The sequence below is a fragment of the Coenobita brevimanus genome, chromosome 76 (genome assembly GCF_032717465.1).
Source record: "Coenobita brevimanus isolate Jiangsu-jjx chromosome 76, ASM3271746v2, whole genome shotgun sequence".
Lineage (NCBI taxonomy): Eukaryota > Metazoa > Arthropoda > Malacostraca > Decapoda > Coenobitidae > Coenobita > Coenobita brevimanus.
This window is the reverse complement of record NC_137029.1, coordinates 9,139,066-9,208,094: the sequence shown is the minus strand read 5'-3', so window position 1 is coordinate 9,208,094 and position 69,029 is coordinate 9,139,066. Positions and strand designations below refer to the sequence as shown.

General features: G+C 41.0%; 1 protein-coding gene across 1 annotated transcript; it reads right to left on the bottom strand.

Annotated features, from left to right (window-relative positions):
- Positions 1 to 16,115: 16,115 nt before the first annotated feature.
- Positions 16,116 to 37,955, bottom strand: LOC145408257 (uncharacterized). Its single transcript, XM_080279025.1, has 3 exons — positions 37,389 to 37,955; positions 20,647 to 20,930; positions 16,116 to 16,353 (listed from the first exon to the last, which is right to left on the bottom strand). Exons 1-3 carry the CDS (start codon positions 37,953 to 37,955, stop codon positions 16,116 to 16,118), a joined length of 1,089 nt encoding a protein of 362 aa, XP_080135151.1.
- Positions 37,956 to 69,029: the final 31,074 nt, after the last annotated feature.

Genomic DNA, 69,029 nt, shown 5'->3' with positions numbered 1-69,029 from the left:
CCCCCAAATTACTTAGTTACCCCAGGATAAGCAACCTTTTTTAGTGCAATTACGATATTTGTGGTTGTTCTAATGTCAGATAACACGACGATATGTGTGGCGAAGATTTCTATTGATGCATGGGTCGTAAACAGCCTTAAATAACACTTTCAAATTCGTGGAGCCACTCCTAAGCTGAATAAAGTCAGCTCGATATAGCCAGAATGAAATTCTTAATTGCTTCTTGAGCTCTACAAATAAACCTCCTCGCTTCGATAACGCATTTCTAATTCTTTATGCTACCAGACGATCTTAAATGGAATTAAGCACCACTGTAGCAACAATTATTTTGTTTCGGGAAGAGAAAGACATAGGTTGTTTCTACACAATCTTTGTTATACCTGGAGAAACAGCGAGAAACATATGAAGATTTTGCCCTATTTTTTTTCTTGCCATTCCTGCGAAAGCATATGCTAGTTGCGTCAGGGAACTGGTCCTAAGACTGTTTCTGGATCCAGATCCAGATTTGCACGGAGGAACAAGAAATGGTGTATTATATGACTGCATTCACAGACCAGATAATTACAGGAGCGCTACTGCCTGCACCCCGCTGGTTGGCCGATGAGGGGATGTGGGTGGCCTGCAAAGAATCAGTTTTCAGCCACAGTCTGAAACCTTACAATCATCACATATGTTTATCCACATCATTACTACATTTTTTGTCATTGTAATATGAAAGCTTTTAATTTAGACTGTACAGTGTTTCTCTTGCCATATCCAACGTACCATGCGTTACATATATTCTGCAGAACCCAGAACAGGATATACACCGGAGAGATAGAGGGACGTAGTCAGACATACTTTACCTTAAATGGTCGCACTTTAAGCGCATCAGATATGTTATTATTGCAGATACATCTCGGTACAGTACCTACTGCTACCGCACGTAATGACACCAGTGGAAATGTCAGAACAAAAATCAATGGACTGTGCCTTTATCTTGGGCCATATTGCTTGCTGGAGTGTATCTACCTGATAAAACTGGTTGACTTAAGCACTATTGCCTTTGTTTGGTAGGGTACAAAATTCTCTACCAAAGTCGACCCATATCGTTGGCAAATATTCCTAAGCTGAGCGAGATGCCATCCTTTGCTACCTAATATTTCAATTCTGAGCCAGGCTTGGTATATTTATCTGTTCTTCAGTCCATGAATGTGTTTAATTGATTTATTCTTGCGTCTTCTTCATTATTATATTCAACTCTGGGAGGATTTCTATGCTTAAAGAATCAGTTAGGTAAGCATGTAACCCCTACAGCCAGGGAAAAAAGCGAAGGACACGACTTAAGTTTGAGTATGAAGTAGAAGCAGTTAAAGTGTAAAAATAAGTTTTGTCCCCATGATACCAGCGATACTATGGCAGCAGAACTGTACAGTAATATCTTCTTTGCTTCGGCTGGTGTTAGGTCCCGGTGGATGCTGTCAGTAAGAAGAAATAACAAAGAAAAAAAAATCCTTTAGCTGCTCAGTTACTGCTTATTACATGTCTAACTGAAATCAGGACCTGGGGAAGTATTTATAACTTCTGAAGCATAGGTTGTATAGGCTATAAGACTGTGATTTGTTAATGCAAAAAGAAATAGGTTGATATCTATTGCTGTTCTCGTAAAACACACACACACACACACACACACACACACACACACACACACACACACACACACACACACACACACACACACACACACACACACACGCACGCACGCACGCACGCACGCACGCACGCACGCACGCACGCACGCACGCACGCACGCACGCACACACACACACACACACACACACACACACACACACACACACACACACACACACACACACACACACACACACACACACACACACACATTCGTAGCTTGATTCTATTATTTAGATTTTTTTCTTTTTCACTCACACAGCTTACAGACACTTGACACCCAGCAAGAGTAAATGTTTTTCCGTGGAAAAAAAAATGTAAACAGCATTATTATTGAATATAATTTACTGTTAATGGTATGGATTCTTGTATATAAGCTCCTCTTTGACTTATGGTGCCTGGGGTGGGATTCTCAGATACTTTCATGATCGGTTTCCCATCACAACTTCTGTGTATTGATGCGGGAAAAATTACAGATACGAAATAAATCTGTACTCACCCACCCATGCCCTCCAGTAAAAGCAAAATATTGCTATGAAATTTCTCCTCCTATGACTAAGATAGATATATTTTCTCCTGTGACCAAGATTAATGTAATTTCTCCATCGTGACTAAGATTAATGTTTGCGGAGAGAACAAGACACATTGTAAGACTATAATTTTGTTCTTGTCCTACCAGCTAAAACGAATCTGAGTTATGACAAAGGATCGATCTTTAGCATGTCTGAGAAACCCTCCCCAGGTCTGCAAAGGAAGGATTGCGTACGGTAATTTGGGGTAATGTTTCGGTGCTTCCCTTGTTAGTCATGCCAATCGAAGAGGGTTCTTTCTCTGTCAGTTGCGGTAATAGAAAACTGCCGACCACTGAGCCGGCACACACAAAGCCTGATGTTGAGATGCTTTTCAGTTATCCTAAATGTGTTACGCAAGATCATTAACCCTTCGGCATGAGGAAATTATTTTGATATTCTCTCTCTCTCTCTCTCTCTCTCTCTCTCTCTCTCTCTCTCTCTCTCTCTCTCTCTCTCTCTCTCTCTCTCTCTCTCTCTCTCTCTCTCTCTCTCTCTCAACGATTATTTTCCATTCAGGAGACTTTCCTAACTGGAGTGGGTGAGACGTAGCCTTCATTAATGCACGAGCAACTAGAGTTTCCAAAGGTGAAAAAGTCAGTAATGTGAAATGAATATTATTGCTGTAAGTAACTCCCTTTTCATCACGATCACATATTTAGTTATTGTTTCCTATCTCCAGATGATTTTATCCAGTTGAAGGATGTTAAGAAGTGTGAGGTCATTGAATTCAGTAACCTCTGTAATTTTCTAGGATGAATGATGTCAGGTGATAACAAGAGTAAAACTGAAAATCCCCTATCGCACTGGAATGATAAAGAACCACGTATCTATGGACGAAATATATTGCCGTCTATTAAAAGTACATACAGGTGCTCGTACAATGACGTCGATCAGTATGAAGTGTCATGAAACTCGAAGAACAGCAATACATTATATTTTCTTTTTACATCCCCTACAATACAAAGACGTATTAATTTTCTTTTTCTTACTCTACCATCTTCAGACAGTTTTATTCAAAATAAGGAGGGATATCAGGTTGTAAAGGTGTTAAAATGGATTGTTTCTAATTACGCCACTTCAAATAGTTTCTACAAAGTTATCAAAACTCCTTCCAAGGTAGCAATAGTAACCTAAAAATGTAAATAATTGGGTTAAAGGGGATGAGAGCAATCCATTCGAAAACGCAACATCAGGGTTAAAGAAATATATATATATTTTTTTTTAATCAGTGAGAGAAAACTGTAATACCTGACAGATTGTGAGTGATTGGTTGAAACTTCGCTTGTATTTCAATGGACTAATTTTCCCTTGATATTCAAAGGATCCTACATTCCTTGCTATCTTACGAGGTCTCTGTGTAGTGCTATTGTGTGAGTCTCATATTTGCTGCTCTTTCAAGGGTCTCTTATTCACTGCTGCTCTGTGTCTTATATTCACTGCTATTCTAAGTCTTATATTCACTGCCCTTCTGTATCCTGTATTCATTGCTATTCTGTGTCCTGTGTTTACTGCAATTCTTGGGGCCTCTTATTCAGTGCTGTTCTAAGTCTTATACTCGCTGCTGTTCGGAGGGTCTCATTCACTGCTATTCTAAAGATTTCATGTTCACTAGTATTCTAAAGGCCTTTTTTTTCACTGCTGTTCTGAGAGTCTCATGTTCACTGCTACTTTAAGGGTCTCTTGGTTACTGCTGTACTAAGGGCCTCTGTTCATTCCTGTTCCAAGAGTCTCATGTTCACAACCATTCTAAGGAGCTCTTCACTGCTGTTCCAAGGGTCTCATGTTCACTGCAATTCCATCTGCCTCTTTTGTACTGCTAGTCTCATGGCCTCTTTTTGACTGCTATTCTAATGGCCTCTTTATGACTGCTATTCTAAGGGCCTCTTTTTGACTGATATTCTAAGGGCCTCTTTTTGACTGATATTCTAAGGGCCTCTTTTTGACTGATATTCTAAGGGCCTCTTTTTGATTGCTATTCTAAGGACCTCTTTTTGACTGCTCTTCTAAGGACCTCTTTTTAACTACTATTGCAATTATCTCATACGGGCTGCAATTTAGGGATCTTACATTCAGTGCTAGCTTATGGTTCTCATGTGTAATTATACAGCCCAAACCACCTACACTTCTTGCTCTGGGTCCATTTTATTCTTGAGTTTAAGTTGTCAGTGAGATAGCTTGGTGGTACCTTTACCTTTACTTTCACCATTACCAAGCATTTGAGAGCCAGACTAGAATGACCATTTAAATGAAAATGTGCGATGAGGCAAACGTATTTCTGATAACATTCTATTCCACTTTTATGGAGACTTGTTTATATATATATATATATATATATATATATATATATATATATATATATATATATATATATATATATATATATATATATATATATATATATATATATATATATATATATATATATATATATATATATATATATATATAATGTTTATTCTTTCCAAACGGTGATTTTTTGCTTAGTTATTTTTGTTTCCTTCCTGAAGATTTTATTCAGCTGGTGAGATGTCTGGTAGGGATGAGGTTAATAATGGCTGTATTTAACCTCTCTAGTTTTGATCTTTTCTTAGCTATGTAGGCCTACAGTACAATCGTCTGTAGGTGAAAAAATAAAAGGGCCTAATTTTAGTGAACGGAATAGCTCCTTCAGTCCGATGATTCCTCCCCTCCCCTTCTCTGAGGGGGGAATTAATGTTTCTTCAACTCAGGGAGGATTTCCCTTTATGAGTGAGCCCATTAGATTTGTCTTAGTCTCCAGTTCGGAAATCTCCCCTGTGCTCATTAAAAATCATCTGCAGATGGTAGTAATGCCCTAAATACAGGTCACCGTAGCGATGGCGTTAAGATCCTTTCTGAAAACTTTCCGTGGTCTTGGTGTTGGGCTGAGGTGGTGCGAGTCGTTTCCTCAGCAATAATATCCACTGCAGATAACGAGGCACGATTCACAGCGGCGGGTACACAGAAGGGTGGCGCTCCTCTCATCACTTGTCGTTTATCACACATCTCTGGGGTATCAGTGTCAGGCGTGTCAGAAATGGCTGCTGATAACAGCACAAGGGGTGGTGATGGAGTTGTCAGAGGAAGAAGAGAACGGTGACAGGATAGGCTGGAGTGATGGTTAGTCCGAAAGAACTGATATTATGTGGCAAAACGAGGTGAATTGATGGTGTTAATTGGGGGAAGGGAATAATAGTAATAGAAAATGATGGTCTGAGAGAGAGAGACGACTTGATAAGACAAGGTGCAGTGGTAGTATTTAAAGGGGAAAAGAGAATGGCAGCTGGACGGGGTACGATGATAATAACAGTCATAGGGAAAAAGGAATGATAAAATGGCTAGGTTTGTGACGAAATTATTCAAAGTGAGAAAATTATAATAAGAATGATGATGCTATTCATATAGAGAAAGGAAAATGGTATCATAATTAGGGATAATGATGATATGATTAAATGAAAGACGGGATTAATAGTCGGACAAGATAGTGATATTGGTCAAGAGGACAAGAGAAAAGTAAACAAGATATAGAGATGACGCTAATTTGAGAAAGAAGAGAATGATACCAGTACGTGGTGGTGCTGATGGAACTAGTCAGAGAGAGAAGTGCAAATCAACACGACAAGACGAAATGATGGTGTCAGTCAAAGGTAGATGAGGTGACGAGAACGTTTTATCAAAAGATAGACGACGCGGGTGGGGTGATGCTGTTCTGCAGCGGTATAAGAGGCGACGTGATAGTTTAGATAAAAGAGAGAAGAGAATGATAACGGAACAAGGTGAAGTCATGGTGTTATTCAGAGGTGGAAAAGATGGCGTGATGATGATAGTAATAGAAAAGAATGAAGACAGATATACTAGAACGAGGTGGGGCGATTGCTCCAATAACAAGGGAGGACAATAATAACTACTGGGCGGTATCCTGCGGGTGGAATTTTCAAAGCATTTACGATCGAGTCCCTGTCTTAAATCAGAGTCTAATTTTGAGGAAGAACAAGGATATTCTAGATTCTTACCATATCTCCTGTTCTTTCTGCCAAAATATATCTATGTTACGAAAGGAAAGTTATCTTAATTCTACACTGTGCTTCACCAGAAAGGACAAGATAGGGGAGTAACGAAGCCTCCCACGTCCCTTATTCTTCCTGCAAACGAAAATTAACTTTACGACAGGGAATTAATTGTAAATATGTTCCAGTATCTCGTCCCTGTATCCCGGGGCCAGGTTTGTGAAAAGTGTATGTTCCCAAACTCAGCCGAGCGCGCGCGGGCGTGCACACACACACACACACACACACACACACACACACACACACACACACACACACACACACACACACACACACACACACACACACACACACACACACACACACACACACACACACACACACACACACACACACACACACACACACACACACACACACACACACACACACACACACACACACACACACACACACACACACACACACACACACACACACACACACACACACACACACACACACACACACACACACACACACACACACACACACACACACACACACACACACACACACACACACACACACACACACACACACACACACACACACACACACACACACACACACACACACACACACACACACACACACACACACACACACACACACACACACACACACACACACACACACACACACACACACACACACACACACACACACACACACACACACACACACACACACACACACACACACACACACACACACACACACACACACACACACACACACACACACACACACACACACACACACACACACACACACACACACACACACACACACACACACACACACACACACACACACACACACACACACACACACACACACACACACACACACACGCACACACACACACACACACGTAGCTTTTACGGCATGAACTGTTATGAATGGCAGTGGAGATTATTTTAACAGGGCAACTTCAGGAGCGTTTTTTTCGCGGCAGCCCCAAAACAGCTATGGAATTAGTCGCCAGGCAGGATTAGGCTTGGTCGATTCGAGCACAAATTTCCAAGCTCATAATATTTTTCATTCCCTGTGTGATCATCAGTTACTGAATGTTAAAAGCAATGACTCCAGAATTATGCATCGTGACTGCGTGCCCTGTGTAATGGGTTCTCGGTTTAACTCTCTCATTACGAAAACTTTATACTTTCCACCATCGACGATTACATTTAGCACCTTGCAGTGAGGAAGACATCTTGTAATGAGGGAGAGACCTCTTGAAGTGAGGAAGAGGAGTCTTGTAATGAGGGAGAGATCTTGAAATGAGGAAGAGACATCTAGACATCTTGTAATAAGGGAGAAACTACTTTCAGTGAGAGAGAGACATACTGCAATGAGAAAGAAGCATTTTCTAATGGAGTAGCCTCTTGCACTGAAGGAGAAACATCTTGTAATGAGAGAAAAATACCTTTTAATGAAGGAGAGACAGCTTGCAATGAGGGAAAAATACCTTTTAATGAAGGAGAGAGATCTTGTAATGAGGAGAGACGTCTATAGTGAGGAAGGGATATCTTGTAATGAAGGAAAGATACCTTGTAATGATCGAAAGATACCTTGTAATGAGGGAGCAATATCTTGTAATAAAACACCGAGAACTCTGGTCCCGAGCTGTCAAAGCAAACGGTCGCCAAGCATGTCTCCACCAAGCCTTGGGCACAGACTTGCCATACAACTTTCATGACTGGGTTCGTTGTGGTTTGAAATGAGACTAAAGATAAACTAAGTCGTCCCCATATAACCTTAACCTTTGACCCATTGACCTTCTGGTTGAAATCATTCGAGGGTTTCAGGTGATATGGCGTCCACATCCATATGACCTTGACCTTTGACCGCTTCACCTTACGGGCCTAATCAGTTCATCGTCCTGTCATATTATATCGCTAACGAAAGTTTGGTCAAAATCCGTCGAGGGGGTTCAGTATATGTCACGCCACAAGGATAAACTAAGTCGTCCCCGTATGACCTTGACCTTTGAAAATTTGACCTAGCTGACCTAAACAGTTCATCATCTCCTCATGCTGCATCACTGACATAAGACTGGTGGAAATCTGTCGATTGGTTCAGGAGACATCGAGTGCACGGACAGGAGACATGCTCGCACGGACAGACCAATCACTTACTATGCCTCCTCCACCATCGGTGGACGGAAGCATGATGAGGGAGAGACAGCTTGTAATGAGAGAGAGATATCTTGTAATGAGGGAGAGATATCTTGTAATGAAGGAGAGATATCTTGTAATGAGGGAATGATATCTTAAAATAAAGGAGAGACTTGTAATGAGGGAAAGATACCTTGTAATGAGGGAGACATCTTGTAATGAGGGAAAGATATCTTGTAATAAGGGAGCTCAAGAAGGTTCTGTAAACTCGAGAATCCTCATCATCGTTGAATATAGCGTCTTGGGGTAGCAACAATATGAGAAATGTCATTGTTCTGAAGGGGCCATGGAAATAGCAACAAAACAATTACCTTTTCATGGGTAATAATAATTAGGATGGTTTTCACTACCAGAACAGTAAAACAATATGACTGCACACAAAATCTGCCGGGCTTTATAAAGACTAAAGAAAAACTCCACCCGAAATGGCTAATCTAAGATTTTTGCTCCTCTCGTCCTCTGTTGCAATGACTGTTAAATAGCTGTTTCACCTAATCATTGTATACTGTAATTTGCTTTATGGCTATGGGAAATGGGTTTATGGAGGGGAGTTTCCCTCAATACGGGAGGTCTCCTTACGTTAAATAAAATCGTGTTTAAATACCAAATACTGAATATAATAAAAAGAAATCGTGGAGTTGAGACACTGCTTCTTATTTCTGTTTTCTGATGCAAGGGGCCACTCCTAATCTCAAGGGGATTTCCGTTGCTAAATAAAATCGTGTAATAACATGGGCGCAGCAAAAAAGGGAACAATGAGCTCCCACCCCCATTTCTGGCAGTATAAACTGAACGGGATGGTAGTCATTTACTTATTATCGCCCGCGTTTAGAAGACGGAGCAATAATGTGTGTGTGTGTGTGTGTGTGTGTGTGTGTGTGTGTGTGTGTGTGTGTGTGTGTGTGTTTTGTGTTGTGTTGTGTTGTGTTGTGTTGTGTTGTGTGTGTGTGTGTGTGTGTGTGTGTGTGTGTGTGTGTGTGTGTGTGTGTGTGTGTGTGTGTGTGTGTGTGTGTGTGTGTGTGTTCCCATTATATCTCATGAAGGGCTTGAGCTATCAGCATGAAACTTTCGGGGTATCAAGACATGGCCAAAATTTTGGACGAGTTCGAAAATGGGCACTCATAGCCAAGGTCACGGTCATCAAAATGGCTGCCAAAGGTCAACTAGTTTTTATTGGCCGCCTTTAGCACCATTATATCTCATAAACGGCTTGAGCTTTCAACATGAAACCTTCAGGGTATCAAAATATGGCCTAAATCTTGGACTTGGCTAACAGCATATTCTTGCGGAAGATTAGCATTCGGCTCCTGAATGCATTTCTTTCATTTAGTTACTTTTTTTTTTTCATTCGGGTATTCACGATTCTTTCTTGGGTGCGTCCTTTATTATTTAATGTTCTTTTTTTTTATTAATATATACAGTAGCTATATTATTGTTACTTTCCAAGTAGTATCACAAAAGCATTGAAAACCAAATTCATTCCCCCTCCTTCCCCTCTAACTCAGTCATAATCCTGGCTCTGCCCTGTGTGATAGTGCCGAGAATTTATAAGAGTCCTTGCCCCCTGAAAGACTGATCGAGACAGGTGTCTCTATATAGAAGGAAGGGGTTCCTACAGTTGAATAATCTTATCTGATGGTAGCAAGGAATATTATATCTAAAAGAGGCCCTACCTGTGAAATGTTAATATGGCCTAACTGTCTGCACAAAAGGAAAAAAGTAATAAACGTAATCCTACATAATATCACAGGCAAATGCTTTTCTTTTTACTTCATAATTATATGAAACAGGGACATATGTACTGTAATCCTAGCTAAAATAAAAAAATCTGCAAAACAGCTTTCCAGCAAGTCAAGGATAAGTCATTAGCTTTGGAAGTAAATAAATATACCAGCCACATAAAAACATCAATTCCGAGAAAGATCGTGAAAGAAAACTTACACAGTAGTAGTGCTGTTTATTAGATATTTACAGTTGCATGGAGTTTTACGCACTTTATAAACATCTGCAGTCAATGGAAGAATGAGAAATTAATTCGTTAAATATAAGAAATTTTCATAGCACATTAATTCTAGATACCACTGACAGGGAATAGATCAGACTTTCATCAGTTTTTTTTTTTTTTTCCCTCAAGCGTCGCCGTTGTAAATTAATACTGCATCGTGTTAACAATAAATCCATTATGCATAAAGTAGTGGCCAAATCTCCTTACGAAACTGAGGTAAATAAATAATGAAAAGTAACTGCAACCCATTTGATAGCTATTGAATAACCCTTTCGTTAGGAGGACGCTATTTTGATATCATTCATGCCATCCCAAGAAGATTTAATTCAGACTAGGGGATACCATTCGAGCTGGTGAGGATAAATACAGCCTTCATTAATCTCTTCACTACAAAGGAGGCTTCTCAAAGTGAATAATATCGTCTGGTAGTAGCAAGAATGAGCTAATATGACATCCTCGAACTGAGAAGGGTTACTCTATTTAGTATGAATCAGCTTAGACGAAACGTAAAGGAAATTATGTCCCCAAGTGTACAGATGGACAGGAAGACCTTCAAAATAGCCCTCACTTCCACCAAATATTCTGTTCTTGTTAATATGTGACAGTGAGGGCAGAGTAACCAGTGGTTATATTCATAAACTTTCTTGGGCTTAAGGTATGTGCAAGATTACCTGTTCATACTTTTATTTTCACTTTTACAGCTACTAGTCACTCTACAACCAAAACAGAGTGCATACTCGTAGTACAGTATGAATAAACCAGAGTATATTTTGCTCATGTTATGTGTAATACATCCTGTTCAAACTCCTATCTTCACCCAAAGAAGCTATCAGTCGTTTCACTGCTAAACCAGATTAGGCCTATAAGGTAAATAATACGATGAAGCAGAATTTATTCTTGATATCTATCCTTGGCCACAGAAAGTTGCTTATCGTAAGAAATGGATATTTATAAGAATACGAGCTCTGTTGCAGTCAGAAAAAGTATCAAGACCTCTGCTATACTTTACATTTAGAAACACGGAACGACAAGTTCTAAAATACTGTAGGCTTTGTATCTAAAGAGCGGCCCATTTATAAGGGCAGGCGATATCATGTGTGATACGGGACGGCTCAGTCAGGCTTATTTGTGTCTGCCCAGCATCATTTACTCATATCCGACTCCCAATGGGAAGCCCATTCCGACAGACTGAGCCATTCCTGCAACACATATGATACCGTCAACTACGTTTCTACTGGAGCGCTAACTTACGGGCCACCCTGAATTATTTCACCCACTAAGAAGGAGCGACATTATCATTGCTGACAACTGTACATCGACCTCACAACAGAATATTAAGGCAATTTTAAGGCACTTTGTTTTTTGCTACCACACCAGCACGAACACACCAACCCTGCCACGCTTGGGTCTGCATTCTCTTTTGTTCAGGCCGTAGTGTAGCACCTCTCTCATAGTGACTGCGTTTGTATACGGCATATAAATATTGTCATGTATGCTGATTGTCCTTTTAACCCCTTCAGTACGGTGGCGTCTTTTTTTTTATAGTATATTCTTGCTATGATTTGATTTTAACTGAGGAAAGATCTTTTGTACTGAGAGTTAATGAAGACTGTATCTGTTCTTTCTAGCTGGAAAGTCTCTCGTAAGTTAAATGAAGCGGCTGAAAGAATCAAGACTAAACTTAAATATACAGCAAGGGACTGAAAGGGTTAACAGTAATCTTATTTACCTAAGTGACATTGACCGGAGCAATAACTTACCAAATATAGGGATTCACTGGTAAGAGGTGCTGTAAAGGCCACTTGTCCGATGAGAATGCAGCCCTAACAGAGATCACAATGTAATATATAAAAGTCATTTAAGGCACGTAATACTCACTAGGTATATATATTAAACAAATGTACATATATTGCATCTATGAGTGAATAAATATGAGTCCTTGTAATATACCTGCTAATGATAAACACAGTAATAGGTGTAACTTAATTAATAGTACTTTAAATAACCTGAGCTGAGCGATTGGCCCAGACTGGACTAGAAGAGAGAGGGTACACTCCTTCGCCGTACCCTTAAACTTTCTTCAGACTTTCATCTTCACTGCGATGGCGTGTTTTGAATTCTATTATTGCTACAACCAGACGATTATATTCAACGTTTCATGTATCTCCAGCAGTGAAAAGGATATTGAAGGCTAAATCTAAGCCCTGCAGTTCAGAAAGTCTCCCATATGATGAATAAAATCGTCTGGAAATAAATTTAAAACAGAATAAAAGAAAACATTCCTCAGGATTGAAGAATTTAAGGTGGTGTGAAATTGTTTCTTTATCCATTTATCTCCACTTATTCATCTACCAAACACTTATCAACCAAGCCAGAGTGGAGTGTGTTGATATGCTGCACAGCAAAACGGTTTCCGACAGTTATAAAAATCTGTATGCTGTTTAGTTAAGGATACTCCCTAGCACCTCTTTCTGAGCGATTTATAGCTAGATACGGGTATTTAATATCAAGTTGTACGTTATTTATGTTGTGTATGGTGGTATTTGAATGAGTTAAATGTCGGAGAATGGGAGAGTAAGGAATAAAAAGCAATATAAATCGCTTAGGATGAGGTGGTGGGGAGCTCCGACGAGATTTCGGCCTAATTCGTATAGAAGCATGCGTATCTCAAGAACTGGTTAAGTGCTGCGCTCTTCTGACGTACACCCGAGGAAAATTCAGGGTTGTAAACTAGCTCGCTACTTCGAAATAGCAAATGTGAGACAGGTGGTAGCGAAGCAGTAGTCAACATTCATCTATCGGGTAACTGCGTGAGAAGGATGGTGATGAAAGAGGAAGAGGTAGGAACTATCAGCTCCTCCAGCCTTCCTACTCTCTTAAGCTCTCCTTTCCCACACAGTGGTACCAGACATTTCAGTGTCTGGCTACTACTTCACTAGTGGTTGTCTCGCGCATAAAGGTCCGAACTGGCAGGCAGGTGTATATGGCGGAACTTTCCTCGGGTGTACCTGACTGTTATTATTATTCTCGATACCCTCAGACAATTTTATTCACCTTTGGAAAGACTTCTAAATGGTAGTTAGATAAAGCCTTCTTCAGCCCTCTTAGTATGGGATATAAGATAATCTGGATATAATAATTGAAATCGTCTGGAGGTAACATTTTTTTTTTTTCCTTAGTAGAAGAGACAGACGAAGGAAAAAGGTCAGATTATAGGTATCCTTCGTTCATAAGAAATTTGTAGCAGTTGGATTTGAACTTATATATGTTGAAGTTTGGAGGAAACTAATCTGAGGAGGCGAGTTCCAAAAGGTAGCAATGCTGGGAATAAATGTTAACTGTAAAAAGACGTCTCTGTACTGAAACTCTTAAGATCCATTATGAATACCCTTGCATCCCCACCATCCTCAGGGCGGCCTTCATTATTGTCTCCCATTATCTCCCATTATCATATTCACGGGGCTTGGTAATAAGAGGATAGGAGCACAGGGACGAGTTTTGGATCTCTTATCAGATATGCAGGATTCAATTGTGGGTTAGTGGTTTCTTTATGGAAAACGATTAAATAGGAGCTGATATTAAGGTTGTAAGAACCGTAGGTAGTGACTGGCGGTTCAATCTACCCCTACCGTGCACTGTGTTAGTCACTTACGAGAAGCGGTCAAATCATCAAGCCCATGTAACTGCATCCACACCGGGGACGTCTAATCTCACAACTTCTGATTTTATGCGACGTAGGAAAAAAATTGTTTGGGGGTTATAGATGATATTTTTTAACTCTTCAGTTCGAGAGTTCGTTCCTAAGATGAACAAAATCGTCTGAAGGCGGCACAGTTTGTTACCCTACTGAAATGAATAAGTACCAAGGTTTATGTCACGAAGTTTTCCAGGCGAAATAACGAAACAGAAAATATGCAAACTCAGGGCTAACAAAACAAACATATAAGGGAAAGTGACAAACTTTTCATAGAGGCGATCATAATAGCTCAGTATTTACCCTTGCGCTTGGATCAGGTTGCGCTGTAAGTTTGAGTGCAAGTATATAAAAATTATCCAGTAACCGAATCTCTAGTTACTCTTTACGGCACGGAATATGATACTGACCCCGCAACTACCAACACACATTGTTGTTGCTGTAGTGACTCCAGGCTCATCTGAACGTGAATCCATTGGACTACAAACTGAAGCTGCCCTGAAGCCAACCACACTTTTTTCGAAGGACAGGAGGGAGCTGAGACACATCTGTATAGCCAATGTCTAGTTATAACGGTGCCACTTCGTGAAGGGGTCCCTCTCCAGCACCATCAGCGCGCATTGCAGTTGTGATTTATATCATCTGAGATCATCAGGAATCACACACACTTGACGCACAACTGGCAGTGTGGACAGCTCATAGAAGACATACGTTAACTTAACACATGATACCGAAGGCCGTTTTCTCGTTGTCTTAGGGGGTTTTCTAGTTCTTCTTAACCGTATCTATTTTTTATCCAGCACCAAAATATACGTATGTAGGTTACTTATTTCTTTTCATTGTTTATATTATTCGACCAGATAACACAGAAGACAATGCTGACATGCTGTGTACAGAGAAAAACTGGTACGGAAGATAGTCTAGGAAACCACCTGACACAACGAGAATGCTGATCGCTGACTCGCATATTTTAAGACCACCTCAAGTACACGGCAGCATTCACTACAAGCCTGCACAAATTTTAAAATCTGGGTCAGAAACAGGACAGTACATGATCCACAACGTCAACCACCTCACGACCGCCGACCCTCAACGCACACTTATAGCCCAAAGGATCCACTACACACAAAGGGTGATGCATTCTCGTGGACTTAGGAGCCTCCCTAGTGTCTCATCCTTAGCAATTCATTTTCATTCTTTTTCTTTATTTTTCTGCATGTTTCACCCTTTCATTTTTTCTTTCATGTTAAATATGTCCCATTACTGTAAACATGCTTTACCTAGTCAACATAAAAGGAAACATTAGCGTGTCATAGGTACGATTTACCCCTTCATTATCATGATGTCTTTTGTATTATAGACTTGGAATCTCCAGATGATTGAATGAGCTTCGGAGAATCTTTTCAGGTTTATCGTTTATCATTATTACTTTCACTACCGTAGGTCTTTCTAAACTGAATAAAATCGACGGTGGTAACAAAAATCAACTAAATCAAGACATTTCATAGTACATAGGTTAATTTGGTTAGGAAGAGATGGTAGGGAACCTCGACAGTCCCTAGACCACGAGAATACGGTCACAAAGGTGGGATTCTGAAACATATATATATATATTTTGTTGATTGCCTGTCGTAACGCTGATTTCTTTATACAGGAAGAACTAAAAACATGGGAAGACTTTGTAGATTCCTTTCCTCATCATTCGTGCTAAAAATATATATATTTTTACGGTTATTTTCCCTCCAGTAACCGATAATTGTTTTTTTCTAGAAGGAAAACAAACGTGGGACAACTCTACTCTCTCCTTTTCTTGTCGTTCCTGCAAAGACAAGCAGTGGTTACGACAGGGAAATGTTCGTAAGTTCGTTCGTGTATCTCATCCCAGGGCACTACGTAGGCCATCTCGCTCCTGGCCCTCCTTCCGCCTCTTTATGGCTGAATATTGTGCTGCCACCAGGCCAGAGCATCCAAGAGGTCCTGCTCCTCTCTCCCGTACGCTCGTTCCTCTGGGCACTCAGTTTTGATGACAGGATGGTCCACGCCTCGCGGAGTGGAGGTGACTGAGATGGTATCCGTCTTGGTAGGGTAGGAGGCCAGGGCGGGGGAGCTGCTGCTGTCGGAGTCACTTGGAGATGGTCTGAAGAAGGTGCCGGATACACTGTCGTATCTGAGAAGGAAAGAGACATTCATGATCTTAGCTATTCTAAAGTGAACCGCATCTATAAAGAAATATGCCAAATGCGCGTGTGCAGATGCTAAAGCTTGTGAGGTGAAACCAGGATTCCGTGGGTGTGAATGGTATGTGTGTTTAGCCCATATCACTGGTATGCTATTTATAGTTGGCTGTTTTTCGTTTTCATTTCCCTTTTATTGAGGACCCTACCTGACTCCATCCGTAGGTCAAAGGAATGTCAAGATGAAGATGATGCTCATGATGAATTATGCGAAAGTGACACCTTTGTGTGCAGTACTAATTGAAACCATTAATTATTAATGGTTTCACTACGATGACGTCCTTCTTATTACATCCTTGTATTTCCAAACGATTTTACTCAGCCTCGGAATCCCATTCCATTCCTAGGCTGAGTAAAAGAGCCTGGTGGTTGAAAGACGTAAATGAGAAGGACAGACTCGTGCCCCGCTTGTAGAATAGGCTCACACAACAAAACCCACGTTGTGTATCACTGCTCATCATATGCCACACTGAGGCACAGACACATCATCTGGGAAGGGAGAGAATGGGACGACTCCACGGGGGCAGTTGTTTACCTGTGATAGATAGGTTTCCAGGGCCACGCATGGCTGGGTTTGAGCAACAACAACAATAGCAATAAAAACTCATCTTGAGAGAGACTTTGAACTATGAAGTTAGATGATGCTTTCATTTCCCCCCTTCCTAATAATCGCCTCCCCAGAGCTGAGTAAAATCGTGTGGTGGCTCAATGAACGATGTTACCGATTGGGTTAAATCGATAAGGAAACACTGATGCACATTATGAAACAAACAAGATCATAACTAGTTACTTCTGGAATGTCTTTGTTTCTCAATGCTGCTATACTTTGAAGGTAACAAGACAATTTTCATATGGACTCCCAGTAGAAAGGATCCCTGTCGGCTTGATATAAAGTGTTCTATACAGCTGCATCCAGTAAATCAACTCACTGCCCTTGAATCATTTCACACATAACCCAAATCTAGTAACATGATTCGATGGAAAATGTGAGAGCCGGCATCAGCTTTAAGAATTCGATGAATGACTAGGGTGTTGTGTAAAGAGAATGGTTCCATTGTTTTAGAAAAAGGGTTAACAGATTATCGATATATAAATACATCTGTTTTTCAGACGTTTTAGCAGTAATATTGCTTAATGATGCAGCCTGCTTTACCAAAGAAATCTGAGATAGTAAGTCATATCTTGAACTAACCAGGGAAAATTCAGCGGCTATGAGGAAAACATTACATCACTTTGCATATGTAAATGATGCTTTGTGATTATCAAACTTATACGGCATTGATACCCATCTTAAAATACAATAAACAATCCACTTGGTATTCTTGCTAAAAAGGTTAAGACAAGCAGTCATCAGACAGGGATCTCTGAGAGCTAGTTTAATGGACATTAACTATGTCGCTGTTTGTGCAAATGAGAAGAGATGTGATGGATCAGGAAACTTGGATGCAGTTAAGATGTTGTTTGCATAGATTAAGATTATGAATTCAGTCTATCTATTACCTGACTCCGTATTCCGTGAGGGGTAGCCTCGGCTATAGAACCTCCTCACATTTTTGTCCCTACTTGGAAAAAAATCCTCCTCCCATGGAACACTTTCATCTCTTGCATATCCTTGCACCTTATCTCTCTGTCTTGTTCTCTGTTTTCCTCTCATACTTCTAACCATAACTCTAACACACTCACCTAGTCAATCTCACACCCTGCTGGTCAGTTTCTCACCCTTTATTAGCTCCACGTGGCAGAAACGCCTCAGTGACTATTTTGCTCTTCACACATCGGCCTTTGCACCACATTCGCCACGAATCCTGGCATTTGTCCATCTGCCCCTCTGTATCACACTTACAGGTATATATGAAGCACATTGTTTCAACACTTCTCACTCTTTATTTTCTCTATGTCCCTCAAGCATCATCCACATTTCGCTATTAGCTTAGTATACTGAAGAGGAGTAAAAAGAATATAAAGTTAGGGCCAAATTCCAGACATTTGGTTTTGACACCGTGAATGGCTCGGTTGCTGAGAGGTTGTATTGCTATCTGTTCTAAGTGAGGGTTAGAGGGAAGAGTGAGAATGAGGAGGAGTGTCAGGTGGGAAGCTGTGAATAAGGAGGAGAGTTGGGAAAGAATGAGGAAGGGAAGGAGAGTTTGAGAGGAGCGAGGATGGGAGATACTAGTCAAGAAGAGAGAGAGAGATGATGAACGAGGTTAGCCAAAAGAAAGAAGTAAGACGAGGAGGAGGAGGGTTAAGGAGAACTTGAAGAGAAGAAGGACAGTGATGAGAAATAGTGAAAATGAGAGTAATGTGACGATGATGAGGAAGGGTAGACAAGAGAACGTGTAAAGATGAATAAGGAAAAGTCAGGAGGAAGATGATGGAAGAGGGAAGAGTACAAGGCAGAGAATAACAACACTGGGCTAATGTACAGTAACACCAAGATCCAGCGACACAGCTAGTTGGGTGGCCTACTACGGAAGCCTTAGATAAGAGGTAGAAGGGAGGCCGGAGATATGGAGGGGGAGGGTAAAACAGGGGTAGGGAGGGTAAAACATGGGTAGGGAGGGGAGAAGGGGAGGATAAAACAGAGGTTGGGGGGGAGACGGAGAGGGTAAAACATGGATAGGAGACAGGGGGAGGGTAAAACACTGGTAGAGAGGGAGTAGGGAGAGGGTAAAACAGGGTTAGGGAGGGAAGAGGGGGAAGGTGAAACAGGGGTAGGGAGGGGAGAGGAGGAGGGTGAAACAGGGGTAGGGAAGGGAGAGGGGGAGAGTAAAACAGGGGTAGGGAAGGGAGAGGGGGAGAGCAGAACAGGGAAGAGGGGGAGGGTGAAACAGGGGTAGGGAGGGGAGTGGGGGAGAGTAAAACAGGGGTAGGGAGGGTAGTGGGGGAGGGTAAAACAGGGGTATGGAGAGGAGAGGAGGGGTAAAACAGTGGTAAGGATGGGAAAGGGGGAGGATAAAACAAGGGTAGGGAGGGGAGAGGTAGTACAAATTAGAGGGCACAGGGTGAGGGACGGGGAAAGGTGTTAGAGAGGAAAACTAGGGAAAGGGAAAGAGTGGTTTTAGCTGGAGGGTTGGGTTAATAATGGCTAGATGATTGGGACAGGAGAGGGAGAGAGGGGGCATGAGGTAAATAGAAGGGAGTAGGGAAGGGAAAAGGGAGGTAATAATTAACAGGACAGGGGCTGCCGACGGAGGGGGGGATGAGGGTAAATAAAATGGATTAAAAGTTGTCAGTCATCTTTCACTGTTACTTTAGGGGAGCTAGGAGGAAGACTGGAGGGAGGATGAGAAGGAAAGATGAAGATACAGATATGTAGGGATGGAGAGGAAGGATAGTCATTACGAATACTGGGGGCGAGAAAAAGAGCTAAAAGGAGGGTTGGGGATCAAGTGGTTTGATGAGTGAGGCTATGGAGAGATGTATAGGTCGATGATAAGGAAAGTTAAAAGGAGTAGGGAGAGTCCAGATGAGGGTGATTATTATGTTGAAAGCTAAAAGGGTGTATATATGGAGGATTATTTAAGAGGAAAGGTGAAGTTTAGAAGGGGAATAAAGTGGAACAGTGAGGATGATGAGATGGGTTAGGGGTAAAAGTGAGGATGTGAAGAGAGATTTAGGAGGAAAGGTGAGAATAAATGAGAAAACCTAGAAAGAAAAGTGAGGATGTAGGTTGAGTGCAGGTTCTCATGTCGCATTCATCACATGCGGGACAAAACATATCCTCTGGGTATATACTTAACTGTGTTTACATTACTTTTACCACTGAGGTAAAATTTAGGTGCCTTGTCATATTGCCATTTCTCTGCTGTAAGAACATAAACAAGCCATTCTAACGTGTGCACCGTTTGGAAAGCAGCGTGAAGTGAATAATCATAACTGTGTACCAATTCTGGAGTATTGCATGATAATATTGGACTGTAAGCAACACTGGGAATCTTACTAACTTTCTGCACCACGGCTAGCGCATAACGCACTAAACTGTTAAAAGCGAACAATCCAAACAAAGGATCTGATCTAGAGAGTAAAAGATGTATAAGTTAACCATAATGGGTTTAGATATTTTTGCTTGTAATAAACGATGCGTTCAACAAGCGATGACCTTATCAATATTTTTTGTAGCATCTTTGTGTGTGCAGTGTAATATTTTGTAACATTTTTGGGTGAGCAGTAGCCAATAATATTTTGTTGTAGCATCTTTGGGTGTTCAGCATAATTAGCAGCCTCACCTGAGAGAGGTGGGTGACTGGAAAGTGTCGCTGGCCATGGGGAGTTTGAGGATATGCGGCTCTATGGTGTGTGGAGGCTGGAGGAACACCTGGGCCTGGTGTTGGTGCAGCTGCTGGTGGTGGAGTGGGTCGGATGGGGGTTGGGTAGGGGGGTGAGTGTCCAGCAGCAGCTGCAGGCCCCGGATGTAGTCCACGGCGCACCGCAAAGTCTCCACCTTGCTCATCTTCTTCTTCCGGGCTGCCTGGGGGACGTGTTGCCGTAGGATGGCGAACCCCTGCGACACCTGGGTAGCGGAGAGGGCACAGGTGAGCTCTGGGGTACGATTTTATGCAGGTTTGGAGAGATTTTTAACCTGGAGGGGTTAGACCTTACAGGGCACAGGTGAGGTCTCAGGTATGATTTTATTTACGAGTATCTGTGTAGCAATACTAGAAAAAGTAACTATTTTTTGCAGTCCTAGAAAGAAAATACCGCAGAACTATTATTTGGAAATAAAATGACAAGGAAGACATGAACAATTGACGATAATGTACGAATTTTAGAGTAAGAGAAAATCACTGACGCTCAATAGCAGAAGAATTAGAAATTTACCCCCTTACACCCCAAAATGAACGCCGTTGCCCAGGAACTGAACTGAGCTCAACTCAGTTCAGCTGAGGAAACTTTTCAACCTGGAGTGAGATATAACGTTCATTAGCTGCTTTAATATAAAAGGCCTTTCCTAAGTTGAATAAAAAATCTAGATGTAGCAAAAAGAAACTGAAACAGCACCTCATTGTACTGAAGTCATATAGTCAGGTTAGAAGTGTGTGTGTGTCAGATTTAAAGGGTAAGCTGTGTGGTCAGGTTCAGCTTTAGGTTACAATGCAGGTTTAGCAGAGGAGTCTGTGGTTAGATATCGTTTCAGGTTGTATTGTGTTAGAGGCCTTCTGTCCAATGACGTGTTACTTTGTTTCATTTTACATTTGTTAGACGGTTTTCTTCAATTTAAAGCACATCTCCGGTAGCAGAAGGGTTAATGAAGACTCTACTAAGCTCTTCCATTTCGAAAATTCTCTGTAGAGCGAAATGAAATCATCTGGTGGTTGCAGTAACAGTACATGAAATCGCCATCGGTGTGCAGTGGTATAAAATGGTAGTCGAAGCTCGGACGTAATGTGGTCAGGTATAATTTCGACTGTGTGGAAATGTTCAGGATGTTGGTTGTGTAAGAATCCTGACTCAGACATGCAGTTCACATTCAGCTTCATTAAATGTTGGTTGTTTAATCAGCTTCGAGACTTGGTTGTGTTCCCGAGCCCAAGTGTACATTAATCTTTCAGGTGTTCTAGATCAGTCTTCATGTAATGTAACGTATGTCATTTCTTTTTTTTTTTTTAGTTCTTGCTCAAATACTGTCTGCTGTAGAATAATACTTCGTAAACTGAACATCGGTTAGGTAAAGCTATACTCCGTTTTTTTTTTTTTTTTATCTAGGCGAAGAAGCACTTGACAGGTTGATGATGATTGGCTGAATGCAACATATCCAAAAAATATTTACTATTCCAAACTTCCCCCCCAAATATTTGTTGTCAGTTAATAATGCTAAATTATGCAGTAATGTTGCATTCAGTCAATACTCACCAATCTGTAAAGTGCATCTTCGCCTCGATAAAAAAAAAAAACTGAGTATTGGTTGTGACTAAGTTTAGGCTTTGGGATAAACTAGAGTTAATGGTTTTATTATTAGTTCTCATATCATATTAATAAGTCTGTGCAGTACGTCGTCATCATAATCATCACCACCTCCAACGTCGTGCTCCCTCTCGCGGAGCCCCAGACAAAGGATAGTAATAACAACTGCTTCCAGGTTACTTTATCTCTGCATACCTCTGTCACTTTAACATTCTTCTTTCTCGCATTTCTGTCTCACCAACATACCGCTCTAATCTCATCTTCTATACGACCTAAAGTGTGCCTCTCCCAGCATTACCTTCCATCTCACCTTCCTAGGTATTGTCTGTATGCAGGAACTCTTTTCACAGTATCGTCTTCTATGGACTGCAGGACCAGCTACCCATTAGGCATAGTGCGGTATCATGGTAGGATGCCAGTATCGTTCACCAGCTTGTCTAACAAAGTACATCCCTTAATGAGTACTGAGTAATAGGTACTAAGAGACAACCAGATTGTATGACATAATTTTTCATACGAACTGATTTCTTGAATACCTTTGTGGTGAGACAGACACACAGACAGACAAACACAGACAGCTAGACACAGACAGACACACACAGACAGAAACAGGCAGACACAGACAGCTATCCAGACAGAGATGCTTCAGAGAACGTGGCAAATGGAAAATGAGATAGCAGCGGACACGATTTGCAGAAAAAATGGACTCTCACAATACGGCAGACGAAGAGGTAGGAACGGTACACACGAAACAGGCACGACAGAGAGAAAAATACGGAGAACACCACAAGGAAAGATAGTATGGTAAAAAGGAGAGAGAGAGAGAGAGAGAGAGAGAGAGAGAGAGAGAGAGAGATGCAATATACAGTGAGTCAATAGAGACGGCACATAAGAGAGCAATGGTGCAGCGATATTAGGCTATGCAAGAGAAAGAAAAAACCTAAGTACGAAAGAGGACTGGAAAAAGAGAGAAAAATGACAGGGGCATATAGAAAGACAGATTGATATCACCAAGAACAAAGAGAGAGTCAAGATTACAAACAGAAACCGAGACAGAGACAGGGGCAGAGAGAGAAATACAGACTGGAAGAGAGTGAGGAATGCAGAGGGAGAGAGAGCGAGAGCGTGGGGTAGCGTGGTCCACTGCCTTCCGGTTTCTTTATCTGGAACAGCCTTGACCTTCTGGTTGACTCGTGGTAGCGGTGGAGGGAAGAGTAGAGAGAATGGAGAAAGGAAAGAGGAGAGGATGGAAAGAGGAAAACGAATAATGGAGCTTGAGTGGAGCAAGGAGGAAGAATGGTGGAGCTGGAGAGGAAGGAGAAGGCAGAGGAGAGAGTAAGGCAGATGTGCGTCAGAGGTGGAGAGGAGTTACGAGCGGGTGGGGAGAGACAGCGGCGGAAGTGGAGCGGAAAAAAATGGTCGGGTGCTTGAAGGTGGAGCTAGAGAAGAGAGTACAAAAAGAAGACATAGTGAAAATAGACTGGAGACAGAGGAAATGTGAGGGTGAGGCTGGAGCAAAGAAGGAACAGAGAGGACTGAGTGATGAGGAGATTGAAGAAACTGATATGTGAGTGGGGCTGGGGAACAGAGTTAAAAGAAAGGACAAAGTGAGGAGAAGAGAGTGGAATAGAGAGATATGCGAAGTTGATGTTGGAGAAAAGAGCGAACGGAAAGGATAAAGCGAAGAGAGTGAGCAGAGAGGAATGAGAGAAGTGGAAAGGGTAAAGAGGATCGGCTGGTGAGAATGAATGACAAGTGAGTGGTGTAGGTGTGGATCTGGAGAGGAGAGAACGAAGAGGAGGGAGAGAAATCAGTGAAATGGTGGAATGGGGAAAGTGGAGAGAGAGGGGGATGTGAGAGCTAGGCTAGAACCGAGAGTGATGAGGGCTGTCCGAATGAAAAGAGAATGAATGAGAAAAGTGAGAAAGGAGCAGAACGAGATGACGGGGGAATACCTTAAGAGGGGTTTTGGAGATCGAAGGAGTATTAGAGGGAAGACTAGACACAAAAGATAATGAAAAGTAAAATGAATAGTTAGGAGGGAGGACAGCCAAGAGTAATAGTGCAGATGGGGATATTTTGAAGAAATGAGAGTAAGAAGGAGCTAGTTAGAAGAACCTGACAGAATACGGAGAGATAGTTAGGAGGGAGATATGGATGAGAAATGGTTTTTTATACATGTCTGTTGTTGCTGAGTAATCCCAGTGTCTGGGCAAGTAGACCCATCAACCGCAGGTAAGCAACCTCCCCTGTAGGGCCGTCTCATACAGACACCGATGTTCCTTTCCGGTAGGCAGCGCCTCGCCACAGCTAGTGGAGAATGTGGAGGTTTGGCTACCGGATGAACGTTACATTTGCGTCTCTCCACCCAGTTAATTGGGGCACCATAACAGACTTCACATCACCTCGTCGTTTGGTTATATACTTATCACAGCATTTTAACTGGTTTTCTGGGTTACCAGAGGCGATTGGTCTTGTCTCTCAGAGTACAGTCACCTGAAGTGGAAAGAATAATAATAATAAATGACAGGAAAGATGAGAGAAATATGAAGAGAGGAGGGCAGCCACAGATGAAGGAAGAGATAGGCAGCGCAACATGAAGTGAGTGGATGATGGTGGCCAACACTTACCATCATTTACAGTACAGTTGATGCATAAAGACTGATGATATAGAAGAATAGGAGGATTGAAAGAGTGAAAACAAGGAGGGAAATTTGTATAGAAGGATGCATGAAAGCAAGCAGGACTGAAGATGAGGAGGGATATTTAACACCCACATACCTGTGTCTCACTGTCAGCTGAACAAAATCGCCTGGCATTAACTTGTTTAGAATCCTAGAATATTCGTGACCATTGATGGGACAATGGTGATATTAAAACTCAAAAGCTTATGTGACAATCTCGGATTAAAAAAAAAAAAAATCATCTGGCGGTAGCCGAAATAGAACACTGGAGTTGTTCCAGCAATGAATAGGTTAATTTCCTCAATATGGTGTCGTGCTCTATCGATATAGTTAGTACTGCTATATCAGTATGAGATAACTGGGCTTTTTGAAAACTTGTTGTAGTGAAGGAGTTCAGTGAAGGCTATAAATCAACTATTGAAGTTCGATAAATTTCTTCAGAGCAGAATAAAGTTGTCCTAAAATGGCGAATGTATAAAGAAAAAAAAGTCATTATGCCGGAGCAGTCAAAAAAACAGGGTAGTAAGAAAGGTAGGGAGATGGGGAGTGGGGACACTTACAGTAGAGAATAAAAGACGAAGGATGGTAAGGTGAAGAAGAAAATTAAATAAAAGAGAGAGAGAGAGAGAGAGAGAGAGAGAGAGAGAGAGAGAGAGAGTTTATGATTGAGATAAAGATAAGAAAATTACATAATGCAGGGTTGGTAAAGGTAAATATGTACAACAATGAATATAATTCACACACACACACACACACACACACACACACACACACACACACACACACACACACACACACACACACACACACACACACACACACACACACACACACACACACACACACACACACACACACACACACACACACACACACACACACACACACACACACACACACACACACATGTACAGACAGTCAGACAGGCAGTTGGACAGTTAGGAGCGTGTGAGTAGTTAGCATGTGAATGTATGTATGTATGCTTGTATGTATGTGTGCTGTAGCTGCAATATACTTGCCTACTTCACTACTTCAGATAATATTAGGAAATTATTCAATACGACAAGTTCAGTTTGAATTATCTGTTACAAGTGTTACCATACATATATACATTTTTAATTAAAGTTGACGTGTTTATCACTGTATCTGACAAATACCACGGAACATTTACTTTACGAAAACCAGCAACCTTGCACATGAATATTATAACGATAGTAAATTTCAATACTTATACTTTCACAGATTTCACCAATATTAGTTTTCTGAATGCAGCAATTTCTTATCGTTTAAATGTCAGTGTCAGTGGTTAATTATAGGAAGTGATTGTTCAAAATGCTGTTCCCAAGAAAGGAAGATAATTATTGTATTTCAAAACAAGGCACTTAATAAGAGGATACGTGTAGAACCAGATACTTCTCTCCTTTAATTGGGGGACTGATAAAAATAACAAGCTCGTGCTTACGTATCTGAAACAATAATCATCATTCATTCGAAGTATTTCTGCCCTAGTTTAACTTTACCCAAGAAATCTAAAACTGCGAACTACACTGGAATCATCGACTAGATAGATACGTTTGAGGTTTTTCCAGTAGTGGGAGTCAATTAACAGAATGTGACAGACGAGCAGCCGTGAGCCATTCTGATTAACCTTCTAACATTAGTCTCGCGTGTAAGTCACTAACTGAACATACATGAGGTTGAGGATCAGAGGACATGAGACAGTCCGTGATTAATGCTTTTAGTTGCACACACACACACACACACACACACACACACACACACACACACACACACACACACACACACACACACACACACACACACACACACACACACACACACACACACACACACACACACACACACACACACACACACACACACACACACACACACACACACACACACACACACACACACACACACACACACACACACACACACACACACACACACACACACACACACACACACACACACACACACACACACACACACACACACACACACACACACACACACACACACACACACACACACACACACACACACACACACACACACACACACACACACACACACACACACACACACACACACACACACACACACACACACACACACACACACACACACACACAAATGAATGAACTTTCCATAATTTAAGTGATATACACAAATATTTGAAGCTTTTTCATGCAGTTCATATTTGTGCTACATTCATTCAATGGTATACGAATATTAGATACTAATAATTGTAACATGGTTTATTATTCACAGTACTGTCTCCATATTGCGTGAGAGCGACGTGAAGAATTAGGTGCATATCAATTAATCTTTTGACTTCCAAAGCAGATCTGAATTCGGCAAGTGAGGTAGGTAGATCCATAGAAAATTCAGTTCGTTTTCCTCTGTGATTAGAGCTGCGCTTATTATGTTTAACCCCAGAGTAACCCTTTGAACCGCAATATATCCCATTGTCTCTAGTGTGACTCATGAACTCAGTTTTTTCCTACACTCTTCAAGTCTTGCAAATAATACTTTCAGTCAGTTGACCTTTGGCACCCCTAGACGATGTTGTTCTGCATAGAGTAGATTATTTTACAAAGCTGTAAATGAAAGCTATTTCACCATCTATTCTCCCCAGTTTAAAAAGACTCCTAAGCTGAATATGTGCACCTGGGTATAACATGAATAAAATATAAAGCAGGACCTCATAGGAAAGGGATCAAGAGTATATGTTCATGATGGAAGATGGGCTGTCATAGAGATGGATTATAATAAAGCAGATAGATACTTTGCTAGGTGTATTGCTCAATTGTTAAAATTCTCGACCGAATAAAATTGCATATGTTATGTAAAATATTAACGTTCTTCTGATTAGGCAACAGATAATGGTGACAGTAGTCTCTGGTTCTTACGATTTACTCACAGCTGAATAAAATCAGCTGGCATTAACTGTAACCAAATATTAAAGCTGTGATTGTCATACAATTTCAATAAAAATGCCACCCGTGATTATGTACTTGATACATATAAACTGTCCAGCTTGCAAGAAACGAAAACATTCTCTACATCACTCTCTGTAGATTATACTGTTTTGAATCATGGTGGCCTAAATGATCATCGTCACACCACATAAAGGCACATGGTACCATGCTTGTATACTCACTCACTACAAACAGAAGCTTTCCTATGGTACCCTATTTGCTTCAGCTACGGCCTCATATTGCCGACTGGGACGGTTTTAACTCCTTGAAGTTATATGATGCCTGTTTACGATATTCTTACCACTATCTGACGATATCATTATACTTTGGGCAGACAACTCGTGGTGAAACGGCACAAACGCAGTCTTATTCAAGCTCTCTCTTATGATGATGGCGCTTGGTATTTATTATTTTTAGTACCAGATTATTTCATTCTACTGGTAGACGAGGAGCCCTGAACTAGTCATACAACCGTTTTATATTATTCTTGTTACAGCAAGACCATTATATTCTGTTAAGTGAGAAATCTCATAGTGAAGGGAATAAATAGGATAGTCGTCTTTATATTCTTCATACTGCACACAGGTAAATTATTCTTCTAATGCAATTAAAATCCCCAGTTTCGGGATACTCGGTGGGTTTTAACTTGCATGCTGCACTGCACATAACTGTGAATACAACCCAATTTCATTTTCTCTGGAAACAGTAACTTTTTTGCAGGTTTCCTGTCTTTTCTTCTTTTCCCATTACATAAAATAATAGTTGTATGTATGTCTCTGTATATTTCTTTTTCTTCATGGCATAAAAAAATCATGGCACAACGCTGTATAACTTCTACCGATAAAAGAAAGTTCCAATATTACCCGACTTTTGCTTTAGTTTCCTGGCCAGATTGCTGACTCTCGCGTTGTTAAAACACTCTCAGCGGTGCTTCACTTGTTTGCATAGCGGTGGTGTCAGCGCGGTCAGCCGGAGTAAGACAACAGAGAGAAGGATTTGGTTCTGGGAGCTTAATTTAGGAGGCCAGTATCAAGAAAATAAAAGGTGCAGTTGAAGTTAACAATGTTTTTAATAGTCTGGTGTTTTGAGCTAATGAACCAATATTATACCTCTCCAAGTGCTTTGATTATTAATGATTAGATTAACAAGATTTCACTAAGTTCTCTCACAGCTTCCAGACGGAGTGAACAGGTTAATGTTTTTAGCTGTACATTTATTCTGCTGAAGAAGTTATCTAAAGCTCCCTACAGATTCATTTAAATTTTCTCTTGCCTCTCATTAACCACAGAAATTAATCACGTGCGTCAGATTATACAAAACATATTAAAATCCTTGCGCTAAAAATAAAATGAAATATAAAAAAATCACATATATTGAGCCCTACATAGGTCAATGACCTGTTAATTGCGTCTTTAAAGCGTTGCCGTCTATCACATAAATTCGCAACACTTGGTTCGAACAACAGATCACCCACCGTGAAATACTGGACAATGATGATTTTTTTTCATGACCTACAATTACCATTCAGGATTCGTGCCAGTGTTTTAAATAGCCGCTTCTAAGAATTAACGAGGAAAACTTCAGCACTAAAATGTTGATGCTGACTGCACTGGAGCTCAATGTAGCCCTCAATGGACTTGGGAGGTTGCGTGCCAAGCATTAAGTAGAGCATTTTGGTTCTACTTGACCCCAGGTGAAGGAGGGGTGGGTGAAGGACGAGTATATGTGTCCGTGTGAGGGGAGGTTGGGAAGACTGAGGGGGGTATAAAAACACTGTACCATGAGATTATTGCAATGACTAAACCAGTTTCTGTCTACCATCAGTTTCACTTCCCTCTCCTTAATAACCTTCGCGAGTATAACAATGACAGAGAGAGAGAGAGAACCAGAGCTACAGCGCGTGTGAGTTCGAGCGCGCACGCGCGCCGGTGCCTCTGTGTGTGTGTGTGTGTGTGTGTGTGTGTGTGTGTGTGTGTGTGTGTGATATCTATTAACGTTTTCATCAAACGAATAATCTCTTTGCCACATGCACCACATACTGTATCAGTAACAGAAAATGGGCGATATCCTTCACTGGAAATTTAGTATCATAAAGTCCATGGTAGGTTTGCCGCTTTACAATAGTTTAGATAATCATGTCAGTAGCAGACCTTCGCTGGATACCCACAAGCATATCAAGGGAAGTTTGTTATATTATGTTGATTAATATTTGGCCGTAGCAGCGAATAGCCAATACTTCTCAGTGGATAATCAGTAGCATCTTATCCAGGGTAACTTTGCAACTTTACGCCAGTCAAGGTGTATGACTACTGATGTGGAGAGATTAGTATAAATATCTACAAAACTGTAGCAATTATTCGAGGATGGCTCTGGTTTTATTTTCTTGCCATACTGAAAATGTTTATTTTTGGATGTCCCAAGAAAAAGTGAACCAGACTTGACGATGTTTTTACTGAGCTTGAGTTAAAAGTATTATATCAACGTGGGTTCAATACTCATCCTTTACGGAGCTGTAATTATTTACTAATGGCTTTTTGCGCGACGTTAAACAAGAAATTAGGAAAAAATGTAACATACTAAATCAAAACTCTAGAGCTGATTAGAGCGAATATTGCATTCTGGGACCTGATGTTTGCAATAATAGTAACATTCCAATCTATTTTTAGAGGCGTTTTATGCTGGAAGATAAACGAGGAGAGAGTGGACTCTACAATATGGGGAGGTTTGAATACTGGAGTAGGTTACAGAGGCGATAAAGTGGTCGCTAACCCATAGCTGGCTTTTTCTGAGCATTATAATACAACCATTCCTTTGATTTAAGCCCTGATAGACTACATTCGATTGAAGCAAGATTGAACTTACAGAGAGTGGAAGAAGGGTGAGATAGGTAATTAGTGTGAAAAAATAGTGTAAAACTCGAAAAATGCAGGAAAGGTAGTACCGGTAAGGAATAAGAAAATATGTGTGAGGAATTCAGTCGCTAAACTGGAAACAAATGGATTTCAAACATTTGGCCTGTGATGGATCTTTCAAATCATTTACAACCTTGGATGTGAATTTAAGTGTGTGTGTCGGGGGGGTGGGGGGTCAGGCAATCTAGAACCCGTTCCCACCCTCATCCCCGTACCTACTGAACTGGTGCATCTTATTGTTCCTGCCATAGCAGATATCAATCACTAGAATATGATATTTTCTTTACCTCAGCCTAACCTCTTATTTCATCCTGATGTGTTGGAAAGGACAAGGAAAAGAAGGCTCATGAAATCTTTCCATGAATCTTGTTCCTCTTCTCTTGGCAAATTTTAATTACGATGTGTTAATTATCATACGTATTACCTAATTCTCAGCTACGATCCCTTACCCCACTCTGACCTGGTGCAAATGTCAGCATTATTCACCAGGATGCTAAATATCCAGTTAATTGGTGTGTCACTTAAACTTCTCACATGGTGGTATCGAGGCAGCAATCAACTGGCAAATAGCAGGAGTTAATATCAGTGATGAAAGAGCACATTTTTTCTCACTGTACGTTGGAATATTTACTACTAATAAATACAGCTAATGCAGGGTACAGAGAATGAGCTCCAGATCAAATTTAGATTCACAACATTTTTAAACTCTTGGGCCGGAGGACGCAATTCTTTAGTTCTCTTCTATAGACGATATTTAACGTAGGAGGAACTTTTTATAATAAAGGAGTTTAATAACCTAAATTTACCACTGCCTACTAGGGATATATCACAAGCTGAATAGAATCGCCAGGAGTAGAATACAAAAGAAAGATGGCATCATGCTGGAGGCATTATCCATGGCCGTTGGGGACTGGCCATGTGGCTGCATTTCTTTCGCTCTTATCAGCTGAGATGAACATCACGTCTAATTGGTCTTTCCTGCTGATGGTGTAGGCCCGGAAGAAACTTTAGTGCATTGTGGTATTGCAGTATTGAGATCAGCAGGGAGAGTGGTTTGATCTGGGGAAGAAGGGGAGAGAGAGAACAGTATAGTAGTAAGCACAAGTATAGTCGAAAAGGAAGGACGATGGATAGTAATGTGTGTGCAGAGAAACGGTAGAAAACAAAGACAGGAAATAGTGAGTGTGTAGATGTAAAGCTGAAGAAAAAAAAAAAAGGTCATGGTGAATCCATAGAAGTAAAGCAGAAAAGAAAGGGGAGAGTTACATAATGAGTGACCAGTAGTGAGGTGGAAAAGGAATTAGTTAGGACAATAATAACCATGTATACGGAAGGCAGAAAAGGAATGGATAAGAACAAGGGAAAATGAAGAAGTCAATCAGGAAAGAAAGGACGAAGGGCAATACTGAGTGTACAGATATAGGGTAGAACAAGAAAGAGGAGGGACAATAATGTGCGTACAGAAATAAGGTAAACAAGACAAAAGTGAGACCAATGATTAGTGAGGAGAAGAATGGGGAAGAGTATGTGTGCTGGGGAACAGAAGTGAAGGAAAATGCCAGAAAGAAAGATAAAAGAGTAGGGAGACAGAAACAAAGGGAATCGAAGTAAGGAAGAATGAGGATGAAGGAGGGCTGAAATGAGAGAGAGAGAGAGAGAGAGAGAGAGAGAGAGAGAGAGAGAGAGAGAGAGAGAGAGAGAGAATATCAACTCAACCCAACTCCTCATCCAACAGAACCAACTTTCCAAAAGCCGAACTCTGTCTCTGTAATCCAGGCTGCTAAGCTAGAAATCGATAAATCAATAAGCCACCATGCTGACCTTGTGAGCTGCGGTTTGGAGGTACTGGTGGTGCGTGAGGGTGTGGTGAGCGAGGTGGTGGGGGAGGTGAAGTTATCAAGAGGAACATGCAGGTAGACAGACTGGTATACGAGTGTGTATGAGGGATGAAGTTGTGTGGATTTTGTTAAGGTCTATCTTTGTGTGTGTGTGTGTGTGTGTGTGTGTGTGTGTGTGTGTGTGTGTGTGTGTGTGTGTGTGTGTGTGTGTGTGTGACAGACAGGCAAACAGACAGACAGACAGAGAGATCAGTGGTAATAGATGAGAGAGAGAGAGAGAGAGAGAGAGAGAGAGAGAGAGAGAGAGAGAGAGAGAGAGAGAGAGAGACAGTTACTAAGATCTGTAATTTATTACGTTCTAAAACACACCGTTTTTCAGTCTTCTTCTCTTAAGTGTGGCGATCGATAAAGCGATTTTGAGAGGTTGAAATAATAAAGTCAGTCAGAATATTAAAAATGTTTAAAGATTCAATTGATTTAATTTTTTCTGGTAAGAGACAACTTACGATATGACTCATTTATTTTCTTTTTCCTCCCAGACACCCGTGTTCTTATTCAGCAAAAAAAGCCATTGTTTAATAAAATAGTCGAGCAATAGCTGTTTTAATATTAGAGGAAAAGCGAGATACAAGTCTTTTTGCCAAGTAAAGGATGTTTTGCCCTGTTCATTTAGTGCATAGTATATCTTTTTATAGTCTCATCAGTAAAGACCTAACACTATCGTCCCAACTGTTTAGAATCAGTATAGCGTACAATGATTGGCTAAGAAGCGTAGTTATCAAGTGGTTATAAAGTATACTGAGGATATATATATGAAGAATAAAGAACAAATGGAATAGAATCTGTGTAGAGGACAACACTTTTATTCTTATGACAGACAGGAACTGGAGAAAGGTATCACTTGTTAATGGCATGTTAGTTAATTCTGGTAATAGCTTATTTTAAAAAGAAAAAGGAAAAATTCTCTCTCTCTCTCTCTCTCTCTCTCTCTCTCTCTCAACAGGGGCTATTTTGCATTACTCAATACGTAAACAATTCTTGTATGAAATATCTACTTCTGACTGCAATATCTAAAAGATGTTAATCATCACTGTTACTGATCCCGTTATATAGCACGATATTCCTACTGCAGGGGAGGCGGTGGCTCAAACGGTAGAGAGGTGGCCTGCGGTCCTACCGGATCCAGGTTCAAGTCCCTAGCATGTATTCAATATGGATGGTGGGTGTTAGCGCCGAAGTGGTGACATGTGGAGGTGTATGGTATGTAGGAGGACTACTGGGCTTTGGGACCAGGCTGTGAAGCCTATGCCCAGAGTCGAGCACATAAAACAAAACAAAAAATACAGATGATCCGAATTTGCACAGTGAGTTAATGTTTTCCGGGAAAAGAAATGTTAATACCCTTCTTCTTACTGTAATAGTTAAAATTTATTTTAAAAATCACTAGCTTAGAGAAGACATTGACGAATATTATCTCAACTTCTCACTACAAGAGGGGTGTTGGGGATGGAAGCCTTCATGTGGTGGCATCGATATAACTAGGTGGCTCAACTGTCATACAAATGCCCATAATGACTTGCCTATTCCACGAAAGGAGGATGGTAGAATGCACAAGAAGGGAAGCTATACCTACAATCCACCGAGTTCACGTTTCGGATGAACCTGAATGCCACACCAGCATCATAAGGTCTCCCTAATCTTGGCAGAATGACTCTTGTCCTCTCAACGCCACCCATGTAAAAAGGTTCAACCTTTTCTGATATGTTTTTGCCTTTATATTCCCCTATCTATGCCTCATACCGAAGATAAGAATGAGTCTGGGCTTCTAAACCTCTCAAATTTAGTGACACCTATTTCTTCAGTTCATTCTTGTTACCTCCAAACGACTGTAGTCAATTTAGGAATGCATCTCGTATAGAATGTGTTGATGAAGTCTATAGGAAGGTCTTGATAAGCAGTCCTAGAAGCTTTACTCAATGTCCAAGTAAACTTATTCAGACTTCAGGTAACTCTATCCAGCGTCTTATCAGGCTCGTTCAGCGTCCTGGTACGTTTATTCAGTATATTAGCGGTCATATTCAACACTATAGTAAATTTAATCCAGGGTTCAGTAAGTTCATTCAGCGTCAAAGTTAATTAAAGTTTTTGGTAAGTTTAGTCAATGTCCTAATGAGAAATTCAACTTTAACTTATCGTCCTAGTAAGCATATTCGAAATCTAGATACGCTAATCGAGTAAGCTTATTCGACCCTATCTTTTTATCAGCGTTCTAGTAAACTTATTTAACATCCTACAAACTAATTCGACGACCTTTCCTTTATTAGCATTATAGGCAGCTTATTTAACATCTTAGTAAGCTTATTCTACGTCCTAGTAACTTATTCAACGTCCTAGTAAGTTTACACAGCGTCCTGGTAAGCCTTTTCAACGTTTTAATAACCTTATTCGAAGGTCTAGTAAGCTCATTCGACCTCGTAGTAAGGTTATTCGACGTCCCAGTCAGCTTATTCGACGTCCTAATAGCTTATTCGACGTCCTAGTAAGCTTAATGGAAGTCCAAGTTTATTGAAAGACCAAGTAAGCTTACTGGACGTCTAAGTAAGTTTATTATTCGTCCTAGTAAGCTTATTCAACATCCTAGTATGCTTATTCAACGTCCTAGTACGCTTATGCAACGTCTAATACGCTTAGTCGACGTTTAATCGGCGTCTTAGTGAGCTAACTGTATGCATAGCTTATTTGACGCCCTAGTAAGCTTGTTCGACGTCCTAGTAAGCTTGTTCGACGTTCTAGCAAGCTCGTTCGTCGTCCTAGTAAGCTTGTTCGACGTCCTAGTAAGCTTATTCGACGTCCTCCACTTATTTATCGATCGGTGGTACGGTAGACACAAAGCAAGAGAAACTGATGCGAGGACAGAGCGGGCGAGAGAGGAAGGCAGGTGGGAGTGTTGATGCGATCGATATCAGATACTAGAGGGAGTGAGAGGAGGGAGGGTGGGATACAGAGAAGAGTGAGGGTGAGAGATGGGGAGGGAGACGGAGAGAAAGAGGGAAAATTTGAGGGAAGTGGAGAGAGAGGGATGCTGGAAGTGGGAGACACTATGACGGAGAGAGAGAGAGAGAGAGAGAGAGAGAGAGAGAGAGAGAACTGGTGTCTTGTGACGGCTGCCGCATCATGGATCGTCAGTGGGTAGGGAAGTGTCTGGTGAGGATGCAGGTACAAGAGGTGAAATAACATCAGCATTTTTTCCCTTTCAGTACGGCGACCTCTTTCATGGCCTCATTCCTTTTGACTAAGAGATTTTATAATGAAGGGACCGCTTGCGCCGAAATGGCTGAACTGGATGCTTTCATACCCCATGAGTCCAAAGGGTCCGCTGTAGTTGAGCAGTCATCTGGAGCTGGGAAGAAAGAATCAGGAAACAGAGAACGTATTAAAACAGATGCTGAGGCAGTAGATATGGTGTCTTTATCTGACACTTATTATGAAACCCATAGCAGTTCAGGTTATTTGACTCCTTTGTCTCGGTTCTGAATGTGCTCTGTTACGTGTAATGCAAGATTGGCATATGCTATGCTGATAGTTAGTTGGCCAAGGGTCGTCAGATATTGGAGTCTTAAGCAACTCCGCTCAAGTATAAATCCCGTACTACGATGACGTGTTTTTCAGCAAAAAACAAAACAATACCGTAATAATAATAAAATAAATTTAAAAAGTCTTGTTATCTCCAGGTCCTTTTCTTCAGATCGTACGAAGCTTTTCTCAAGGTAGATGTTTGATATAACCATCGTTAACCCCTTCATCGGTAGGATGCCCGCCTGAGTGTAAATGTTTAGCAGCAGCAAAAACAGAATAAAAATTATGTCCTCAAGAGGAAATGTTCAAGGTCTGGTGAACATATTTCAGAAAAGACGAAAATCATTCGAGGTAGGATCTACTTGAAATGTGGTTATTTGTACTTCACATGTTTTAATTATTCTTCTGAGAAAATTGGGAAGATTTTTATTTCAGTGGCTGTATATAGCCGGCCACAGGAATTAATTTATAGATTACCCATTTACCTTCCAGAGGTCGTTTGTTACTGGTCAGATGCGAGCTACAATCTGTATTATATTAGAACAATATCAAAGCCGGCTGCAACAACTGAAAGTTTGTGTTTGCATTTTGTTCTTGTATGCAACGAAAATCAGTTCTTGTTTAACGACCATAGTAGTTTTAGGGTAAAATAGTTTACGTTGAGTACTACATTACAGTTGTATTGTATATTTACATCATTAAAATATTGCTAAATAGTGCCTGGCATTTAAGAGAAATCCCTAACTATGGCAGCCAAACGATCAGAAGGCATTCCAGTATGTTTGGTAGTATTGCAGTTATTATGCTTTGTGTCAACCAGAGAAACTTTTAATTATTTAGTTTACAATTAATGAAGTACATACGACATATATTAATTTTTATATAAATGTTTTGTTATCCGAGTATTGAAGGCTAAATTATAAGTGATATATAAGTAACTAGTCAATTCACATTTATTGTAGGTAAGATGCCTGTGCTATGATAGTAAGATTTAAAAAGCTGGAGAGGGAAGGTAAACAAAAACAAGGATGGAGAGGTATGCATGTTAAGCTGTAAGATTAACCCACCTGTTTGACTCTGTTCCTCTCCCTGGCATTCCTCCGAGACACGGGCACGCGAAAGTCTGCATCAGAGTAATTTATTCTCCTCTTGCATTTCGCTGGAGAGATGGAGAGGCAGGAGGATGAAGGGGAAGGGGAGGTAGGGACGATGGACGAAGAAAGACCCGCGGACGAGACGACTGTGGGAGTTCTGAGTACGGTGGTGAACGATGATGATGATGATGATGACGGGCAGGTGGTCAGAGGGTTCTTTGTGCCAGGGGAAGGTCGAATTGGCAAGAGGGGTTTTAGTGGCGATTTGGTTCCCAGACTTGAGGATTTGGGGCTGTATGATGACTGGTTTTTGACACTGGTTCTTCCCGGTGATCCTTTCGTGTTGATACTCCCGGTGGTTTTTGTGATGATGCTTGAGATGGCTTTGTTTGTGACGTTATGTTTGCTGATGACTAAAGGCGTGTTCCTGTTCTTATTCTGGATGTTCGGGGCATTGGATGGCTTGAGCACCTCGGGTTTGTGTGGGCTCTGAATTTCCACTTTGACGGATCTCTGCATGACAACCACTTCTTGAGACATAATTTTGGTTTAGACGTCACCACCACTTAAATATTTCTTTACTATCACTGGTCCACCCCCCACTGTCCCGGTATTCACATGATTCCCTTGGTAATCCTCGTGGTAACCAATCCCTCGCACGAATGAACTTTCCCAACTGTTTTTGCGATTAACGGTTTAACGTTCCTCACTTCAAATTTGCCGCTGGCTTTCCCGATTCCTGGCGCGCCGTGGTATATCCCTTCCGACCGTAGCGGTAACGGAATGCGTCTGCGCGTGCCGTGGCTGAAAGACCTACGCGCGTGCATTAGCGCCACCCACCCTTCCCAGACTCCCAATCAGCTCCCCTCCCGCCAAATATTAGACCAATGAGAGGGGGCAGAGTAGCCTTGAGCCCCGCCCGAGCACACGTGCGGCTCGTGCCGTGGGCAGCTCGTCCGGTGCGGCACGTGCCAGTAAACAACGATGGGCTTTGTTATTGTGGTCGCCTGGACGATAGTTTTCTCTCATCAGCCCTCTGAACCACACCATCCTCAACCAGTGGCTATTTCTATCTGTCAGTACAGAACTGAGTCAGTAGCTCAAGGGAGACCAAGTACAAACACAACTAACAGAGGAGGGAGTGTGGGGGAGCGTGAAGCAGCTGCCAGTTTGAATGGGTATAATCCTACAGAGTTGCCAACAGCACATTATCAATTTTTCGAAGTTGTCGTGTCTAACAAACTCACTGTAAAATTGTCAACAAACATCTATCCATATACCTAGTCCTGGAAGTGCAGAAATCACACTATGCTGTCATTTCTGTCCCCGAAGCTCCACAATTTACGAAAACAACAATGTTCGGCATCCAAAGAGTTTCTGCAGGGGACACAATAGACTTTCACTGACAGCCTTAACATGCCATAAAAACTGTAGCTATAACTCACTGGATTAGTATAAGTTGAACTAAATCCCATATGGTCCTGGTGCAGCAAATGTTAAACGGAAAATGTACAGTGGTTCTGAGAATTCCCTCGCCTGTACATGCATCTGAATATTTACCCTGTTACATAATTTGTTGTAGCGGTTACACTCTTTTCACCCTAACTGAGCTCAGATTTTCGCCCTATTGCTGTTTATGCCACGTAGCTCATGGCAGAAAAATACAGTACTATGGCTCAGCACCCTTTCCATAGAACGTCGTCAAAGCCTACTGTTAAGCTACTGTCATAGTTCATCATTCAGGCTGGAGATATTAAAATTTTGGGCCAAGATAAAGTAAAGCGAGCATAGTGGGCTTACCCCCAAAAAAATTAGAAAAAAAAAGAAAATCTTTACTATTAATTATGTGAACTCAGAAAACTAATAAGTGATAATTTTAATTGTATGCCACTAGAATGTTACATAATTTACAGTAGCAATGGACTGGATGAAAAGTCTAATCTCCCTCTTCCTAATGAAACTGAGTGAGTGATAATTATGACGACTCTACAGTGATGACGACTGGTACTTCCCTCCCCATCGATCTGTCCTTTCCGTTGGTTCGTGTTTACACTCGCGAGGTCTCTCTGTCGGTATGACTGGTCGGGAACTGCTTACAGTATTTCTCATACCGTTTCTGTTTTTTGTTTTTCTTTTCTAAAAAGAGTTAGTCTCTTTTATACATATGAAATTTCACTGCACTGAATATTAGCTGAATTTCTGAATATCAGTAAACTCTAGAGCAACACTGCCATATACAAGCCTTACTAAAAAATAAAAAAATTAATAAGAATTCGCTTCTACACAAAAAGTTGCATTGATGCAAGATATCGGTGAAACTCTCTGGGGAGTTCGCTAGGAAAGTCATACAAAGTAACTTTTACTATTTTCAACACTATGCTTTACGGAACACCTATAATCTACACCATATATGAAGAATGAGAAAATTAACGTGCTACAGTTAAAACACGCGCTTTGTGCAGCATACAGTAACACAGAATCATAACACTCTAGTCTACAGTGAGCTCCTTAGATCTGTAGCTGCTACGCAAAATAAACGAAATTACCGAGATGATAATCGGAATGCCTCGTGGATGCTGTCTTCATAATTCTACTGCTTCTTTGGATTAACTTTATTTTTTTTCCTTCATAAGTATAAAGATAATTTATCCTCAGTAGTTGATATTAAGTGCACGATAATAATGATGATGAACCTAATAATTTTCCTAATAATGATAATGATGAACTTAAAATTTCTGATAAAAATGATGATAGTAGTAGTAGTAGTAGTAGTACTGGATTATTATTATTATTATTATTATTATTATTATTATTATTATTATTATTATTATTATTACTATTATTATTTACTATTATTATTATTATTGTTCTACTACTACTACTACTACTACTACTACTAGTGCTGCTACTGCTGCTGCTGCTGCCACTACCAGTGCTACTACTGCAACTACTCGTAATATTATTACTGCAGTAAATAATATCGCATTCATCAGCACCATTTATTTCATATCCTTTATTACTCCTACTAAAACCATTACTAGAGTCGAGCCTGGTGCATAGCGTAACACTGAACGATAACGAAAGTCCTAAGTGTATGGAACCCTTAGGAACCATCTGTTGAGCCTAATGGGTGAATGGGGTGGAATGGGGAGGGGGTGAGTGGGGTGGGGAGGGAGGGGGAGGGGTGACGCGGGATGAGCGGGGGGGAGATGGAATGGGGCGGGGTGAAGAGGGGATGGGGAGGGGAGGGATGCCGCCGAGTGTTTTTCTTTCTCTTTTATCAATGGTGCTTATATCGATCGAGGGATTGAGCTGTCGGGGCCTGTCTGCGCTGGGTATGCTTGAGTTTGATGGATGCTCTCTCGTGTCCAGCCCATAGCTAGTTACTTTGTTCTCCTTTGACGTCTCTATAATAGTCCAGGCGATTAGCTTTATCACGGCTCCATGGGTCCTTTCTCTTCAGAATAAATTATTTGGAATGTCTGCTTCTATAATTTCAACATTTTATAACAGATTCACAGGCAGTTACTGTGCTCCCGTTTGACGTCTTTATAACAGTTCAGGTATTTAGCTTTACCATAGTTTCATAGACCTTCGCTCTTCAACATACGCAATGTAGAATGCTTTAGAAATTACACTGCTTATGACAACAAATCAAAATGGTGATAGGTTGTAAATATGCACGTTATAAATATAGTATACTATTAGTGGCAATAAACAGCCCCTTCATTCATGCGTAATTCTGTGTCGCTAGTTTCTATCATCCTTTGTATTTTTTTTTTCTTAGTTAACCGTTTTAGCGGATGACGTCTTTATTGGGTTAATTTTTGCGAACTCCGGACGATTTATGTTTTCTTCTGGAAGAGAAAATTTCAAATTGATGTGGTAAACATTAGCTTTCGTTAAACTTTCACTACTAGCATGCTCTCCTAAGCTGAGTAATGTTCCTGACCGTGGTAAAGGTGAAATACAAAAGGCGTCCTCCGGCTGAAGAGGTGAATCAAACCATAGTAAAGGAGAGAGAGAGAGAGAGAGAGAGAGATCCAGGCTTTTGTGTAATGTTCTTGAGACTGGCTGATACCCTCCCTTGTCGACCCATGGCTTTGTTCTTATTTATCATCTCCACAGCAGCTTACGAGATTACTTTTGTCTCGGTTCCATGGGCCGCTTTCCTTCTACAGAGGTTACGCGAAATGTCTGCTTTTGATATTTGCCAGTTACTGATAGCAGACATATTTAGTGAAAATAAAGATGAGTGACGGCAAAAATTCCATACTTTCCCACTTAATTCTGTTCCACTGTTTTTAATTCTGAAGTAGCTTCTCCGTTTGTGTGTGTGTGTGTGTGTGTGTGTGTGTGTGTGTGTGTGTGTGTGTGTGTGTGTGTGTGTGTGTGTGTGTGTGTGTACTCTTTGCTTCACCTTGGGATCTGGAAATGTTAACCTTCACATTACAATAGATGTCTTCTAGGCTGAATTAAATCTCCTTGAGGGTACCTTGTTGAAGAGATTCGTAGAGATAGTTTTCAACCCATTAATTTTTCCGGCAGTAACCACAATAAAAAAAGAAAAAAAAAGGTCAATACAGTGAAAATTGTATGTCCTTCAGTACTATGCCGTATTATTGGTATTAATTAATCTGCCACCAGACGTTTTTATTCGTTTTGGGAAGACTCATCAGTAAAGAGGTGAACAAAAGCTTGATCTGGCTTTTGCAACTCGAAAAGCCTCTTCTAAGTTGAATGATATTGTCTGCAAAGAGAGAGAGAGAGAGAGAGAGAGAGAGAAGCACAGAAGACGTCTTTGGGCTCAATATGTTATGGCCCTCTTATGATACTAATATGTTGTACTCTCTTTCTTGTTACCATTAGTGTACCAGAATCGCTGCATTTCAGACGACATCTCTAGAGCAAGGACAACGAAATCTTGTCTTCAGTAACTGATTAACCCCTGCAGTTTGAAGCCGTCCTTTGATTAATATTCTTACTCTCTCCGGACAACCTTCTTTTTAGTTTATGAGAGACTGTTTTAAAGTGGAGATAGAGGATTATACAGAGCCTTCATCAGTCTCTTCACTTCTGAGAGACCCGTTTCAGCTGAGTAAGGTGTCTGGTAATGGGAAGAATAGGAGTGAGAGAGAGAGAGAAAGAGAGAGAGAGAGAGATTGAGAGAGAGAGAGAGAGAATAGTCCAAAATTAGCCTCCGCCTTGTACGATATGGAGATAAATGTCAGGGGCTGTGGGAGCGGATGATATAAGGCAGTTCGTTGTGCGTGCCAGGCCCGAGGTGAGTGATGGCAAGTGCTTGACTGTGGTGTAGACGTCAGCAACAGGCGCTGATAAGGGGTTAATGGTGGACAGTTATGAGCTTTTTTTTTTTTCTTTTCCTCAGGCTCGATGAAAGTAAGGTGTTTGCGGTGTTTTTGTTGGTTGTGGTGCTAGTGTTGTTGATGATTGACGGTGATGATGATGGTGTTTGAGTCGATGATGTTGATTTTGTCATAGAGGAATGTTGTTGTTGTTAGCGGTGGTGGTTTTAGGCGGTGGAAAGGGGGGGGGGTGTAGTGGGGTGGTAGGGGTGAGTGTTGGAGTTGTCGCTAGGGATGGTGGTAGTAGCGTTAGGTGTTGGAGTTGGGGATATTGGAAGTGGTGGTGTTCGTTTTATTGATGATGATGGTGGTGGGGTTTGTGGTGCTGGGAGTGGTGGTGAGAGGCGATGTGGTAGGCAGTGGTTAAAGCTGTAGTTAATGTTGGAATTGATAATAATAACGGTGATTGTGGTGTTTGGGGGAACTGACGCTGTTGCTTTTGTGAAGATGGCGATGTTGCTGGTGATGGTGGTTATGGAGGGGGAGGGGGATAGGTGTTGTTGGTACTGGTGGTTGGAGGTGTTATTTTTGTTGATGGCAGTGGTGGTAACGATGGAGATGGTGACAGTGGTAACGCTGTTGGTGGGGGATGGTAGTACTTGTCGTGTTGGTAGTGGTTGTGGGCGGTGTTGGGGATGGTGTCAGTGAAGCTGTGGTACAAGTGGAGTTATCGGTGTTGTTACTGTTGCTGTTAGTGATGGTGTTGTGGAGAGATAGGTGTAAATCATAATAATCATATTATTATTTTTCAGATATAATGCAGCCAGCCCATAGGTCACTGTATTGTTAGGCTGGACACTTTTCCTTTAAGCACAATGGACGTCAAAATATATTGTAGGAATTTAGATGATGCTTCAAACCAACAACTCTTATCCTAGAACGGAAATGTTTAGATCTGAGTGAAAAATTACTTATCCAATCTGGCTGCTATTGAGATATTACCTATCGAAGTCATGACAAATATGAGTATTTGCAGAAAGAGGGCGTAGCAATGATCCTATTATAGTTACTTTGTAACTGGTTTGGTGAAAAAGACTTATGTCTATCGACTGCGAAAAGTACATTAAGGCAGGTAACCACAATGTGTGAAAGATTTTTATGGTGCAAGTTTCGACTACCTCCAGTCCTCTTCTCATTTCTTAACTGTTCTAGATGTTTGAATGAGATGCTCCTAGGTAAAACATGTTTTCATCCCCCCCTACTTCATTTCCCTCCCAGCCGTACCTCCACTTTCTCTTCACCGTCATCCTCTTATTTATGTCCTTCTTTTCCGCACTCCCTCTTCCTCCAGACCACGTCACTGTCTCCCTAACTCCATTTCCCTCCAAACCTTACCTTTGTTTCTCTTTCCCAGTCCACCTCCTTCCAAACCATACCACTATTTCTATTATCAGCTCTAGTGTTATTAACTCGATACTGTACTTCTGTTGCTCTCGCTTACTCCATCTCACTCCAAGCCATAACTCTCTACCTTCCTCCACTCCATTTAGCCTACATCCGAGCTTTGCCTCTACTCTTTTCCCATGCTTGATCTCCCTCCAAACCATACCTATGTTTCTCTTCTCTACTCCATCTCTCTCCAAAATTTGCCTTGTTTCCTTCCCCTACTCGATTCCCTCCATTTTTTACCTTTCTCTTCCATTACTCTATTTCCTTTTAAACCTTACCTGTGTTTCCTTAACTTACTATATTTTCCGGCAAGCCATACCACTGTAGTTCGTCCCCACATCATTTCCTCCCAGACCTTACCTTTGTTTCTCTCCCTCAGTCCATTGTCCTTCTAAGTCTATAAACCTTACCTCTGTTTTTCTCCCCTACTGGTTCCCTGTTTCATTCTCCCTTATTTCATTTACCTCCTTACCCCTGTTTCTCCCTCACATCGTTGTCCGTCTAGGCCTCCAAAGCTTTCCGCTTGTTTGTTTCTTTCCCCCGCCTCCTTCCAAATCACACCTTATTTCCCTCCTGCATTGCACTCTAAATCTTACCACTGTCTCTCTCCTCCAATCCATTTGCCTTCAAACCTATATAACTCTCCTTCCACTGATCAGTTTCCTTTCAATTTTACTTACATTTCACTCCCCTATCTTACTTATGTTTCTCTACCACATTTCATTCTCCCTCTAGGGCCCCAAACCGTACCTCTGTTTACACTGCTCTGCTTCCCAGGGGCGATGCACTGAACTTACTGTCCCATTTTATGACACCAATAACACTTGACTTGAGGTTAATTACTTCTAAAGAGTATTTGTAAGGATAATGAAATGCACCTGAGATCATAAAAATTTAAGGTCAGTCTCCCCTGGGCAATGAATGGGGGCGAGAGAGAACAGGAGGGAGAAAGATAGATACACAGAGATAGATAAACAGATAGATATGAGACAGACAGATAGATAAGTGAAAAAAACTAATGCACTGAAAGACACAGAGGGCTTAACAGATTGACAGACTGGTGTGATGATGAGAAGCAAAGTGTAAGATATATGGACAGAGAACCTACATTTAGAGAAGTATATATCATGGATCGATTGAAAGGCATTAACTAACAGATATATAGACATATAGGTAAGTATTTTGTGTGTGTGTGTGTGTGTGTGTGTGTGTGTGTGTGAAGAGAAGGGAAGGAAAATACAGACAGGAGAGGAGAAGAGACGAGGCTTAACGTGAAGGGGAGAGAAGAGAAGAGGCAAAGTGAGGAAAAGAGAAGAGAAGAAACGAAAAGAGGAGTGAATAAAAGAAACGAGGAAAAGAGGAGACTAGAAGGAATGGAATGTGAAGAGAGGAGAAAAGAATGATAATGAAAAGGAGAAGTACAAAGAAGGAGAGTAGAGAAGAGAAGAAAAGGAACTGGAGACAAGAAAAGGAAGTGAAGTGGGAAGAAGAGAAGAGAAGGAAAGTGATGGGAAGAGAAGAACAAAAGGGACGTGAGGAGAACAAAAGAGAATAGAGAAGAGAAGAGAAGAAAAGGAAAGCGAGTGAAGAGAAAGGAAGAGAAGAAAAGAGGAGAACATTAAATCGGGGATGCGTAGAGCAGGGTAGAGCAGAGAAAACTATAGTAGAATAGATATCAAGAACCTAGGGGTGAGGAAGGACAAAAGGTAAGGGAGGACAGGTAAGGAAGGGCAAGTAAGACAGCGAGTGTTATGGTGGTGTGAGGGTGGAGTAGAAGTAGGGGTGGGGTGGGTGGCTAAAGGGACACACGGTATAAACAGCTCCCCGAACGAAGGCCTGTGGGAAACGTATAACACTCGCCTCAGGGGGTTAGGGGACGCGAGGGGAGGCAAAACACTTATCTGGTGCATACCGTTCGCTTTTTGTCTTAGGTATGTTTTGCTCATTTTCACAGCCCTCAGGTCGAAGCCATAAGGAAAATCAACAATGCTTCAGTGATGTAGATGGAAGCGAAGCAAGTACGACTATGCAGGGAAAGTAGCAAATTAATATAAACTACCTTTTTTTTTTATTATAACTCTCTCTCTCTCTCTCTCTCTCTCTCTCTCTCTCTCTCTCTCTCTCTCTCTCTCTCTCTCTCTCTCTCTCTCTCTTCTCTTCTCTCATTAATTTCAATACTGAAGGCCTAAGGAAACTAATATTTGCTTTAGGGTGTTGGCTGACGTGAGGGAAGTGTTTGAAGCATATATTTTTAAGGGCTCGCATATTTTTATTGTTATTTTTTATTTCTATCAATACTTTCTTTGTTCTTTTTCGACAGTGACACAGTACGTTAGGTTTCATATCATATGATACCATGCCTAACTACTTGCGAAAATATTAGACATCTGTCAATATAACCTATACTATATATACATATACTGTATATAGATAGATAGATAGATAGATACATAGATACATAGATGATGGTGAATCGAAGCTGCTTTTCATCTAACTCACTCATAGTAATTTTTTCTCTGTCGTGCTATCATTGGTTTCCAGTGCATCGGTGAGTAACAGTTACATATCTTCAAGTGATCTGTCTCTTTACTTGTTTCATGAAGAAACTACTGGATTTTTAGATACTAACTTATTGTCTTGGCCAAGATATATGCTGTAATTAGACTGAAATAATTGCATTATTTTGCACTATTGCATTATTGTGCCTGCTCTGGCATGTCTACTATCCTGCCGTGACTGATTTCAGGACATAGACTAATGTTTTCTGAGAGAGAGAGAGAGAGTGGAGGTCGCAGAACTATCCTTCCTGGCCCTTGTCCCCGAAACAGACCTATGGCTATGTTATCATAAACTAAGATCTGGCTCACTTCTGCTACCAGCACACCGGAAAGGAAGAACGTTCTCAATTGAGCCAAATAGTCGTAACTCGTTTTGACACACCATTCTGTTCACATCGGGGAGGGCGAGTCATTTAACATCAGGCTCACCTGACTCGACCCAAGTACGGCTGAATCCATGTGCTCGTCAGTCTGAAGAGTCAGTTGCGCTGGGAGCATCTCCTTGCAAATTATGGAGTTATTTAATCATCTTCATTGGCGCCATGAATTCTTTGATCTAACTGATCGGATGAGACGATATCGCTTCGTGATCTTAGCACTGGAAAGATGTTGCTAGTGTGCCGTATTTTGTTGATGAGTTTTATACATGATCTAAGAATTCGGGAAGTTACAGTTTCGAATAATATTTTCTCAGTCATAATTGGCATAACATTTACGGTACAGTTGCAGGTCAATGAAGAGTACAAGTAGACATCCTGATCTGTAATAGTGCAAAGGAACATGTTCATACCCTGTTATGCAAAACGATAACCAAAATCAAGATCTGTTTCTGTATAATTAAATACTTCTTGAGTATTGGTGGGCTATTGAGAAACCTGATGATCTCTCACCCATTCTGTGTAAAGGAGAGTAATTCCTTTTAACACAAGTGACTATTGACCTGACTCTGCTCGATCCTTTTGGCAATCAGGCAACCGTATAGCTGGAACTGTTTTGTGAGTCAATAGTCAAATAACTACATCACTTGTCTGTCGTGTTATTAAGTCTCTGCAATATGGTAAACCGTAAGCAACGTCTGTGAACACTTATCTGGGGTGACTGTATCTTTCTAAAACGTTTGAGTTGTTCGTGATCTACACACAAATTACATCAAACTAAGTCTAATACTTTACCTTATGGACCTCCAACATGACACTTGTTTTATCTTAAAATGCCCGTCAGACGAAACGAGCCTAATGCAACTCTTGCTTCTATGCTTTCCTAACTTTCATACAAACATTTATCACTTTAAATCGATCATATCTGGGAAGAAATATACTTCCATTCTTTTTCTTCACTGACACAGTAGCCTGATACTCACAAAATATACTTTACTGAGTAGATTCTCTCTCATTTTGACATAATATTGCCTTCCACCTATTTATTGCGTTGAAAAAAAAAAAATCTTTCAGATCCTCTTCCGCTACATAATCGTGCATTTAGTTGTTCAAGGTAAAGATCAAGATAAATACAGAAAGGACTTCCTCACTTGTAATAACTTATGTGTCAATTAGGCCTTATATTTTTCTGAAAATTTTATGTATTATATACAGGACAAAATCCCTGAGAGCAATACAGATATAAAAACTCTTTAGATGCATTTGAAACTTTCAGAATTCAATGTATGCATGGGGGTCAGGAGGTCGGTCATGTAATTAATGCCAAATTTATATTGAACCTTGATGTCTCCTGTATATCAAAACTGCTTCAGAAAAAAATCTTGATAAATTTCCTCAGCGACGTTCTAGACTGTTTTTACCCAGTCATAGTGCATATCTGAGCAGTAAACTTTAACATTAAATATTTCATCCTTCAAAACACGTGTCCGTTCTTAGAAATTAGTTTGCTTTCCAATCTATAATAAGACCTTTTTTTTAGATTATACGGAAGATAGGAAAGTGGCTAAGGATAACGTTTCAGTCAGTGTACCTAATCTGTTTGGATACTATTTTTAGCGGTATGTCTGTATCATACAAATATAGATTTAACTCGTCAGTTAGGAGACGTAATTTATATCTTCCCTGGCGATTTCATTCAGTTCGAGACTCCACACTGGCAAAAGAGGTTAACCATGAGATCGATTTAGTAGTGTTATGCCTATGATAATAATGGAACTAAAGCAAATTATTACGGACATAGAGAGACACGATTTTAAAAAAGAAAAAATGTGCTGAGGTATTCCACTTAGTTTTTTTCTTTACTCACTGTTCTTACCGTTCCACCGCAGGGATGTGTTATAATTATAAGCTCAGGACGACTAATTTCTTCTTTTTACACTTTCGACATGATCTAAATTAGCTAATTATTGCCATCATCACTTCCTGATCGTGGCAATATACAGCCGTACAGACTCGGGGTTCACGACTGAGTATGGTTTCATCCTCTTTCATGCCCACGTTCCTCTCGTCAGTCACTGCTATCACCACCTTTATCAGACTGGCTCCATTTTCGCCTTGTCTAAACAACTCATCCTCGCTTACTGTACCTCAGGGATAACCCAAACGGCTCAACTTTTCATTTCCGCTGCTTATAATCAACTATCAAGAGCTGTCTCAAATATTGTTTATCCTCCCTCACTTGCTCTAGCCAGCCCACTCATGTATTATAATTTCTTTATCACATAGTTTGCTGGTATTTTCCACGCAGTTTGTAGGAATGCCATTCAAATAATCATCCACCTTTTTTTCTTTCCTTCCTTCTCATCAATGATTTTTCCACGACGCATAAAGTCCTGAGAATCTGTTTACAATAACTGATAACTAAAATAATCACAATGGATTTTGTAGATAGATATCATGTGCCTACAACATTTTCTTAAGATAAGTATTCTCCCTCTTTTTCTCACAGTGCAAAAGATCGTCAAAAGAAGGACCATTAACTGTATTTGACCCAGGAGTAGACTGTAGCACCAGTCGAGCAGGGCAGTACTCCCAAGGTGGATGGAAAGCTGATGACAGGGAGAGCTGGAGCTCCCGTTTCATCAACCCTCGGGACTAGGTCCGACCATCGCCCTTTGCTGAACTTTTTCAGTGTCTCAGTTACACAGAGAGTAGGCCAACATACTCTCCAATACAAGTTTCTCTAACTATCTACACCAAACTATATGAACAGTACACACCACACTTCTTTTACAAAATCTGAAAAGAAAAAAAATGGCGTCGAATAACATAGCCTCGGAGTCCACAGGGTTGGGGGGGAACATAAATACCCCCACCTTCTGCCCCTCTCCCGGTGACGACTCAAGATGCCTGGAACCACTGTCTGACTCTTCTTCTTCATTTCTGCAACATTTATGGACTTTCCTCTAACTTTCGCTCTGTTGAGCACCACCTCTCCTTCTCTAAACCTCACCTTCATTTTCTAACTGAGACTCAGCTGTCTGAGGCAACCGGCAGCAGACCCTTTTCTGTATCCTCCTACTTTCTCTATACTCATTTCAAAGCCAAAAGTGGCTGTTGTGTATATATATGCAACAACGTACTTTGCTCTCGTGTTCCTGAACTCGATTCTTCTGAGTTCTCTACACTCAGGCTTCGGCTTCCTGTCAATCTCTGACTAAATATATATGTGCTGTTTACTTACCTCCTAACTCTACTATCAAAAATTCTTTGACTATCTCACTTCTACGATGGAACACATTCTATCCATTTCTCCTTTCTCTGAAATCTCCATTCTAGGAGATTTCAGTGTTCACCACCAGCTTTGGCTTTCCTCTCCTTTCACTGATCCACCTGGTGAACAAACCTACACCTTTTCTATCCTTAATGACCTAGAGCAGCTTGTACAGCACCCTACCCGTATCCCTGACCGCCTTGGAGAGAGCTCCAACATACTTGACCTCTTGCTTACAACTAATCCTTCTGCTTACATCGTTAATCTTTTCTCTCCGTTGGGCTCCTCCGATCACAACCTTATCACCTTAACCTGTCCTATCGTTCCGGTACAGCCTGCGGACCATCCAAAGAAACGTCGTCTTTGGCATTTTGGAGCTGCGGATTGGGAGGCCCTCAGGCAGTACTTCTTTGATTTTCCCTGGAATGATTATTGCTTCCATGGCCGGGAGCCATCTGGGTGTGCCTTGCGCATTACGGAGGTTATTCTCTCGGGCATGGAAGCATACATTCCTTTCACATATCCTTTGACTACTGCACGAAAGCCTTGGTTTAATCACGCTTGTTCTAATGCTGTCCACAACAAGGAGAAGGCCTATAAAAGGTACCGGAGCCAATCCACCCCGGAATCACATCTTTTATACGTTTCTGCCCGGAATCGTGCTAAGTCTGTTCTTCGCTCTGCTAAAAATAATTTCATCCGTACTAAATGCTCTCAACTCTCCAACTCGAATTCTTCCCGCTCCTTCTGGCACCTTGCCAAAAATCTTTCTAACAACTTTACTTCATCATCCTTCCCTCCTCTTTTCTACTCTGATGGCTCTGTAGCTATTTTTTCTACTGATAAAGCAGATCTCTTCGCTCAGACTTTCTCCTCCAATTCCACCTTAGACGATTCCGGTGCTGTTCCTCCATCACTTCCCCGCTCTGACTTTCTCTTGGCTGACATTAAAATTTCTTCAGCTGATGTATTTTCTGCCATCACAGGCCTCAATACTAATAAGGCACATGGGCCTGATGGAGTCCCTCCTGTTGTCCTCAAGAACTGTGCTTCTGTGCTTACACCCTGCCTAGGCATACTCTTTCGCCTTTGTCTGTCAACTTGTACCTTTACTTCTTGCTGGAAGTTTGCTCTCATTCAGCCAGTCCCAAAGAAGGGTGACCATTCCCAACCCTCTAACTATCGTCCAATTGCTTTAACATCCTGTATTTCAAAAGTTTTCAAGTTTATTCTTAATGGAAAATTTTTAAAGCATTTTTCCTATCACAACCTTCTTTCTGATCGTCAATATGGGTTCCGTCAGGGACTCTCCACAGGCGATCTTCTCGCCTACCTTTCAGACTCCTGGTCATCCTCCTTTCCGGACTTTGGCGAAAGCTTTGCCATTGCACTTGACATCTCAAAGGCTTTCGATCGAGTCTGACATAAATCTTTAATTTCCAAACTGCCCTCTTATGGTTTCTCTCCTTCTGTCTGTGCCTTCATCTCTAGCTTCCTTTCTGGTCGTTCTATAGCTGCTGTTGTAGACGGCCATCGTTCTTCTCCTAGATCTATCAACAGTGGTGTTCCTCAGGGCTCTGTCATATCACCAACACTCTTCCTTTTATTTATCAATGACCTTCTAAGCTGTACATCTAATCCTATCCACTCATACACTGATGACTCCACCCTTCACCTTTCCATTCGATTCCCGCAACGTCCATCTCAGCAGTTACTTCAACAAACAAGGGATGAGGCTATGGCACACCTAATGTCTGACTTGGCTCGTATCTCTGATTGGGGTAAAAATATTCTGGTTGTTTTTAATGCATCAAAGACTCAGTTTTTGCACCTATCAACCCGACAAAATCTTCAGCAGGTATACCCACTAATGTTTAATAATATTCAGCTTAATTCTGCATCATCCTTGAACATGCTTGGCGTTTCACTTACTCGGGACTTCTCTTGGATAGATCATATTACATCTCTTGTAAAATCTGCTTCCAAGAGATTGGGTGTGCTAAGCCGACTCCGTTCCTTCTTTACCCCTGCACAATTGTTGAGACTATACAGGGGTTTTATCCGCCCCTGCGTGGAGTACAATTCTGATGTGTGGGGAGGCTCCCCACATACAGCTCTTCTCAATAGGGTGGAGTCAAAGGCTTTTTGCCTCATTAACTCTCCTCCTCTTACTGACTCCCTTCAACCTCTGTCACTTCGCTGCACAGTGGCATCTTTATATCTTTTCTATCGCTACTCCAATGGTCACTGCTCCCTCGAACTGTCTGCATGCATTCCTCCACCTCTATGACGTGTGCGTAGCACCCGTCTAGCAACAAACTCTCATCCCTTTTCTGTCCAACTCTCTAATGCAAGATTTAAGCGTTACTCCCAGTCCTTCATTTATGCAACAGGTCATCTCTGGAACTGTCTTCCTCTGTCTGTATTTCCTGCTTCCTTTGATCTTCAGTCTTTCAAACGCAGTGTGTCCATGCATCTCGAAATGATCGGATCTTGAATTTGGCTCTCTCTTGTATTTTGTTTTTCTCTTGGAAGGAACAGTTTTGCGGGCTCGTTGCCTTTGGTTCCTTCTTCCTTACATTAAAAAAAAAAAAAAAGTTCTTGTAGTAGTTAGATATGTCGTGTCGAAGACCATGTTTCTATCCGCCCTGTGCCACAACCACTTCACCGCCAATGCCCTCAGAGGTAACGCTGGGTTTTGACGAGTAAAGGTATAATTAACTAGCCGGGCAATTATTACACAGACTCCGTGGTGTGTGAGCAAGAGTGAAACACGGGGCGGTGGTGGAGTGTGTACCGTAGAGAGAAAGAGACAGAGACAGATACTGAGACGGTGTGGGGGTGGGGTGCGGTGAGAGGAAAAATGTCGCGTGCCCTACATAGGTTCCTCGAAACTCAAATCAGAAAATTAATTAAGATAACCTATTCATTTAATGGCGTACCACAGCGCTAATTAAGGCAAAACTGTTGATAAAAGCATTCTACCTTGACTAATTTATACCTAATAGTAGTTCTACGCTCTTTACGTAAAAAAAATTAAGGGGATGTCCGTAGACACTACAGCATATCCCCCATCTGTTAGGACTAAGAATATTTTTTTCTCATAAATGTTAACGCTTATAGGAATTTCACAAAGTCTGTATGATTTGTTTATACAGAGTTAGTGTAGATATCCATGCCAGTAGTTGGAATATCCCGTAACTACTTACTTTAGAATTTTCAACAATGTAAAATATGACGTGAGACGAAACACAGTGGAAATCTAACACAGAATGACTACTTCCATAAGAACAGCACAATGTGGTTAGAGATTGCTGACCACAACGCTTAATTTGTAGTGAATGAGCCCCGTAACTGTAACAGAGTAATGGCCACACACACACACACACACACACACACACACACACACACACACAAACTCTCTCTCTCTCTCTCTCTCTCTCTCTCTCTCTCTCTCACACACACACACACAGAGTCTCTCTCTCTCTCTCACACACACACACACACACACACACACACACACACACACAACTTTAAGCTGTCCGGCTACAGAAAACGACGCCTGCTATATTCAAAAGATTCGTGTATTTCTCATTGTCTTTGGTGCCAACGTGTGTGACTGTGCAGACCAACCCTGGATCCGCAAATTTTGCCACACAGTCTGTATATCAGGTCCGAGTTTGCTGGGAGAACTCTGTTTTGGTTGTTCCTCCGTTGTCTGCTTTCTTCTCTGGCCAGGTTTTGAGCTTCGAGATGAATGATTCGTTCACTGATGAGGGCTCGCCATTGTTATCTGTCTGACGCATTGGTTTCAAGCCCTTTTGGTATGATGCTGCACTTCTTCAGGGTTGGCTTTATATGATCTTTATATCTCTTGTGCCCCCCTGGATTGCGACATACTGCAGGGAGTTAACCATACAGACTCTGGCTGGGAAGGTGTGAGGAACACGTCTGAACCATCTCACCTGCTTTTTAGCTAGCAGGGTTTCTATGCAGGTTGGCTTTGCCCGCTGCAGTATTTGTGAGTGAGGAACTTTATCCTCCCACGTGAGTCCTAGAATGCACCGTAAGCATCGGATGTGAAAAGACTCAAGCTGTTTGATGTGACGATGGTAAGTAGTCCAGGATTCAGCACCGTATACGAGGGTGGGAAGGCATACAGCTGTATACAGTATAGTGATTCTTTCGTCTCAATTCTGAAGTTGGTGTTTTCAGAGTCTCTGGATCTGAGGCGTCCATAACAGGCTGATGCATGGTTGATTCGTGCAGGGAACTCTGGATCAGTGTTATGTTTATCTGTAGCACACTTCCAAAGCAGGTAGAGTTATACACTTCTTTTACATTTTCGCCATTTATTTGAAATGCAACAGGCTCTGCTGGGTTGTTTCTCTTAGATATTATTTCTGTTTTACTGACATGTATTCGGAGCCCCATTGCATGCTATATGTTGGAAATGATGGCGAGACTCTGTTGTAGGACTTTTGGGGTATGTACAAGGACAGCACAGTCATCAGCGTATTGCAGCTTTAGGAAATGAACTATTTCAGTCTTGATTGTGCTTGAAGATTTCTGAGATTAAATAATTTACCGTCTAGGCCGGACTGGATTTCATTCCCTCACCAGGGTTCATTTGTTTATGCCTTAAAACGGTGACTGCAGTTAGACAGATGTTGAAAATGACAGAAGCCAGGACACATCCTTGCTTCATTCCCACGTCAGCGTTGAAGAATTTGGATTTGCTCCGACCTATAGGCATACGAAGATTCATATTGCCAAGCAGGCTCTTCAGGACAATGTTTTGGAACTCCAAATTTTGACAAAGCTTTCCATAGAAGTTCTCTATTGACACTGTCAAATACTGCTGCAAAATAAGTGAATGCAATATGCAAGTCACGGTTCTGCTCGTGGCATATCTCCTGTAAAATGCCGGGCAACAAGGATCATATAACAGGTGCTTTGTTCTTTCCAAAATCCACATTGTGTTTCTGGAGGTGTTGACTCAGTGAAATGTTTTGTCAGTCTAGATAAGATTACCATGGCTAGTACATTGCTAGCATTCACAAGGAGGGAGATGGTTCTGCTGTTGTCGCAATTTGAGCGGTCCCCTGTCTTCTTGTAGATGGTTACAATATCAGAAGTAAGCCATTCAAATGGAATTCGTTCTTGGTCCCAGTCGGTAAGAGATCGTGGAGGCGCTGGTGGAGTAACTGGCCACCCTCGTCGATTGGTTAAGATGGTATGCGATCAGGGCTAGGACATTTGTTATTATTTTTGAAATCGGATGGCTTAAATAGGTTCTGCAGTTGTAGATGGGACTAGAGATCTGCCGCTTGAGGAGCAATTGGGATGTTATCAAAGATATTGTGCTCCACCGGGCTTCATCGATTCAGTAAAGTGTTGAAGTGTTGTCCCCAGCTTTCTAGGATTGCTTTTTTGTGCATCAAAAGATCTCCTTCGGCTGACTGAATAGGCTATGTTTTGTTTGGTTGGCCCATAGATGGTTTTTATGGATTTGTAGAACCCATGTTGGTCATTAATATCAGCCAGTCTTTGCAGATAGTTGGTTGCTCAGTCCAAAATTTGTTCATGTCACGTAGTTTTCTCTGGGTTTCACTTCTGATATCCTGGAATTCAACGTTTAGGGTTAAGGAGCTAGGATGGGCAACCAGTTGTGTGCTCTATCCTCCATTGCAAGAAGAACGTATGTGCCCACAGCATTTCCATCAAACCAGTCTTTGTGGTAGCGAGTGGAGAAACCTAGAGTTTCTTCTGCAGTGTTTTGAAGCAGTGTCTTAATGTTCAGCCACTCTGCATGTAGGTTTATTGCATTGTTGTTTGGGTTAAGTGATGGGTGTTGAGAGAGCTTGTCAGTACTAGTGCTGCGGAAGGTGTTAAATTTGCTCCATCCTTTAAAATACTACAATTTTGTTTCTTTGCACGTCATATTCACTTCATCTTTGTAGACCCCCGCTCACAATGAAGGAGTTAATGATGGTTATGTAATCTAGCAACCGAAGCTCAGGAAATCTCTCCATGGTTTAACACAGTCGCTTGCAGACTGCGGGTAAAAAATAAATGAAAACATTCTTGAGTTGAAACTGTTGCAACGTTTCACTGCGAACAGTTTCTAGTGAGTTAAGTGAACTAGTCTAGGAGAGAGAAAGACCACAGTGAGAAAGATATATTGATGAAGGGAAAGGGAGACTGATTTCCAGAGTTTTTAATTCAAGAGGCATTTACCAACATAAGTGAAATCATTTGGAGGTAATAAGAATTAAAAAGAAAAAAAATGATAATGGGGATGGATTTTGTGATCTGTTTCTAAATCTCTTCACAATGAACAAATTATCCTCAGCTGAATGTAATCGTGCGGTGGTAGCAGCAGTAAAATGCCATCATCGTCCAGAATGAGTTACAAAAAAACAAATTTTGAGAAAGTTCTAAGTCAGTGGAAGATTCAGGTTCAAATGTGTGTGTGTGTGTGTGTGTGTGTGTGTGTGTGTGTGTGTGTGTGTGTGTGTGTGTGTGTGTGTGTGTGTGTGTGTGCAATAACAGGTCTTCACATGGGTATGAAAAAGCACCAGCTGGGTAAAAGGTGAGTCACCGTCATTGAAATTAAAAAAAAAAAATAAATAAATTGATAGAAAAACAGTAATATAAAAAAACTCAACGTATGGTCAAATTTGATGCATGTTGTAAGAAGTCTTCACATGGATATTAAAAGGCTACGATTGTTGTTCTTAGTGAGTTGAATAAAAAATGATTTATATGTTACAGGCGACTAAACCAAAAGCACCATACCGTAAAGTCAAAGTTGAATGGCTATTATCACAAGAAATTAATAACTCTATAACGAGGGTACCTGAAGGCAAGTCCGGAGATCGACTGAGAGGACGAAGTAATGGAGAAACAGTGTGAGTTACGGGTATTGTCAGGTGCAGAGGATGTGATGGATCGCATTAGTGGCCATTAGAGTTGCCCGGTAATAGTGGCCAGAAATCATTGACCTGCACTGGGTTTAATCGTAGCTAATAATGAAGATGATGACCTCAACCGCAGTCGATGAATATGTCTGCACTGGTATCCTTCAGTGTACCTTTCATCTTATTACTTTCTTGTTCCAACTGTGTCGCTGCTACAAAGAAAACAAAGCGATAATATTTTCACCATTGTGGTATCCCTTTATGTAAAAAGAGGATGGTTTACTTCACACAGCTGCATCTATAGCAGGGTAGTAGTGTGGAAAATCCAGGCCACGCTAGTACCCCGTATGATATAAATGATGTATCACAATTTGTAACAACAGCTTCCTTGCCTTCAAGTTTTTTGTGGTTCTATGCAAAACGGGGTACAAAAGAAGATATGGCTGAGTTATGATGCACAGATAGCAGCTTCTTATTTGATTATGAATATTATTAGGCACCTCTGCTTACGCACTGAATGTCAACACGTGCTTTTCTACTATAATTATGTGAGCATGTGCATGGGTATTATCTTCCGTTGTTGCAGTCCTCTTATATTAACGTGTTGATCATACCGAGCTGTGGGCACCAGTCATGTATATATATATATATATATATATATATATATATATATATATATATATATATATATTTTTCCAGGAGGTGTTGCCAGACTGTATTAACTGCTGGCTTCGATTTAGTCTTTTCAGAACTTGAATATTTGGTTAGGATGAGATATAGATAGTGCTAATGTGCCTGGAACTTCACCTTGGATGAAAATTCCCATGATGTTTCAGGCCCCAGGTAAGGTCCATGACTTCAGAAATTTTAAGTGTCTTGGTGAAGGAGTAATTTCTCTCATTTCATTATTTTTAGGGAATTAGGTCTTCATCTATTACTTATATCGTGGATGTCCTCTACATTACCCCTTTGTATGAAGCAAAGATTTCAAGCCTGTATACACTGCCCAACAATGAGGTCTCACAGTACTTATATCCTAGCTCAGCAGCGACCCCTCCTTCTTCGACAAACACACACACCTCCCCCACGTACTCTATCGCTTATTCAGGATACCTCTTCTACCAATCACTCAATTTCGTCCATCCTCCTAGCCCGTCTCTGTATCTTCATGCACCCTATATCCTTCAGCATCGTCTTCCACAATGATTATATCCCGTAAGTGTTCTTTCGATCTAGTCACTCCACATGCAGTTTTAGGATAACTTGTTTCCACTGCCCTCTTTCTAGACCTGTATCCTTCAAGCATCGCCATATACTTCATTGCTACTGGTCACTGGTGGAACTCCTGTGTAGTAATTCATCACTTCTCTTATTCCCATTTTCACATTCCTGTTTCTCATCGCTGCTCTTAAATCCCCTATAATACTCTTTCCTTTATATACCAGATCACCATAATAATTTTCCAGATTTTTATTTTTGCTCACAGCTTCACTTAAATAATTGTTTTTCCATACCTTTGAGCTTCACGCAAGAGTTCATGTTCATGCACCTATCAAACACCATCAGCTGCTCCTTTGTTATATTTACGTTCAATTTTGTCACACTTTCCAAAAATTTTCAACCAAAATGTACACCTTCCATTCTTCATCTCACAGCAGAACAGAATTATCACATATAAAGGCCGTATGATACCATCTTCTGGTTCTCAGGCATTCTGTCTTGTGCTGATACTGAGCTGGATAATTGCCTGATGAAGATGTTGCCGAAATCATAGACGCGTTAATGTTGGAGTCTTATACTTTAATGATGGTGTAAAAGTTTGACTGATATGCACGCAAGGCGACAGATTATATGTGGTGGGATAATTCCTTAGTATACAGACTGATCCTTCCTCCCACGCGCCCCATGCGAAATCTAACTCCCCTCCCCCACCGTGCGTCTCTCAGTGTCTTACAACATAAGTTTTCCAAGCTGTCCTTGATTTAATCGCTCTAGTTCTTTAATTTTACGTATACGGAGATTTGTGTCATTTTGCGGCTTATATTACGTGACTAAGTGACGTAGTAAACAGTGCTAGGACTCAAAATCCTTTCTGTGGCACTTCTTCATGACTTGCATCTTATTCTAGTGTTAATCTATTGTTACAGTTGAACGCCTAGTTAGAGTAAACGTAGCATAGCTCTCCGGAAAGCACCATGGTAGATCTCTGAACACGGACGTCCCGTTGGCAAGTGTACGTAAGTCGTATTCATAAACCCTCTTGAAATTAAACTGCGTAAAAGATTGGTTATAGGTTTCTCTTTCATCGTCACTGACACACTTACCAAACACCCCACAACCAAACGGTCTTGGAAATTTGCCGATAAAGGAAAGTATAAACAGCCGAACAAATTATTTCTTAAATTAATCATATGTTATGGTAACTTCTGCATTTGAAAAAAAAAAAAAAAATCTTAATGGGTAGTTCTCCAGCTAACAGTTCCTTTATCGTATCACACTAAACCTCATCTTCCTTCAGTTCATCTTCTCTCCAGTTCATCTCCCTTCACCTCATCTTCCCTTTATGTTCTTCCTTCAACTCAGCTTCCCTCCAGTTCATCTTCTTTCAACTCATCTTCATTCCAGTTCATTTTCCGTCAACTCATCTTCTTTTCAGTTCATCTTCCTTAACTCATTTTCCTTCCAGTTCATCATCTTTCAACTCATCTTCCTTGCGCTTCATCTTCTTTCAACTCATCTTCCTTCCAGTTCATCTTCTTTCAACTAATCTTCATTCCATTTGATTTCCTTTTACCCATCTTTCTTCATCTCAGCTGCCTACCAGTTCGTCTTCCTTCAGCTTATCTTCCATCAGCTCATCTTCCCTAAGCTCATCTTCCCTCAGCTCATCTTCCTTCAACTCATATTCCTTCTAGTACATCTCCCTCCAGCTCATCTTCCTTTCGGTTCATCTTCCAGTTCATTTTCCCTTAACTTTTTTTCCTTCTAATTCATCTTTCCTCACCTTCTCTTCCTTACAGTTCGTCTTTCTTCAACTCATCTTCCTTCCAGTCATCTTCCTTCCCGCCCTCCTTCATCCAGTTCATCCACCTTCAACTCATCTTCCTTCACGGTCATCTTCCTTCACCAGCCACGTCTGCACCATCTGAAGTTCGACATGCTTCTGCTCAAACCCGTTGAGTCTCAAATCAGAGGTGTGGGGGCAGTGGTATTATGTAGAACAGTAGTCCATTTCCCGTTTGTTGCGTACACTGACGGCGCATAACAAGAGATGAAACCTCTCATCGGCCTTTAATGAAATACTGATAAGCCCAAGTATAACCCCTCTGTGATAAAGCCAGCATGTTGAACGCTTATACCAAACCAACAACTTCTGTTGATTACTGGTATTACTAGACATCTGATAATCATAAATGTGCAGGTGTGCAAGACAGGGCTAGTACAGGCACGAACATAAGCTCCAACATTCCACTGAGTCTGCTTCACAGTTTAGGCATGCTCAGTACCTTCATCCCTGGTGTTCATGTCAGCGAGTCATCAGTAGACAGAGGACGATATCAAGCGCATCTTAGCAGCGAAGACAGGCCATGAGGGGACAGTGAGAAGCATAAATGGTGGAATGTGCGGCTAGCACTTTAGACGCTTCACACTTCGGACATGCTAGTTATTTTCATCTCTGACGCATCATGCCAGAGTTATCAGTATACAAAGATATCAAACTCGTCTTAGCTTCGGAAGATTAGCTATCAGGGGACAATGAGAAGAAAATGTGGTGGAATATATGGTTTGCACTTCAGAAGCCTCACGCCTAGGACATGCTCGTTATTTTCACTCCTGACGCATCATGTCAGAGAGTCATCAGTAGGCAGAGTGATATATCAAGTGCATCTTAGAATAGGGAAACTGGTCATCAGGGGGCAGTGAGAAGCATGAATGGTGGAAAATATGGCAAACTCTTGTTATTCACTGCAAATCGTGGGGGCAGATCTGCATGACCCACTCTGCCGTCTACACACAACGACTGTATTTCGGTCAGAACTAAATGTCACCTGAAATAATTGTAGACACGACACAGCCATAATGAAGTGCGCCGACTGGCAAAGGTCCTCGAGATGATCCACTGTATAAGGAAGCGGAGTATCGTCTGTGTGTGTGTGTGTGTGTGTGTGTGTGTGTGTGTGTGCTGTGGCTGCCTTCATTTAACCAGACAACGCATACGCTACATAGTTGGACAGACTTTGCGACGAATAATGCCAGTTTGTTGGTGCCTTGAATCAGGTGGTCTTTTTTTTTTTTTTTTTTTTTTTTTTTTTTTTAGTTCATTCTTGCTACCTCCGAGCTACGAACCTAAAAAAGAAAATCCTCTAAGGGAAGTTTCTGAGCTGCAAATATTAGACATATCGTAAAGTCCCTCAGTGCCAAAGTAAAAAAAAAATAAAGAGAAAAACAAAAACTAGCTGAATGAAATTGCTGGTCATATGCGGTGTGATTAAAGCAAAAATGGCGTCGTCAGGCAGAAGGAGCTAACAAGGCATACCGATAAAGGCAGTCGTGGTTTGATGTAAAAAGCACGCGCCATATTTCTCGCTCCTAATGGCGAGGTGGTGCGAGATGACTACGAGAACCATGATTAGAGCCCGTATTCTAATCCGGTAAGGAGGCTCCATAGCACCTCTTCCTTAACGATTTATTACCCTTACCACTCATTAACATCCTCTTCATCTTCCCCTTCTAATATCTTTTTAATGTCGGCATAGATTGCATGAATAACACACAGGACTATAGTACCGGAGCAGAATAAGAAATAAACCTTTAAGGAAGAGGTGGGGCGATGATAAGGGTAACCTAATTCCGGAGTGGTTATTCTGGTGCGACCGTGAAAGAGCATCGGCTTGTTTGCCCTGTGCCTCCCTCTGCTGTATTGCTTCTGAGGGTAACTCCATTCGTCTGTTGTTTAAGCTTAGGTCTCTCTCTCTCTCTCTCTCTCTCTCTCTCTCTCTCTCTCTCTCTCTCTCTCTCTCTAAATGCCACCTTTCACATTCTTTTGCCATAAAGCATTACCTTTTTCCTATAGGCACGTCAATATGCGATCATCTTTCGTCTACTTGCGCTGTTAGATATTACCCTTCTTCGTATAAAATTGTCTTTTACCTGTTTGCGCCTTCAGTTACAGTATTTAGCCTCCTTTCCCTGTAAAATATAATCTCATGCCTATATGACTTAAAAGAATCAACCTAGCGTACTCCTGTTTTCAATGTAAAATTTCACCTCTCACTATATTTGCCTCTCATCCACCTATTTTGGGTCTGACTTGTTGGTTTTTATCTATTATCTGTTTAGAATTTCGCCTTTTACCTTTTCTTGCTTTAAAATATTTTCTTTCATCTATTTTTGGTCCAATCTCTTGAACCCAAAAACGTCATCTAACTCCTTCCTCCTGCAAACTCGATTTTATTCAGCTTGGGTTGGCAGCCTAGTAGTAAAGCGATTAATATAGACAATATCTATTCCCTCCAATTCGAAATGCCTATCCAGACCCGAATGATATTGCATGGAGAATATAATGAAAAAAATACCACAGTACTTGACGGGTTAATTTATCACACCAATTATCCCATTAACATTCCCAGGCTGGCATGACTCACTCAGCTAAATAAAATCATCTGCAATTATATGAAATAAAGTGCAAGAGCTGTCCAATCCACGATAGGGTTAGGTAGTGTTACAATACGAATAAAATCTCAGGCTCATTTGGAAGCTAGAATTTAGGCCTTGACGCAACCCACTAATTTCAGACTGCACCAACACGATCTTATTAACCACGAATCAAAGGGCAATTTCACGCCTCGTCGTTCATTGCTTTTCTTAATTTGTTGGGGTATTGTCTGACACACCAAAGGGGGAATAAGAGCATGGTTTTCCCTACTGCAACCAGCCCAGAACAACATACACTATGACAAAGCGTTTCCTGGCCTCTCATTGTCTGCCCTTGTGTCTGGATTCTGCTCAGTCCAGCTGCCTGTAATTTCCTCTGACGCAGTTCTTTATGTGTCCTTTAATCTCACAGGTAAATAAATGAGAGTGTCGAAATCGTGCTTCACAAGGCAAATGAAAATGAACTGACATTTTCCACGGCTCACTCAGTAGAAAAGCAAAAGAGCAGTTTGAACGTGGCTAAGTTAATAAAGCCCTCTTTCTAAAAACGCAAGTCGTTATAGAATTGACGGTAAGGGAAGTTGCTATAAATCACCTGAGTACATCACAGAGCTACATTTTCGCTGCTGGGTACCTGAACTGTCATTCACTCAAACTGAGAGAGGATATAGATAGCGAGATCAACACGAGTTTCTTGTCTCTAAAGATCACTTAACCCGTTCACTACGAGGGGAGCCCTTATCTGAATAAAGCTGTATAGTGGTTAAAAAAAGAAAAAAAAAAGAAAAAGGAAAGAAAAGAAAATGAGACAGAAGCCATCAGAAGGGAAGGGGTTAACTCAGAATTTCCAAATATTTCAGTCAGATACCTCTTCATATGAATAAAGCTCTTTGGGCGCAGATAAAACAAAATGTAGGTAAGCATCATTGTGATGAAAGTGTGCGAATGAACAGTTAAAGTGTGGAAAAGTAGTGAAAATTGTAGAACCCCCTCTTTTTCATCTTCGCTGAATTAACTGTAGTTGTAGCAGTTTATATTTAGTCCACTACAGATCTGTCATTCGGTAATGGATAAGTATGAATATTTAGGTAAGTTTGTCACAGATGTAATTTTAGGATAAGTGAGGATCAGCCGCCAAAGATGACTTTCGGCAATAATGGTAGTTTATTCTTCTCACCGCCTGATGACGGCACCGAACCTGATGTCATTCCCCCCAACAGACCCTTTTTTTCTTCTTTGTACGTCATCGTGGCAGCGAATATGTGTGAACAGACTAGAATTTCAGTATTTCATCTGTTCTCATAATGGGTTTGATTATCGTAAATATTGGTTGCACTGAGACAGGGATGATATATACAAACTTTCATTCATTTCTTTGTATTAAGTAGGATTTGCTTTTCGATAAGAAGAAGAATAGAGGTAAGGTTCTGTGATCTCCTTTCCTTGTTTTTCCTGTCAATATAAAACCCATTTTCTCTGATAGTTGGTTTTTGTTCAGAGCCTTGATTCAGAAACAGACTTGCAATAGTTTCCCCATTGCAGCAGGGCTTTGAAATTACAGGAGAGACAAGGAGAGAAGAGTGCTGAACCTAACCTCGATTCCTGTACTTCCTGGAAATACGAATCCCAGACAGAACAAGGAATTGACCTTATTTTTATTTTTTATTGTGTGTGTGTGTGTGTGTGTGTGTGTGTGTGTGTGTGTGTGTGTGTGTAAGTACGTGTACTTGTACCTCCACGTGTACGTTCGTACTAGGACTCAGAACAACCACCGCCAATTAGAAGAATTACCGAGGCATAAAAGTCTTGTGAAACAGACTCGATAATTAGCAGTTACCTTGCTGCGAGACCACCACCATCATCATCCTAACCATTTTTCCCACTATCTGAAGAACAACATGACGCGTTGCTTGTGTGAACGCGTTTACCTCTTTAGGACGCTGAGATCAAAGTAAGAAATGCTTTTAGTGACATGAAGAGCACCAAACTAGAGCTACGAGTCAAAGCCTATTTACCCCACCGCACATATTTTAAGCATTTATCTATTTTCTCTCTAGCCGGAGTTGCATCAGAAAACAAGGATTATCTTTTGGAATGGCTCTGTAAACTCCTTCTTTAAACAGTGGCCTCCCCTTGTGCTGTCAGATTTAAGACTGTTGTTATCAAGAAAAAGATTGTAACGTCTTAGTAAAGTGGGTTAAATGCTTAGTGAAAACTGCTACGAAACTCTCCTATGAAAGCTTTCCTTCTGGCTGAAAAAATCATCTGGCGGCGAGAGAACAAAAACCGAGTCATCGTCCTGAATTGCTCTGTGAAGATTAATCCCTTCGGCACGAAAATTCTCCCAAACTATGAATGAAATTGTCCGGCAGTAGCAGCCTGATGACGGAAGACAAAATTATATTGAACTGATGAGTCTGTGGCCACCTCTTCTGAAATTAAAGTATCTGGTTTTAGATAAGAAACAGAAAAAATAATAAAGTTATCACTGTGTTGAAACGGTTAATGGAGATTGTTTCTAACCTCTTATATCGTGGAATCTCATTACGGTGAATGAAACCGTCGAGTCGTATCAGTTACAAAGGAAGAGGTCATCGTGCTAAAGTGGTTAATGAACTTTTTTTTCTGACCCCTTCAGTTGGAAAGATCTCCCTTATGGTGAACAAAATCGTCTGCCAAAAGTAAATTTAAAAAAGGTATTCGAGTTAGCGACTGAGGAATTTGCTTTTAATCTCTTCACTACAAGAGATCTTCCCTAGTCAGAGTAAAACCGTCTGCTGGCAACAACAACAAAAATGAGTCGTATTTCTTCTGCAGTGGGACAGTGCTCCTAACCACTTTACCACCAGATTCCCTTATGCTAAATAAAATGATTCAGAGAACTTCCTGACTTTATAGGTAACTTCCTGTCCATTACTGTCCACTCATGTCATTTGATATCTGTTCTATTCATTTTTGTTCCACTCACCAGTATTCGGACCCACGCATATCCATTTCATACTGTATATTGTTAATTTAGGTCCTTGCAGACCACTCTAAGTCAGTCAGATAAATCCCAAGTCAAGATAACTGATTCAGTCATTCTCATAAAGCTGGCTGAAAAAAGAAAAAAAAAAAAAACATTGGTGCACTGGTTTTTGAGATTTGGCAGTTTTGGTCCGTCAGGTGATTTCATGTTTTTATTAGCCTGTCAGTTCCATCCAGATCAGAATAGATCCATTTAGATCGTACTTATGAAAACGTGTACCAAAAATCACCTTTAGAGTTTCTCGATAAAAATTTTTGAAAAAAGAAATGAATCCCACACAGACACCAAAGTAATAAATGAACATAACCGAGGAAATGAGGCGAGGAGAATCATGTGTGGGAAATTAGGTTCAGATGTCATCTGCAGCTTCCCAGTTCTATTAATTCAGTGGTTAATGAAAGAGTGAATGAGGAACACAGTGGCAGAGGTGGACGGAAAAGTGTGGACAGGATACGTTGTGATGGTGGTGGGTGCTGGATTGAGACTTGCACAGTCAAGATGTATGAGCTGCAGCGTTAGCAGAGGGAAGGACATTCACTTGGATTTTTTTACATGGAGATTCAGAAAATCGCGTGGGGTGGATAGAGAGGAGTGGGTGGAATGGACTTGAATGGTGGTGGGTAGGGGGGCAAGGCGAAGTTAGTAACCTAGTGGAAACTAGTGTTGTAAGATTAGCCTAATGGTATACTCAAGATTTTTTTTTTTTTATGTAGAACAAGAAAAATATGAAGAAAGAGCAAACCTGCGCAGCTTTCATATACATGGCATCATCTTAAGACACAAGTAAAAACAATTAGCAGTGGTAATAATTTACTCCGTATCACAAGTGAGCGTTGTGCTCAGTGTGCATAACGTAAAGATAAGACAAAATAAAATTAAGGCATTGTTTTCAGACTGGAAAAAACTCTTCTCCATTTTGTTTTCCAAAGAACCAAAGTTTTATCAAATGTAGGTTATACAAAATACATATATTTACAAATTGCACGTTGATCGGATGGATGCTCTGTAACTCGAGTAAAACTTCAGAAACCAGTTCTGCAATTGAACAGACAGCAGACTCTCTGGCTTGAGATTATAGGAGTAAAAATCTGTTTTTCCCCCATTATATCAAAGGGTTTCTAATTCGGCTTCATGCATCATCAAGCATAATAAGTGAATTTTATGTGTTCATGATGGAAGCGCCAACCAATCATTTTCTTAATGTAAAGAGGCACTAAGTGACATACCAAACGGTTTCTTGTAGTCCAGGAAACCATTAATGTACTCTACTGGGTGGTAATGATATAACTATACCCATTTTCTCTAACTTGACCAACAGCTGCCCTCTCTGTGTCTTGAATAGTGAATTGTAGCATTACATTAGCACTGATGTTTAGTACTAGTCACGATGAAGTGCTATGGAAGAGATGAAGAGCCGCAGTATTGTCTTTTTGTAGCACAGAACTATGTAGAATAAGCTACAAAAAGACAATTTTCTAGGCCAAGGTAAAGCGAGGAAAGTATAAGTGGACATCTGGTAGCTAGTGGGCAGAGGCTCTGCAACAAGATGTGGCCTATAAGGATGTACTGCAAAGGAGAGGTTGGAATAAGCGTATTGTTTTATGTATGTAACGCCTAAGTATCATAAGCCTATTGCACATTAGTGCTCTGAAGCACATATTAAGCGCGTCTTTGTTTTTTTAATCGACACAGGCCGCGAAAATAAGACATGAGAAAATATTGTATTAGCATTCCTTTTACCGAAATACAGGTAAGTCGATAAAACAGTCGCGATACTGGGTTTCGAAAGTTGATAAGGACACGACCCTAAAAGTAGACTGATTTTTCCACAAACATATGGATTAGTAAAAACATAATCATTTATTAAAAAAACACTGGCAAAGTAAGTTAACGTAGTTTCTTGCCAATCCTCCACCACGAGAGGTCCCTTCAGCCCGAGAACGTCGTAAACATTCAATCCTAGCTGCCACGAAATATCTATATTAACTTAAGAAAGCGTTCAAGCAGTGAAGGAGTTCGTGAAGCCAATATTTAGCCTTCCCAGTTCGACAAGCATCTCTTGGTCTATAATATAACCGTCAGGTGATAGCATAAATAAAATGAAGCAAGGGATAATCTTGTTCCAAGGGATGAATTGAATTAAGTATTCTAGTGATATTAGAGGTACAAGACAGTGTGAAGGAATATATGGGGCTCGACCGCTTAAAAAAACAAATCTCTGCCGGACGTTCGTAGTAGGAGCAGGCATTACTTAGTGTAAGATTGTTAGCTCTTTGCAACACCCAAAGAGTCTCAACAGAATTAAAAGGGGCCATGCTAGAACCGCGCAACATAATCTCCAAAGGCACTCTCGTTAACGTCCTGTTTCGGCCCTTTTTAGAACTGTTTTGACTGCTTTGGGGCTAAAAGTCCCATGGAGGGCAGTTATTGTTGTATCAGTTTGTTTTTTGCTGGTATGTGTTTAGCCATTTTGGTTAATATCCTGGTAGGTTTGTGTTAGCCCACTCCTCGAGGATCCGGCAGCAAACAGCTATGATACTAGCGAAGGTTGACCTAATCCAGTAAATTAAATGGTAGGTTAATGGATATTGTTTACAATCCTTTAGGACGAGAAGCCACCTTTAACCCCTACACAAGGATGAAGTCTTCTTTGTTCTTTTCCAACTACTGCCTAACGATTAATTGAAAACACCTTGAATAGCTTATGATAGTCATAATTTTCCTTAACCCATCCACCACTGGGGGATTTTCCTAAGCTGAATCAAACTGTCAGGAAATATAAAGAATAAAATGAGGATGTGATTATGATGAGTGGGTTTAGCTGAGAAACACCGTCTGCCTATACAAGTGTGTCAGGAGAGTGTGAAAGGGATGACGGGATAATTTGTTGGAAGTACAAGCCCAAATTTTTGCTGTAATAATGAAGGGGAATGGAGAAGATGGAAAGGATGGCTGAAATGAGGGGTTTAGGGGAGAAGGTGCGAGTGAGAGTAAATTAAAGTGGGTGGGAGGCAGGGAGCGAAAACCTGCATTTTTCACTCCTG

Coding starts and splice junctions, on each gene's coding strand:
- LOC145408257 (XM_080279025.1), bottom strand. CDS start 37,955: ATGTCTCAAGAAGTGGTTGTCATGCAGAGATCCGTCAAAGTGGAAATT. Junction 20,931..37,388: donor AGAGGAACAGAGTCAAACAG/GTGGGTTAATCT, acceptor TCCGCTACCCAG/GTGTCGCAGGGGTTCGCCAT. Junction 16,354..20,646: donor CAGTCACCCACCTCTCTCAG/GTGAGGCTGCTA, acceptor TTTCCTTCTCAG/ATACGACAGTGTATCCGGCA.